At 37.0% G+C, this 72,065-nt stretch overlaps 2 protein-coding genes across 2 annotated transcripts in view; both read right to left on the reverse strand.

Moving 5' to 3' along the window:
• The window catches only part of LOC104611712 (V-type proton ATPase catalytic subunit A), an 18,713-nt gene extending 3,688 nt beyond the window's left edge, over window positions 1-15,025 (reverse strand). Inside the window, exons 1-14 of the mRNA XM_010278892.3 lie at window positions 14,694-15,025; window positions 14,115-14,241; window positions 13,855-13,910; window positions 13,711-13,767; window positions 13,391-13,502; window positions 13,254-13,291; window positions 13,014-13,115; window positions 11,290-11,346; window positions 11,111-11,182; window positions 10,910-11,011; window positions 10,740-10,802; window positions 10,525-10,657; window positions 3,150-3,256; window positions 115-309 (exon numbers count right to left, since the gene is read on the reverse strand). Of these exons, the coding sequence (XP_010277194.1) occupies window positions 115-309; window positions 3,150-3,256; window positions 10,525-10,657; window positions 10,740-10,802; window positions 10,910-11,011; window positions 11,111-11,182; window positions 11,290-11,346; window positions 13,014-13,115; window positions 13,254-13,291; window positions 13,391-13,502; window positions 13,711-13,767; window positions 13,855-13,910; window positions 14,115-14,241; window positions 14,694-14,771 (1,299 nt within the window). The 5' untranslated portion in view covers window positions 14,772-15,025. The remainder of the gene's footprint in view (window positions 1-114; window positions 310-3,149; window positions 3,257-10,524; window positions 10,658-10,739; window positions 10,803-10,909; window positions 11,012-11,110; window positions 11,183-11,289; window positions 11,347-13,013; window positions 13,116-13,253; window positions 13,292-13,390; window positions 13,503-13,710; window positions 13,768-13,854; window positions 13,911-14,114; window positions 14,242-14,693) is intronic.
• Window positions 15,026-24,048: 9,023 nt separating this feature from the next.
• LOC104611711 (V-type proton ATPase catalytic subunit A-like) lies at window positions 24,049-60,313 on the reverse strand. The gene is made up of 20 exons (XM_010278891.3): window positions 59,862-60,313; window positions 54,967-55,093; window positions 54,753-54,808; window positions 54,609-54,665; window positions 54,294-54,405; window positions 54,159-54,196; window positions 53,919-54,020; window positions 45,587-45,643; window positions 45,408-45,479; window positions 45,213-45,314; window positions 45,041-45,103; window positions 44,824-44,956; window positions 33,021-33,127; window positions 31,870-32,064; window positions 26,241-26,327; window positions 25,996-26,100; window positions 25,363-25,460; window positions 25,170-25,248; window positions 24,543-24,631; window positions 24,049-24,430 (listed from the first exon to the last, which is right to left on the reverse strand). Exons 1-20 carry the CDS (start codon window positions 59,937-59,939, stop codon window positions 24,316-24,318), a joined length of 1,872 nt encoding a protein of 623 aa, XP_010277193.1. The 5' UTR covers window positions 59,940-60,313; the 3' UTR covers window positions 24,049-24,315.
• Window positions 60,314-72,065: the final 11,752 nt, after the last annotated feature.

The following is a 72,065-nucleotide window of genomic DNA, read 5'->3' on the forward strand; positions in this document are numbered from 1 at the left end:
CTCTATTGGTGAGTCCCAAATTGTGAGGCATGTAATATGCACAGAAGGGAGTACATTATTAACAAGTATTTGGGGGAGTTAGGGAAACACAAACAAAAATAAGGTTAATGTTACCTGGACAATGCTGAGGGTTGCAGATGTTACAGGATCTGAGAAATCTCCTCCAGGAGGAGAAACAGCACCAACAATTGTAACACTACCAGTACGTTCTGGCCCTCCAAGACATTTAACTTTACCAGCACGTTCATAGAAAGAAGCTAAACGAGCTGCCAAATAAGCCGGATAACCACTATCTGCAGGCATCTCAGCCTGAAAAGGAAATATGTTTGTCATCAGATTCAGATAATGGACACCGCTAAATGTATTCAACAATTTAACAGATATGAAACAGAAAAGCATGACAACATGATTTGTACACAGAAAGCATGGTGAGTGCATCGCAAAACAATGCCTCCATAAAGCAAATACAGTATCCATAATTCTAAGTTACTTGTACCTCAATGATCTTAATCCAAGCTCCAAAACCTGTTTTTCAAATCTGATTTGGATCCCTGAATTTTTCTTTTTCTGGGGTAAAACTGAACTGGATCTCTGAATTTTAGATTGCTTTTATTGTTTAGGGAGAAAAGGTAATAGAAACAATTTCTTATCTAGCTTTTAACCCCATTTATTGGTTAAAAAGTAACCACATAAAAACTACCCAAATAACAATCTTTTCCTCCCTCCCAAAAGCTTCCTAAATAGCCCTAAACAGTTCAGTATATCCACAACTTACCCCACTTCCCACTCTAATTTCCATTAACTTTCATCAATTATTTATTCCCCAACCTAGAAGAGTTTTTTCTTATGAAACCCTAGTTCTCTTGAGTCCCAAGTTTTGAACCCCAATTGGGTGAGCATCCCTTGGGTATTGGACTGTTAGGTGGAAAAGAATGTAAAAGGATAAAATCAATTGGTATGGCAGCAGAGACTGTCATAATTCTCTTAGGTGTGGAAGGTACAAATTCTTTTTTATATCATTCATTTTCAGAATTAATAAAATACTCGCTAATTACCAATCAGAGAAAAAGAAGCTGCAGTTCCTCCAAATCGTCTCCTTAAAATTGAGCTCCAGAACTAGGTCCATTGTGCATTACCATTTAACAAACAATTTGACATCACTTGATAACAAAATTTGAGAAGCTTATGAGAGGTAAAAAATATAAAAGTGGTGGTTTATGAGAGGTAAAAATATCAAGGTGTTTTATACAAAGGCGTTTACCAATAGGAATTTGGAAGGGTATTTAGAATTCAAGATGAAATCGAATAAAGTTACAGCTTTCCACGATAATATATCTATACTATTATAAAGCAGATATACTTGTCTGGTGCAGGTCATAAAAGTTAAATTTGACTATATAATGCACACGTTCATAGCACGCCATAGAAGTTAAATCCAATTATATAGTGCACATAAAATGTAACGACTTATATCTTTACCCTTTACACATACCCTTAAATTGGCATCTTAAAATGTGGAATCAAACACACACATCTCAGATTGGAATTGTTTAATATCTCTGATACTGTAATATATTTCGCATGTAAATTACAAAGCATTTCTAAGGCAAAATGCTTTCAGATCCAGCCTCAAACATCCAAAGTCCTGCTGAAATAACATTTAGCTTGATATTGTGATGATAGCATAGCTAGTGAGAATAGAAGCAAGAATTAATCTACTGAAAAACATACAGGCCCCATGATGAAGTAGGAAATACCATTGGAACAAGTTCCCAACAAAATTAGAAGGTTTGAATGTGACAACAGTAAGTTATCCTAAGACTGCACCATCTTGAACAGAATAAATTACCAGAAATGATATCAGCTTAGAAAAGGTGTCTTAATATGTATATATGTTCACATGATTGGCACTGCTATCTATATTACCAGGATACAGCTGTATACAGTATCAGCTAAGAAATTTACACTAAAAATTGAAATATCTGACAAGACGGCACTATTGTACAGGTGTCTGGGTATCATAATATTGGAATTACAAAACGAAGACAAGCACTATTGTACAGGTATGTTCTTTGCAAAGCTGATGGAGAGACTGGGGTACCACTTATTAGTGTCTTGCCATTATGCAGAAGTTGTTTGGGTCTGGGCTTTATCCCCTTTTTGGGTGTAGCTGGAACCCTCCGCTGAATGTACAGAGTTTGTTTTCTCCATCCTTTTTCAGCTGGCCAGTGAAAAGGGGTAGGATCATGTGGAGGAGAGTAAGGGCTGCTGTATGTTGGTCTTTGTGGGAAGAAAGAAATTCCAGAATTTTTTCGGAAAGGGAGAGGGATGCTGAGAACTTAATAGAGCTGATCCACTGGCTGAAATCCATGGATATGTTTACAGACTTTTCTGTGGATGATTTGTTGAGAAGTTGGAAAGAAATAGCAAAATCAGCCCAGGTTAGAAAGATCATAAGCCCTTCTTGGACCCCCCCCCCCCTCCTGCTGGTTATATAAAATTGAATTTTGATGGCAGTAGCATTGGGAATCCAGGACAATCAAGTATTGGGGGGATTTTCAGAAATGAGGAAGGTAATGCTCTAGCCCTATTCTACAGCCCAATTGGAGAGGGTGACTCCCTTAGGGCTAAGATATCAGCATCCTTGGAGGGCTTCAAAGAGCAAGAGACCTGGATATTAGGAGGCTGGTTATTGAAGGAGATTCGGAGGTGGTGGTAAGTTGGTTAAAGGAAGATAAACCTCTTGGAGGTGGCGGTAAGTTGGTTAAATGAAGATAAACCTGGAATGTGGAAATACAGCAATGAGAGGAAAATATTTAAATGGTTGCCAAAGGATATTGAAGTAAAGTACAGTTGGGTTAAAAGAACAGCAAATTCTTTTGCTGACAGGCTAGCTAAGCAAGGGATGAATAGGGATTCTATGTTCTGGGCTTATTTCTAATTCTGTTTTTGTGCTTGTGGGGAAGTTAAGACAGTTTACCTCCCTCAAGTTGTATGTAATCCTTTAATAATTGAATTCCATGAATTTTTGTTATTGATCAAAAAAATATCTTCTTTCCCTCCATAGAACAGAAAAAGAATAAGAAAAAAGCATCCAAAACAAAGCAATGACATGATGTATCATATCAGATAAAATAAAGGAAATTTACCAGCCGCCCTGATATTTCACGAAGTGCTTCTGCCCATCGTGATGTTGAATCAGCCATCATACTAACATTGTAGCCCATGTCTCTGAAATATTCAGCTATTGTGATGCCTGAGAATTCCATATTCACATTAGATGCAAGAAAACAGAAACCATTTTATAACACGAAGGTTTACAAGTAGAGTATTGGCTGCAGGAAGAAAATGGATACTAGTAAAAGCTTTCCTTGTTTCCTTTTTCTCCATCTGACATCAAACATATGTAAAAAAACAATTCACACATGTGGAAAGTAGTAGTGACATAAAACCCTCAGGATCTTGAGCATGTTATTAAGACAGTTGACAAATATTAGTGTAATCTAAATTTGCCAGGTGAATCATTTTTAAAAAGTATTATGCAGTAGATGTTTTGGTTATTAAAAATCCCTCTGTATGAGAATAAACTCACCTATATTGTAAGAATCAGACCAGACTGGACAGTTGGACCGTCAAACTTAGGAACTTGAGGTCAATCCAGTTTTTTAAACAACAGTTTTTAATTTTTCACAAAAAAAAAAAAACATCTGATCCACTATTAACCTAGGTAAACATTAAATCAAAAAACCACCCGGGTCACTGTTTCATCATACATTGTAATTTGTAAAATGATAATGCAGGGTATTCAACTCAACCTCCTATTGAGAAAAAAATTCTTATTACCATTAGGCCACAACACCATTTGGTTTTTTTTGTTTATTTAACACTTATATTGATCAAATATACATATATATATATATATATATATATATATATATATGTATACGTATGTATTTTTTATAGAAACATGATTTACAAGAATTGAACCTGAATCACTTGAATGAAGATTAGAAAAATGACCATTAACCCACAGACAAAACACATGTTATAGTATACATAACATAAAAGGGCAACCCAGACGCCCAGTGCACAAAGCTCCCACCAATGCGAGGTCTGGGGAGGGACAGATGTACACAGCCTTACCCCTGAACATACAGAAAGGCTGTTTCCAAGATTTGAACCCTGGTCACCCATGTTGCAATGGAGCAACCCAAATGTTGTGCCAAGGCCCACCTTCATGTTATAGTATATATAATATACTATTTGTATATGACATCACTGGCCACTAGATCAACCCAGTGGTTTAACCGCTTGACCCATGACCAGGTGGCCTTTCCAGTTTGATGAACAGTATTACAAATTGATTGTTGAGTGGGCCGACTTGTGTTTAGTTTATTTTCTTTTAAATTAAGATGTTGTTGGGCCTTGGGCCCATTAGTTTTTATTTTTTAAAGAGCTGTAATTACTTAGCCGCCCTACTAAGGGCATCCTTGTAATATCTCATACTTAAGTTAATTATAAATAGAATGAGGGGCTGGCGGCTAGGGTTAAGTAAATCTATCCTAGTCGACCTTCTTCTCTTTTCTTCCCTTTCCTCTATCTCTTGCTGAAATCCCCAACTTTCTACTCTTCCTTTCACAAGAAGCTTGGCCGAAATCAGCACATAAGGCTTTCTACTTGGTATCAGAGCAGGTTGAAGGTTCTTGAAGAGATTCGTTCCTGCAGCCCTAGATCGGCCAACTGCATGGAGATTTAAGAGGCTGATCGAAGCTTTCAGGTAAGCCCAGTTTTTGGATTTTCTTGATGGATCTGTATGCCCTGTAGCTGGTCTAGGGTTTCTCATCAGAATCAGGAAAAACTGGAGAAAGGGGAAGAGTCCTGATTTTGTTGGACTCTTCAATTTTGACCTAGGTAGTGGCGCCCTATTTTTTTTAGGGTTCCTTTGGGTTTTTTGTAAGGGGCGATTCAAGTTCCATATGGTTTGGAGGCCTCTAGAGAGGGCGGTTGCTTCTTCTCTCTCTTCTCCCCATCCCACCGAAAAGGAATCTTTCATAGGAAGAAAGTCCAGGACACCAAAGGAGTGTCGTTGGTTCCAGAAGTTATTCTGTTTATTCTTGTTGCATTTTTTAGCTGTTTTCTTTACCTCTTTGAGACACATGGAGGGACACAGAGTTGAATATAAGCCCGGGAATGAAATGGGACCAGTGGGAGAGGTGTTGGAGACCCCTTCGGAGCCGGAACCATTACTACAGTCAGGTTGGATGGTACAAATTACTTGGAATGGTCCCAATCTGCAAAGATGGCCATTGGGGCTCGTGGAAAATTGGGGTATATTACTAGTGAAGAGGTAAAACCCGAAACTGGCAACTCCCGGTGGGTACAAGAAAATTATATGGTAATGACATGGTTGTGTAATTCTATGTTGCCACATATAAGTAAAAACTTTTTATGGGCAAACACTGCTAAGGAGATATGGGATGGGGTTGCAGAGACCTACTCACAGAAGGAGAATGTTGCTAGGGCTTATCAACTGAGAAATCAGATTATTGCTACTAGGCAGGGAGATAGATCTGTTGCAGCTCATTTTTCAGTCCTTAAGACCCTGTGGCAGGAGATTGACCATCTAGAGACCTTTGCTTGGGAAACCACCAAGGATGCAGCTACCTATCAAAGACACTTAGAGAAGTATAGGGTGTTCGAATTCCTTGTTGGCCTTAACCCTGAGTATGACATTGCACGACAGCATCTTCTTTCCAAGGACAGTGTCACTCTCTCCCAAGCATATGCATTCGTGTCAGGAGAGGAGTGCAGGAGGGATGTAATGATGAAGAATCTCATGTCTGATCAGTCTGCTATGGTAAGTGATGTGAAACCTAAACAGAATGGCAATGAGAACAAGAAGGAAGACAAAAGGGACTTAGTCTGTGACTACTGTAAGAAACCAAAGCATACAAGAGATACTTGTTGGAAGCTTCACCCACATCTTGTGCCGACCAAATTGAAGAATAAGAAAGGAAATGCACATATGGCAGTTATTGGTGACGCTCCGGCCCCCCCTACTACAGCTGCCTTGGAGTCTGTTGCAGCTGCTGCAGTAAGGGCCGAGCTTGAGAGGTTTGGGTTACTTCTGAATCAGAAGGATACAGCTAGTTCCAATTCAGCCGCAACCGAACAACAAGGTACAGGTAGCACAGGTGGAACTCACTCTACCTCCCTTGCCCACACAGGTAGTCCACATGTCACTGCAAACTATGTTTCTGCTTCAGGTAAGGAGAGATCTCCTTGGATTATAGACTCTGGAGCCTCAGAGCACATGACCCATTGCTCCACCATTTTCTCCTCTTACCAGCTCGGTTCTGGTAGAGATAGGGTCTCCACAGCTGATGGATCCCATGTTCCTATTGCTGGGAAGGGATCTGTCAAGATTAATGATTTCATTTGTTTACCCTCTGTCCTCCATGTTCCTAGATTGAGCACCAACTTGTTATCTATTAGTAGTTTAACTAAGAATCTGAACTGCTCAGTAATTTTTTCTCCTGGACATTGTATTTTGCAGGATCTGGATTCAAAGAGGACGATTGGGAGTGGTCGTGAAGTGAATGGAATCCACCTCCTGGATATTCTTCCAATTCACCAAAATCATCATGTTTGCAAGGACAGTGAGTCAAAACTTGTGGGTCGGATTATACTTTGGCATAATCGTCTAGGTCATTTGTCTTTTTCTTCTTTAAGTTCTTTGTTTCTAAAACTGTTTGAGTCTGTGAGTCTGTCAAGGTTGAAGTGTGAAGGTTGTGAACTTGGAAAGCATTGTAGACACTCTTTTAAACCGAGTAATAAAAGATGTTCTTCTCCTTTTGATGTTATTCATTTGGATGTGTGGGGCCCTTATCATGTTCCCTCTATGGGCGGCTATCGCTATTTTCTCCTGTTTGTGGATGATTTCTCTCGATATTCCTGGATTTACTTGATGAAATCACGTGATGAGGTACCATCCTTGGTGAGGCAATTTCATCAGATGGTATTAACACAGTTTGGAACTAGAATCAAGATGTTCAGATCTGACAATGCTAGGGAATATTTTGAGAGACATCTTGCCTCATATTTGTTGGAGTATGGTGTTGTCCATCAGAGTAGCTGCTCCTACAGTCCACAGCAGAATGGTGTTGCAGAGAGAAAGAACAGACACATTGTTGAGACAGCAAGAAGCATGATGATCACAGCAACAGTTCCGGTTCGTTTTTGGGGTGATGTTGTTCTCACAGCAGTATATCTGATTAACAAGATGCCTTCTCGTATACTTGGATTCAGCACTCCATTCAGCCTTTTTTTTCCTCAGGGGGAAATGTTTCATATTCCTCTAAGGGTGTTTGGGTGTGTCTGCTTTGCACATATTCTTGGTCCTTACCGTTCGAAGCTTGATCCCAAGGCAAAGAAATGTGTCTTCCTTGGATATGCAGAGAATCAGAAAGGGTACCGCTGCTATGATCCAGTCTCTGGGAACCGGTTTGTTACTATGGACATCACCTTTTTCAAATCTACATACTTCTTCTCAAGGAATCCTTCTCAGGGGGAGTGTTTTGGGGAAGTAAGTCAGTAGTCTATCCCTCTCCCAGTTCTAGTTCCTGTGTCTACTACTGTGTTTGACAACCATCCGATGTCACCTACCTTGCCACCCCCTGTGCGTTCCATCTCACAGTATTACTCATGGCAGAGACTTCATAAGGAGGTTGATTCCACTACAGCAGAACTCACACCACTTCCTGTCAATCCCTTGGAGACTCCAGATTCGGTTGATACAGATCCAGGTATTCCTCTTGATCCCTCTACTATTTCAATTCCCATTGGTCCCACTAACACTGTTACAGATAACCTTGATCTCCCTATTGCTTTTAGAAAAGGGAAGAGGAAGTGCACTGCTCATTGCATATCACAATACTTATCCTATAGTGGACTTTCTCCTTCCTACTGTGCTTTTCTCTCTTCTCTTGATTCCATGTCTATACCCAAGGGTGTTAGTGAGGCTCTCTCCAAACCTGAGTGGAAGGCAGCTATGCAAGAAGAGATGGAGGCTTTGATTAAGAATCTGACATGGGAGATTGAGGACCTACCAGAAGGCAAGGAGACAGTTGGATGCAGATGGGTTTACACAGTAAAGTATAAGGCAGATAGAAGCATAGAGAGGTACAAGGCAAGACTTGTTGCAAAAGGATACACACAGACCTATGGCATTGATTATCTAGAGACCTTTGCACCAGTTGCAAAGATTACCTCTGTTCGGATACTCCTTTCTCTTGCTACCTCATACTCTTGGCCCTTGTTTCAACTGGATGTAAAGAATGCTTTCCTAAATGGGGATCTGCAAGAAGAGGTGTATATGGATCTTCCAGCTGATTTTTATGATAATGCTAAAGAGGGAAAGGTATGCAAGCTGAAGAAGTCACTATATGGCTTGAAACAATCCCCTAGAGCATGGTTCGACAGATTCAGAAAGGCCCTGATTGTTTTTGGCTACACTCAAACTCAATCTAATCACACCTTGTTAAGCGCAGGGGATCCTTGGTGTAAATCCTAATTGTTTATGTGGATGATATTGTTGTCACTGGGAATGATCTGAGTGAGATTGATAGTCTGAAGAGGAACCTGCATAAGGAATTTGAGATTAAGGACCTTGGAGAACTGAGATACTTCTTAGGCATTGAAGTTGCAAGATCGAAACATGGAATTTTTATCTCTCAAAGGAAGTATGTCTTGGACCTTCTCCAAGAAACAAGGAAACTTGGAACAAAGGCAGCTAACACCCCCATTGATCAGAACCATAGAATCAGTGCATCAGAAGGTGAACCAGTAAAGGACCTTGGGGGGTACCAAAGACTTGTGGGTCGGCTACTATACTTGTGCATGACAAGACCGGACAACTCCTATGCAGTAAGTGTAGTGAGCCAATACATGCATGCTCCACGAAACCAGCACTGGAAGGCAGTTGACAGGATCCTTGCTTATCTGAAAGGGCATCCAGGCAGAGGCATATTGTTTACTGATCATGGACAGCTCAAGCTAGAGACCTATACAGATGCGGACTGAGCAGGATGCCTCGATGACAGAAGCTCAACTTCAGGAGTGTGCACCCTAGTTGGGGGTAACCTAGTCTCATGGAAGATTAAAAAACAAACAATTGTGGCAAGATCAAGGGCAGAAGCCGAATATAGGGCCATGGCACATGAAGTTTCAGAACTTCACTGGATTCGTTCTCTGTTGGAAGAAATCGGTGTTCAGGCAGAAGAACCTATGATGCTATACTGCGATAATCAGGCAGCAATTAATATTGCTCATAATTCAGTCCAACATGACCGAACTAAGCACATTGAAGTAGATAGACATTTTATCAAATAAAGGGTAACTTCTGGAGAAGTTTGTCTTCCATACATTTCTTCTGATCTGCAGCTTGTTGATGTCCTCACAAAAGGTGTTGCAAAGAATAAACTGGAGCATGATCTACGCAAGTTGGGGATGTATGACATCTACTCCCAATTTGAGGGGGAGTGTTGATTGCGCCAACTTGTGTTTAGTTTATTTTCTTTTAAATTAAGATGTTGCTGGGCCTTGGGCCCATTAGTTTTTATTTTTTAAAGAGCTGTAATTACTTAGTTAGAGTTGCCGCCCTACTAAGGGCATCCTTGTAATATCTCACACTTAAGTTAATTATAAATAGAATGAGGGGCTGGCGGCTAGGGTTAAGTAAATCTATCCTAGTCGACCTTCTTCTCTTTTCTTCCCTTTCCTCTGTCTCTTGCTGAAATCCCCAACTTTCTACTCTTCCTTTCACAAGAAACTTGGCCAAAATCAGCACATAAGGCTTTCTACTTTGATATTTACAAAAACACCTAAATTCTTTATGTTAGAGCCTGCCTTTGCTTGCATTGAAAGAGCATTTCCCCATCAGGTTACTGTCTCTAGTTCCAATTCCATCATTGATACTTCACATGACCCATTTATATAAACTCAAGCAAGAACCAAAGTGGTAAGCCATCAAAATATGCTTATGCATGTTAAGACTGAGCACAATTGTTTGTCTCCAAATGAGATTAACTTCCACCTTGTCATTTTATATTCTCTTTATGCAAATAACAGAAAAAAAAAAAAAAAAACATTTTTTTTCTCAAGCACATGGATGGCATCAGTAAAAGTTTTGCCTGCCTAAACTACTCAGTAACTGCAAGGGTACAGCTCGACAAGGTATCAGATATGAAATTTATATTGACAACTCAAGTACCAACACAATATGACACCCTTGTAAAGGTATTCAGGTAACATGTTACATGCCAATGAATTTAAAATTTCAATCAATCTCAGAGAACGAATTTCAACACAAAATGTAGCAGCAAGACCTTTAAATACCACAAGACAAAAATGAAGTTAGCAGTAAAAGGAAGAATTCAAATTCATCCAATATCAGTTGAATATCAAAATTGTACTTAAATTGAATGATTTAATACACAAGTTAGAAGGAAAAAGCAATGGAGTAACCTGTATAAATGGAGGCTTCACGAGCAGCCACAGGCATGTTAGAAGTGTTAGCCACAAGTGTTGTACGTTTCATGACAGATTCTTCACGGCCATCAGGTAGTGTCATTGTCAGTTGAGGAAAGTCCATAAGAACCTGATGTGAAGACTAACTTTTAAAAGTTTGAAGACAATAAATTGGTTATATATAAAAAAACTGATAGGAAAATAATATATACCTCTGCCATTTCATTTCCTCTTTCTCCACATCCAACATAAACCACAGTGTCAGAATTGGAGTACTGCAGGTAAACAAACAACATATATATGCATGAGAACTCCAAGAATAAAAACAAATGCTTTAAATATCCAAAATGCAAGGAAACTTCAGAATGAATAACCAATCCACCTTGGAAAGAGCTTGACTAATGACTGTTTTTCCACAACCAAATGCTCCAGGTATAGCACAAGTTCCTCCAAGAACAGAGGGGAAAAGAGCATCAAGAACACGCTATTCAAGGTAAGAAACAAAACGATTAGGAACACCAAAGTCTTAAAATGGAACAGTCATAGATCACAACATGAGATAATGTATTTAATTTGTTGTCACCTGCCCAGTCAGAAGAGGTGTATCAGCTGCAAGCTTAGTTGCAACAGGCCGTGGTGAACGGACTGGCCAGGTCTGCATAGGAGAAGAGAAAACCCCATTAAGAGGAATGTGCACCATTTTCAGAATGCAAGTACGAAGTACATGATAACTAACTTGACATCTGGAGTTAAGTTAATAACCTGAAGCATAGTAAACTGCTTTTTTACACCTTGAAACTCAAGCTCCAGAACAGTATCCTGCATATACAGAATGGATCAAAACATTGCAGCACAAAATAACCCCAGTATACTGAATAAACAAATGTAAAAATCTCAATTATACTGAATAAAAATATGTAAAAATCTCCGAGGGCAGAAGTCTTGGAAGTCCTATATGGTTTAAGATTGAGCAAAAACTATAGAGATACCATGGTGGAAGGTGACTCTAAAGTAGTTGTACGCTGGCTCAGATGTAAAACAAAGGACAAATGGAAATACAGATATATTAGTCAGTACGTTAGGAAATTGATGGCTGAATTGAATGTTCCATTTCATTAGACACCTAGAAGTGCCAATAGCATGGCTGATGAGTTAGCCAGAAAGGGAACCTACTCGGATTAACTATTTTGGGGAGTAGTTCCATTGGAGAACCAATAGTAAACATGGTTCACAGTATCACAAATAATATTTGACAAAATTTCCCAAAAACATCCCCATTTTGCCGATATTTAAATGATATTTCAGATTTCATTGATAGACTATATATTTAAGTTTAAAATTTTAAAATATTATTAAAAAGATTTTCATATTGAACAAAATCATCATAATTTTTTTAAAAATATTTTCATAAAAGAACCAATGATGAATTGATGTTTGGATAATTGGCTTATTATTTTGATATGATTCACTTATTAAGCCACTAATATTCAAAAGAAAAAAGAAAAATATATATAACTACAAAAGAGTATTCACAATCTAAACAAAAACATACAAAAACAAAAAAAAAAGAGAAAAATCAAAATGGCAAGTGACATATTTAATGAATAGAAGATGGCTAAAAGACTAAAAGGGAGATAAAGAAGAAGATACATATTAAAGTCTCCTAATTTTCTCCAATTTGAATTAAACAATTCTTTGCTCCGGTTTATTGAGCCTTAGATTTGCAATTATACTTCAAATGATTCCTTGAAAGTTTATTAACTAATTCCATGTTTCTAGAAAACTTTCCTAATTTTTTTTAGATTTTCCAAATATCTTAGCAAAATATCTCTGAAATTTCTTCATCTCTACATGGAGAAATGTCCATAAATATTGGAATTGCAAACCATGGTTGTAAATATATATAATAAAACTTATGGGGTAGGTAGAAAGCTAGCCTACAAAAAGAGGCACAAGACAAAATAAAGCTGCGCAACATTTTGACATGTTAATAAAACTTTGATTGTTTACCAATCCAAAGAAAATAACATGAAATGAACCAGTTCATAAGTTCTAAACTTCAAGAGAATTAGGTAACTATGAACCAGATTACCTAGCATTTGAACACAAAACAAACTAGTAATGCTAAACCCACCAAGAAGAAAATAAAGTGGTAAATCAAAACAAAATTCTAAAATGATTACCTAATTAATCATAAAAACACAAATACACATTTAAACTTCACCATAGTCATGAGTAGTAACTAGGATACTACCACTTTCGCAAAAGGTCCCAAGGCCCAAAATGTCAAAGGGAAACAGAACAAACAAATAGAAAATAATCCCACCACAGATCCCAAAGCTTAGATCCAGTACAATTCAACATAAATACCAAGGAAAATCTCAATGCCCAACATTATGAAAGAACCTTAACTGTTGAGAAAAATGACAATGTGAATGATACATAACACTGACCGAAAAGCAAAAGAAAATAAGTCACAGACAAACCTTCAGTGAGTATTGACCAGCAGGTGCGATGTAAGTGATCTTTCCCATAGCATCAGGAGGAAGTGCAACATGGTGCTGCATCAAACTGTTCTCAAAGACAGTCTGCAATGTAATGCAATCCATGTATATACTTCAGTGAAATGCAATATAGGAACAAAATATGAAGAGTTGAGTGCCAAAACCTTTTTCACAAGGCACCATTGAACTTTTATAAAATAAATTTGCAGCTACTAAACTCACAGCATATAAGTCTCCACCAGTTAGAAGATCTCCTTCACCTGCAACCAGTAGAAGAAAGTTGAACTAATCAGTACCAAACATCCAAAAGCACTAACCCATCATGTTAGGAGTAGACAGCAATATGGGAAAAATATTACCTATTTTTTTTGGTTGGAATTCCCAAAGTATATCCTTGTCCAGAGCTGGTACAGAGACACCCCGTGGAATATACACATCACCAGATCTTTTGGCAATGGTTTTCAGAGGCCTCTAAAGAAACAAGGACAACAGCCAAGCATAAGATCCTGTTTTACGCTAACTCACAAATCGCAATACCAACAACAAAATGCTCAAGTGAAAAAATGGTTGATGTTAAAATAAGAAAATAATAAAGAAATTAACAGGTAGATCTAAGAGTAAGACATTATTTTTTATCATTACAAATAATTCTATACTGTCAAGTAGATTTTAAACAAACCTGAATACCATCAAAAATGTTTCCCAAAATGCCAGGTCCCAACTCCACTGACAGTGGCTGCAAGAGCAATGCACAATTTGCAAAAAGAACCAGTTAGTAGAATCAATTACTGACAATCAAGCACAGAAAAGCCTTCAAACGTACCTTGTGTGTTCGTAGAACAGGGTCATTCACCATCAAACCAGCTGTTTCTTCATACACTGAAATACAAAAGAAAACAGGTTTCCATTAAACTTGTAATTATTTTTGCTTTAACTAAATGCCACATGAAAGAACAGGACGAGAATCCAGTAAAGAAAAGAAGAAACATGAAAATGGAACAGAAATGGGGCAGAAAAAATTTAGGACTTGTACAATGATAAGAAAAAAAAACACCAATAATAGGAAAGCTCTATTAAAAGGACCTTGGATTGTAGCAGAATCTCCTTCCAATCTAATAATTTCTCCAATAAGGTTGTCGTGACCAACACGAACAAGTTCATACATAGCAGCCCCTGCCATTCCATCTGCAACAACGACTGGTCCTGATACCTGTCAAACAATATGCGAAGTGAGGAAAGAATCAAGTCCAGTAAGTCGAAAGAAAACCAGCAGTTCTTTTTTTTTTTTTGGTAAATAAACCCAGCAGTTCTGTATATTAAATATGTCCCTTCTGAGATCATCATTCATCAAGGTTATAAAAGTTCAGATTTTTACTGAACTTACCACTCTGTATCAATCTAACAGAAGAACAAGAAGAAATAGATACTAATTGTAGTAAAGAGATCTTAAACGAAACAATTCAAAAAAAAAAGAAACTCTATGTCACCAATATATGAAACAGAGTCACTATCACTACTAAACAGGCAGCAGCAACCATCAATCCGAGCTACATACGGGAACCACGACACATACAACAGTCCAAATAAGCGGAAAATAATCTAAACTAAATCCAATTCGCCCAAACGAACCGAAGAACAAAACAGATCAAAACCCGATGATACCTTGCGAACGTATCCATACTCGCTCTCCTTCTCCGAGTCTTCAAAAGTTGTTAATCGAGCTCCATAAACCGACGGCATTTTCTCAGAGAAATCCGATGAACAAATGAGAATCAAATACAGAGATTGGTAGGACGCCGATCTAAAACCTGAATTCAAGATCTGATTAACTTAATTCACAGAAGATCTGGGGAAAACCCTAGCGTTTCGAGCAATCCCTAAGGAAATCGAGAGATAGCAGCGAGGAACCAAGATCCGAAACAGGAGTGAAACAGAAAATTGGCTCAGATATAATCGAAATTACGAAGATGTTTCATATAGAAAACACTCGTTTTTCCAGCATTTTTTTTTTTAATTTTTATACCCTGAATTTAACTAAATTTACATATCTCTGCCACCGAGCAATAACATGCGGCCAATCCACTGGGTGTGGTCGAATATTGAACCAACCGGGTTTCTTTTTGCCTATTTTACCCTTCCGGTTGAACCAATAGGTTCACTGTTCAATTTCTTTTATTAAATTGAACAAAACACCTCCTAAGTGATAATCAACGTTATCGTCATTGTCATCATCGTTTGAGCCTTGTACCAAAACGATAAGACTCTAGCAAAAGTTTTAATGCCAATTACCGACCTGACACAAGCCTTAGCAGTGAAAGTCAAGCAGGGGCCCAATAATAAGAATTGGGCCTAAGGCCCGAGCCCAAGGCCAAGCTTGAATTTTCTAATTCTGGCCTAATCCGAACTGAATTTGATGTGTTCAGATTGGTTCAGGCCTGTGTTGAGTTTGGATTCGTCTCAATACTAAAATTTAATCATATATGTATTATTTATAAATATATATATATATATATATATATATATATATATATATATATGTGTGGATATGTATGTATATAGGCGGGCCAGGCTGAAATTAGGATAAGGTAGGGTCGGGCTTGGGCTACCTAAGAGTTAGCCCTAGAATCAACTTGAAAAATAAAAAGGCCAAAGTTTTGCACCCAAGGCCAATTCGATGATCAAAAGTCCAAGTTCAACCCATGTAAAATTGTGGGTTAGGTCGGTACGGACTCCAATTGAGCTTAAGGGTGAGCATTGTTTGGTTAAAATCGAAAAATCAAGTTGAAATTTTCAGTTTCAGTTTTCAGGTAAGAAAATTCGATTAATCAAAAAAAATTGAATTAACTGAAATTTATTATTTATATAACATATATATATGTTATATATATTATATAAATATATCTACAAGAAATAGCTGACCCCATATAGTTGGGATAAGGCTTGGATAATGATGATGATGATGATGACTAGACCTGTTCATGGACAAGGTAGCCCAATTGGCCCAACCTGTTCTAACTTCTAAGTTGGGCTTAGACATGAATTTAGGCTTGTCATCACGGGCTTAGCCCAAAACACCAATCTTGACTTTTTTGAGCTGGGCTAGAACTTTCTCAAAAAAGCCTAGCCTAACTTGATAATATATTATATAACAAAAAAACATATTTTAAATAAATCAGTTTGTAAATGAGTAAAAAAGAAAAAATATATTTTTTTCCAAATTTTCTAGCGGGGCTTCAAGCCTAGGCTCAAGCTTTGGGCTTTACATGAATGCCGGGCTTGGGCTCAAGACCTAGGCTTAATGGTCAGGCTGAACTCAGGTTTGGGCCTGAATGTGTTCTGTTAATATAAAGACAAAGCCTGACCCGAACTGGACCGACCCGGCCTGTAAATAGGTCTAATGATGACATAACAAAAAAGAGATCAATTAAAAGAATCAAACTTATCGAAATAGAATATTTAGAAAGAATTCATTCACCTGTTATACCTTTTACTTTTGAAATTGAAATATTTATTTGATTAGAAAGGTTTCACATTTTCTTGTGTTCTTAATTTATAAGTAGAAATGTAATAAACAAAGAATTATACATATAACATTGTTTTATTTGTCAATTAGATTATTGGCTTGAATTATTCAGAAATAAAAAGAGAAAAAGAAAATTAGAAGAAAGAAGAAATTATCAGCATTATTACATATTATAGGGGCAGAAATAAAAGATTTACTGGCTTCAAACAACAATTTTGTACTCTTAACGCATTTATTCTCTTTATACCTTAAAAGGGATATATCATATTGTTGTTGCTCGAGGAGGTCATTAATAATCATAAAACATAAAAGGAAATTATAAGGGTTTGTTTGGTTTATAGGAATAGGGGTCTGGAATCGGAATCAGAATGGGCTATTATGGTTCCAACTGTTTGGTTGGGCGGAATTGGAATCCCATTCCCATTCTTGCTGGAATGGTATTCCCCCATTTGAGGGAATGGTCATTCCCTGCCCCTCCCTTAGGAATGAAATCTCATTTCTACTGATTTTAATTCCCATTTCCATTCCTGCCTGAACCAAACAGACTAAGGGAATGGACCATTCCGATTCCAGAGAATTTCGATTTCGATTCTGATTCCGACTATGAACCAAACAGACCTAAGTGTAGTTTCTTCTGATTTGTGATCCCAAGATGTAGTTGATGTCTTTGTCACTGGCATGGCTTAGGATCGTTTGATAACAGCTCAAATTACTGAGTTGAACAACTTATTGGTTTGTCTTTTAAAAAATTACTAGATTCAGTTTGGAAGGAATACAAATACAAAACCTTGTATTTTGTATGTATTTACATTTATACTTCTTTCAAACTGAGCTTAAAAGACAAAATAATAAACTTTTCAGTTCAGATATTTCAGCTGTTATCAAACGACCCCTTAGTTCAATCAAGCTAAGTCGAGATCTCCTTTGGTACTTGAATTACAATAATGAGGTTTGTATTAATATATTTGAAATCAAACTTTCTTACTTTAGAATGTTCTATATCAAATTTACATAGAAAAGTGGCCACTTTCAGACTAGAACTTAATTGCATTATCATACTTGTTATGAGATTTTACCATCACAAACATTGACCCCTTTCATGTCATCAAGTTAATGAAATGGTACAGACATTACATATTCAAAGTTATACTACTTTCAAATAGAAGCATTCTACTTTGGACATGAACCTATTCATTCCAAAAAAATGAAAATAATTAACTCCAATTTATAAAATAGTGTCAACCTCAGACATGTAGCTACCTACGAAAAAACATCCACTATGTAGGGCCCATATTAGTTTTTCTAATTCAAATGAAAAACTCAATATGAAGGCTTTCAATGGTATGGGTCCCATTCACATGAAATATGAGGTCAGTTACAAATTAAATCTTAATTATTTTTTTAAATTAAATAAGCAATTCAAGTTAGATTTACCAAATAATGAATGTCAAACAAAAAATGGAATATAAGTGTAATTTGCCCTATAGTAGAGGTTTCCAATGATCATTAGCAAGTATAAAATTTAAAGATAAGTAAGGCCTCGTTTGGTTTATGGGAATAGGGGTTTGGTACATTGTTCAAAAAATCGTTATGTATTGGCTTATTTCAGTCGATATGTATTGTATTGGGAGCACCCCGATATGCCCCTATAGAGGGTGTACCAGGGTTTTCGACCAGTTTAGGGGGTGGAGGAACCTTAAACCGGCTCCTTGAACCAGATATGAAAAAAAAGTAAAAAACAATACCGATACTGCCCGATATACCCCTATTGGCGTATCGGGCGTATCGGTATTTAGAACCTTGGTCTAGAATCTATTCCGATTCCAACTGTTTGGTTGGGTGGAATTGGAATCTCATTCCTGCTAGAATGGCCATTCCCTGCCCCTCTTTTGGGAATGAAATCTTATTTCTATTGATTCTAATTCCCATTCCCATTCTTGTCTGAACCAAATAGATTATGTGAATGGATCATTCGGATTCCGGAGGATTTCGATTCCAATTCCAACTGTGAACTAAACGGACCCTAAGGTTGTGTTTGGAATCAGTGTAAAACGTCATCGGTGTATTTTTACACCAATGACATTTTACACTAAACCATGAAAATGACCATTGCTTTTTGAAAATAGCGATGGGTGGAAGAGTGTAAGGTTTTACATCAATAAAATCGATGCAGTTTTTACATCAATTATCAATGTAAAACTTTAGAACTGGTGAGATTTTATATCAATTATCGACATAAAACTCCACTCCATCCAAACGCACGTAAAACTAAACTGAAGTAGAGTTTAACGTCAATGATAATTACACCCTCTTTTCAAATGCTTACAAAACTGAACCGATGATTTACATCGCATCCAAATGCAATCAAGTTTATAATTTCCTATCATCTTGATGACAAAAATAATGGTGCCCTTCTCTTTCATTGCTCCAAGGCTCCAAGCTACAATCTTCGCTTAGTAAATGAAGTTCCTCTTATATCTAAGCACTCTTCTTTGTGATGACTTTGAAAGTATTTCAACCCAAGACTCTGATCAAGAGGAATGATTACAACTTGTGAGATTAAAAATCAAACCATCCACAACAATAATCTTAACTCAATTTTCCATTAATATAACGTTTTTTATTTTATTTATTTATTTGCAATGAGTGCAATAAAAATATTAAATTTATTTATTTTCCATCAATAGGAAACACCCCAATAATCAAGAATGCATAAAGTTTAAACACTGTTTTTGGGCATTCGAAATTGTTGTTACCTTATTATCCAATTGTTGGATCGCTAATAGGAATGCACCTTCGAGTGTGTAAGTTGCGACGTGAATACAACAATGTGATCTACATTAACATGCTCCCTTGCCAAGTTAAAAACGAAAAGAGCTTTCAAACCAGATGGTCCAACCAAAGAATCCATAAAATTGTGCAATTCATGATTATTCAATTGGGAGTCGATTGGACCAAACCAGCTGGCAGCAACCAATCCTATTTCTGGTTCACCATCAAATTTGGTTCCAAAATAATAGTTAGAATAAACAAATTGAAACTCATGAAAGGGTAATAGATGAAATTAGCTTGTAGATGCAAAAACTGCTACATCAGTCTCTGAGGGCAGTGCTTTTAACTGTGATGTTGCATTCCCATTATGTAGGTGTTTACTTTATTTGTTTTAGCGCAAATCTGAATCAGATGCATATTTTGTACCTGGTCTAATTTTGCAACCATTTCTTTGCAACAATGATTTGTACTCCTACCTGATACAAATTTTGCACTTTTTAATTTTTTATTTCATTTGCACCTACTGGAAATGCAAAATTTACACCACTTTCCTCCTCCCTCAATTCTCTCTCTTATATGATGGGAACCATATTATCTTGCTTTTTTCCTTACTCCTAAACAAATAACCATTCTCCTATCTCCATTCTTATACATATAAGGTGGGGACCAAATCATTTTACTTGCTATTTTACTAACAAACAAAGGCAGTCAAATCTGAAGTAAAAGGTAAATTAGAATTTAGATTCCACCTATTTTGCACTCCCATGCATGTACACCAGTGCAAATGAAATATGCATCACAAACAAACCAAGCATAACATACCTAAAAAAAAAAAGAAAAAAAAAAATTTATTTAGTTGGACAAATTTAATTTCAAATGGCCACACTACATTTTGTATTGGATTATGTGCATGGGGTGTTGGAGGAAATGTCTAAAAAGATATCTTTTTTTATATTTAGGGAGCATTTTTACTCTAAAACATCACATTTTTAATTTCCAAAGTTATATGCAAGGTTCAAAGTATAACATTCTTGATACAAGAAATTAAGTGTCAAGAGTTTCATTCAATCGATACTCTTACTCTTTTTTTTTTAATTTAATAATATAACAGTGAACATGCCACATCAGTATTTAGGGTTCGACTGTGATACCAAAAAAACATATAATCAATCAACTGATATCATAAAGTGGTAACCAATCATGTGGTTTTTTATAATCATAGGGAAGGGGATTTGATTGATCAAAGCCCTTATGATTTAAGTTTAGAGGTTGTAATTCAAAATAGGGCCACAGAATCACGAATGTCGTAATGCCATCCCCCTAAACCCATATAGTAGAGATGTATGCCGATTTGGTGTCTGAAGTGATTTGGCTTTCTTCTCAGAAAGAATTAATTATAATTTATAATAAAGTTTGACATCTAAAAAAAGCAATCAGCTTTTTCAAATTTGAATATACCACATTACATTTTCAAGAGCACCATAGTGATTTAAAAAAGGGTAAAATACAAAAACCTCCTTGAAGTTTTTAACAATAATAAAAACCTTCCCTCTAGTTTAACTTTAGCAAAATCCTCCTTTCTATTTTCAAAAAAAAAAAAAAAAAAAATCAACAAAAACCTCTCTTTTGTTAATGAACCTGACAAAAAACGTTAAATCGAATATAATTTTATAAATACCCATTTTACCCCTGTAGAAGTTATTATGTACCTATATTTACTAAAATACCCTTTGCCCTCTCTTATTATCTTGGTTACTGAAGAATGAGTGAGGAACGAACAAGGAAGATGGGCAACTGGAGAACGAACTAGGAAGAAGAATGACGAACCTAGGAAGAAGGATTCCGATCACACAACTTCTGCAAGTCTTTCAGCAACAAAACCAGGGAACTGCAAAGCCAACTCCACAAGATTTAGGTCAGAATCACTTAAGTTGATCTTTGTTTCAGTTCGGTCATAGGATCCTATCTTCCATATGTTCATCTCTATTCTTGGTTTCTTATTCTTCTACTTGGTTGTTATCAGACGACAAACTTTTCCTTGCATCAATTTTTCGGACCTGCCCCTGCTTGCTTCCTAATCCAATGGTTCCAAAGAGTTGCCTCCTTCTAGTTTGATGGGTCCTAAGCACTGTTACGCATTCATTGGTACCGTCCATTGGCACCAACCAACACTGTTTAGGTTGCGGGAAAATGCAAAGGTGGACCAAGTGAAAGCGGCCATGGAAAACAGAGTTCTTATAGTAACCATTCCCATGCAAGTAAGACTCTAAAAGGCCCGAAGTCAGGGCTATTGAAATCTTTGGCTAGAACAAATACTGTAATGCTCCAGCTGCTGATGCATTCGTTGTCAACTAGCATTGTAAAAGATGGGAAGATATGGCCTTTGCAGGATTGAGATTGTGTAGAACTTGTTTGATGTACTGTCGAATCAAATTAGCCATTCAAAAAGATTTAATTTGGATATACACCATAGGGTGCTTGGAGGAACAACGACAGAATCGGCCTTCAATAAAAGAAGTTAAAGAGGAGATAGAGTATATTATGAGTATTGTGACTCAAAGCAGAGGTTTTAGAGGCCAAGAAGGATTCAAAGAAGGGGCTGTCATATTTGCCCAGTTCAGATGGCTAGGCAGACCCATTTGACATGTCTTCTATATTTTACTTTGACGGATTAGATAGAGATCGAACTCAAGAAATCAGAAATCGAACTTAAGAAATCAGAACTCAAGAAATCAGAAATCAGATATTGAACTTAAGAAATCGAACCTAAAAAATCAGAAATCGAACCTAAAAAACACAGATGTCGTCCGGTGAAGAATAGTCACCGAAATATTTGGAAAGCCACATATGTTGTTTGGTGAAGAATATTCCGAACACAACCGCTGCAAGATGAAAACGAACTCTCATGAAGAAGAAAATGAATTCTCGTGAAGAAAACGAACTCTGGTGAAGAAATCGACCAACAATATGAAACCAGCCATCGTCCGGTGAAGAATCGTCTCCGGAATATTCTAGGAAGTGGAATATTCCGAGCATTGTCTGCTTGCAACAGTTAGGGTTAGGGTTTTTTCTCAAGAGAGTGTAATGAGTTTTTCGAGTAAGGGTAAAACTGGTATTTTGCAAATAGCTTAGATGGTATAAGGATAAAAATGCAATTTTCAACATGTTCATTAACAAAAGGGAGGTTTTTGTCAATTTTTTTGAAAATACAAGGGAGGATTTTGTTAAAGTTAAATTAAAGAGAAGGTTTTTATTATTGTCAGAAACTTCAAGGGAGGTTTTTGTATTTTGCCCTTTAAAAAACATCATTTGTTATGATGCAAGAAACCCACCTGTGAAACACATTGATGCCAAACAGAACCTAGCTATGTTAGTATATTTCAACTTCCATTTATATTGGAAGTGGGATCATGTAATTAGGGGATGTATAAATGGGCACTAATGTCATTTGGGTGTTAAGGCTAGTTTGGATGGCGTATTCTAGATAAGAATTTCCTAGCACGAGCCTCTGTTGGCCTTTCTTATATGTAATCTGTCCTCACGTTTGTCAATATCAATTAATACATATGTGGGTCTCTCATTACCTTTTCTCCTTTTCTTTACATGATAAGATAGAGACAGAAAGAGCCAAGCTCCAAAGAGCAATCACCAAATAACAAACACTTGGACTTTTAGTAAAAGGAACACGTATGTAGTTTATAGCAAACCTTTCGTCTACATATGTGGTGGAACCAATTAAACTATTTTTTTCTTATGGGTCCCATATTGTGCTTATCTGAGAGCCCGACATTGAGTAAGAACAATAAATAATAAAACCATTGGATGGTGGAGATTCAATTAAATTTAACAATGCACAGTCAATGGTGGGTCCCAAACTTGAGTAACAAGTGGGTCCTGATCTTTGAAAATGCTGATGTAGACCAACTTACAAAAAAAATTAAATATAACAGAACGGTTGTTAGAAACAAATAGCATGAATAAAGTTTGAAAAATAGTTATATCTAAAATGCATCTCCATTACTAATTACCATTATTAATTAGTTTGAGTGTCAATTGCAAATGCACATGAAAGAGGAAGAGAGAAAGGTGAGAGTGCAAAGAGATAAAAACAATATGGAGTGAAGAAAGTATATGAATTATCAGATTTATCGTACCAACATGAGACCCAACTCCGTCCAAATATGGGGGCCATTTTTGCTTGGCAACTGGTTCCGAATTTAAACCGATCACCAGAGCCCAGGCTATCTTCTGCAGCAGAACCGACCACCGATATAGCAGAGGGCCAGAGGCTACTCAACAAACTTACAGGCCTATAGGGTACTCAACAAGCTTTTGATGCATTTCATGCTTTCATACACCAAGAATAATGGTAAGGCATGGGGTTTGGGTCGGGAGAGGAAAATGAGAAAAAATGCCCAACTGGTGTAAGCCTATCAAAAACAATTTAAGTTCCGTTTAGTTTACAATTGAAATCGAAATGGTAATAGAAATCTGTCAGAATTGTTTATTCCCATAGTTTGTTTTGGTTGAAACGGGAATCGGAATCAGAATGGAAATTGAAATCAACTGAAATGGAATTTCATTCTCAACGGAATTCGATTCATTCCCTCAAATGGGGGAATGTCATTCCATCAGCAATGGAAATGGAATGGCCCATGCCAGTATAGCACTACCATTCCAAACCCCTATTCCCATGAACCAAAAGGGCGAGATCAATAGAAATTTGTGAGATTGCGAGCTCCATTGCATCTTATTCTATGGATATATACAAATAAATATGAATTTACCTGGTTCAGCCTCACTTATTCTTGACAAACAACTCACGAGGGTGTAATGAGAAAACAATAGCCGCAATAAACAAAAGGCCACCAACATCATATGATATATAGGCCCTACAAAGCGAGAAGGAAAAGGAGAAAGACCAAGTTTCATAGCTATGGATCAGCATGGCCGAAGTGAGTGGTCTACAAGCTGAGAAGAAGAATGTGATCATCGAGTTTCATCCTCAAGATTGCGGAAACCAGCAGTCAGATCCTCATGTAGTTTCCTGAACTTTGACACGAGGGCTTCCTCCCCTTCTGCAGGATCCTCAAATTTCTGAGACCTGTAACATTGAAAGATTACCAGATCTTATCACACACAATCCATGGAGCATGCAATGATGCAAAAGAAGGCTTTATCCCTTCCCCATTTTCTAGTTTTGCCTTCCCACTTACACTAAACGATAAAAGAGATCTCCCATCCGATGTTTGATAAGGCTGTAAGATATCTTCTGGCCATCCATACCAGCTGCTCGCTCCACCGCCTGCAAAACCCCATGACTTGTTTAAAAGAATTTCTGAAAACATTAACAGAGATACTAGCATGATCAAGAAAATTTTCTGCTCCAGCCTAGAGAATTACTGTCCATAAACCTATGGGTTTGAAGTCTGAAGACATCAGAATTAAGGGCATTCTGCCTCCTTGGAGATGATGAATTCTATTTAGAACGTAGGACTTTTAATTGATTCTTCTCTTTTCAGAATCACCCCTCCCCCCCCCCCCTAATTTACTCATTTTCTTTCTGTAAAAGAAAATTAAAAAATAATAATAATTCGAAAACAACCCACTCTGGAATCTGGATTACATCCAAATCTCAGATTCTCCTAGTAAAGATTGATTTACGCCAAAACTGACCCAGATTTTACAATGGGTATATCTCTACAAAGATGGATGCATGATTTTTTTACAAGCACTAGAACTTGTCCACTCCATTAAATGACACAAACAACTCCAGTAGGATTGCAATTCTTGACCACAAAACAAAAAAGGCAAGAAAAAGTAAAAGGAAAGTATAAGCTTACCTGATTTGCCAAATTATAGAAATGGATTATGTTGCGCATCATCCAAACAGATTTGTAGAATGGACAGAATTTATCATATCTGATGCAGTGACACAAAATAGAAAAGGACAATTTATTAACCACCATAAATTGATCTAAAAGATGATCCAAGGAGGAGAGTTGTTTACTGGTTAAATTTCAAAGTGGTACTTACGGAGTAAATGCATTCTGGGCAAGGTAGTCCTCCCTCAGAAGTTTTGCAGTCTCCAGGGTAATCTTATCTGATTCTGCTAAAGCATCTTTCCCAACAAGCTGAAACAATATAAACAGCCATAAGACCATCCATGATATTGGTAACTAGGTTAATCCATTGAAAAGGTTTGTATAGCTTGCAATGATAGCAAAAGCAAATATTGGATATCAAAATTAAAGCTGAGATTCAATCTTGTAATGTACATCTTTTTCATCTTGATTAGCTTTTCTGGTGTGTCATCTCGACACCCATCTAGTTTGCAATCAGTTCTCTTTTTTAGTGAAATTTATTCTTTACTCTTGAAATGATCCAACCATTACATTTTCAAATTGCAATGAGTTATTTTTCTGATCGCCCTCAAAAAACCATAACCTTTGATTCATTGGATTGTTTAAAATATCAATCTAAGATATTAATACCTAATGGTAGGTATTCAGCTTCCTTTACTACCCACCTCATTTCACAATAGGTAGGAAGGAAACTATTCCTATTCTACCCGTTTGACATAATTACATTCATCAAACAGCAAGGAAACACAATTTCAACTGAGATTGGAAAACCCATAACACATATAAAACAAGGAAGTAAACCCACTTGGACAATTTCATTTAGATCATCTTCTCTCTGCAACACCTCACGGGCTTTTGTCCTGATGTCAATAAAATCTGGATCAAATTGCTCATAGAAAGACTCCAAGGCCTGGGAATATACATGAATTGCATGTGAGAAAAAAAAATTAAAAATCCAGTCAACAAGCAGTAAATGTTATGCAAGTCCTTGGAGGAAGAATAACATCATCTAGGACATGTGATATATGGAAAAACATTTTAAGAATACACCTTGGAGTATTTCGAGTAGGAAATAAGCCAGTTCACAGATGGGAAATGTTTCCTTTGAGCAAGTTTCTTGTCCAGACCCCAAAAGACCTGCAAAATTTTGATTGACAAGTATTAACTAAATTTTGGTTGCAAATGTAAGCACCAAGATCCATTCATTTGAATATTTACACAGGTTCGGTGGATGAGGATCAGGATTTATAACCTATACGTCACATAGCACACACCCAGAAAATTTAAACGTTAACAATCAATTTGTTATGGACTGTATAATTAAAATAGGAAGTAAATACTAGGGAGATGTGATGTTACAGACTGTATAACTAAAATAGGAAGTAAATATTAGGGAGATATGATTTACCTTGATTGTAGGACAGATTTGTAGGAATTTTATTAGTCTTCTTTCCTAACATAGAATTTGTAACTTGTATATATACATACGAGATTGATGAATAATACAACAAATTCTTCTTCTTCCTCTGTTTACTCTTATTTTACATGGTATCAGAGCATCTAGTCTCTGCCTGCCCTTTTGTTTTAAGTAAACAGTAGGTAGAGGAAAATTTTTGGGTGTTTCGGGTCACCTCCTTGGAGCAGTCAAAGCATCTAGTCTCTGCAAAGTCCGGCAGTCAGCAGCCCTGCGCGTGTGTCTCACGCACCGCCTGAAGATTCTGCCACAGTCACACGCGCCGGCACGCGGAGGCACATCTGTCGCCAGAAAATTTTTTTTTCGGTCGTTGTCTTTTGGCTCGCCTCGTCCTATATAGCACATATTTGTGCTTTGTTACGTGCATATCCATTCCGGTGTTTTCAACAGGTGTGCTCTGTTGATTTTCAGGGTTCAAAATATTCTGTTTATTTGAATTTTGAGATTATGGCAGACAAGAAATCAATAGTTATGTCGGATGTTATTCCAGTGATGTCAAAAATAACTGAGCATAAGCTTAATGGCTCTAATTATCTGGATTGGAGTAAAATTGTTCAACTATATTTGCTGAGTATTGCTATGGATAACCATTTGACTGATGACCCTCCTAATGATGACTCGAGAAAGTCTTGGTTGAGGGAGGATGCCCGTTTTTTCTTGCAGATACGCAACTCCATTGAAAGTGAGGTGGTCGGTTTAGTCACTCACTGTGGATTTATTAAGGAATTAATGAACTATCTAGAGTTCTTGTACTCCGGAAAGGGGAATATTTCCCGCATTTATGATGTGTGCAAAGCCTTTTACAGGGCAGACAAAGGCGATAGATCTCTTACAAGCTATTTCATGGATTTCAAGAAAACATATGAAGAACTTAATATGTTGCTTCCGTTTAGTACTGATGTGACTGTTCAACAAGCTCAGCGAGAAAAGATGGCTGTTATGAGTTTTTTAGCTGGCCTACCTTCTGAATTTGAGACTGCTAAATCTCAGATTCTTTCCAGTTCAGAGATCTCTTCTCTACAAGATGCTTTCAGTAGGGTCCTTCGTACAGAATGTTCTCCACCTATTCAGCCTAGTAGTGCCCTTGTTAGCCGCAATAATACATCTGAATCAGGGAGACAACAATACAGGAGTGGTAGTGGTAGGTCAAGTAACTATGACAGGAATACTAATACTCGTGGACAGGAGTTAGGAGAGATAGTGTGTCATTACTGTCATAAGCCAGGACATATGAAGCGGGATTGCAGGAAGTTGCAGAATAAGAAAACTCAGTCAGCCCATATTGCATCCACCACGGATACTTCTGAGAAGTCTGTTATGATATCTACAGATGAATATGCCAAATTTGATCAGTACCAAGAATCATTGAAACCTCAATCTACTCCTGTTACTGCCATCGTCGAGTCAGGTAAACCCAATACATGTCTTGTTTCCTCCTCATCCAAATGGGTCATTGATTCTGGAGCTACAGATCATATGACAGGTAATTCAAGTCTGTTTTCTACCTTTCAGTCACATAAATCTACCTCTCCTATTACTTTAGCAGATGGGTCAACATCTTGTGTTATTGGGTCTGGCACAATTAGTCCAACACCATCACTTCCTTTGTCATATGTTCTTAGTTTACCTCAGTTATCATTTAATTTAATTTCTGTTAGCAAACTCACTCGTACCCTTAATTGTTGTGTCTCATTTTTTCCTGATTATTGTTTATTTCAGGATCTTACGACGAAAAAGATTATTGGTAAGGGACATGAGTCTAGAGGTCTCTACATCCTTGATACACAAGTTCCAAGATCCATAGCCTGTTCTGGAGTTGTAACCCCTTTTGAAGCACATTGTCGGTTGGGTCACCCCTCTCTCCATGTGTTAAAGCAAATTTGTCCTCAATTTCAGAATTTGTCGTCATTAAATTGTGAATCTTGTCAGTTTGCTAAACACCATCGTCTTAGTTCGAGTCCTAGAGTCAATAAACGAGCTAATGCTCCTTTTGAATTAGTCCATTCAAATGTTTGGGGTCCGTGTCCAGTTGAGTCCAAAACTGGGTTTAAGTATTTTGTTACTTTTGTTGATGATTACTCTCGTATGACAAGGTTATATTTAATGAAAAATCGTTCTGAGGTGTTTTCTCATTTTTCTGCTTTCTGTGCTGAAGTTAAAACTCAATTTAATGTTTCTATACAAATATTGAGAAGTGATAATGCTAAGGAGTACTTGTCTGAATCCTTTCAAACTTACATGCTTCAGCATGGCATTCTTCATCAAACTTCTTGTGTAGATACACCATCTCAAAATGGGATTGCTGAACGGAAAAATAGACACCCTCTTGAAACAGCAAGAGCTTTGTTATTTCAAATGAAGGTTCCTAAACCTTTCTAGGTTGATGCAGTTTCCACAGCATGTTTTTTGATTAACCGTATGTCTTCATCTGTCCTTCAGGGTAAGACTCCTTATCATGTTCTGTTTCCAAATAAAACATTGTTTCCTATTGAGCCTAGGGTATTTGGGTGTACATGCTTTGTTCGGGATGTTCGTCCTCAGGCTACCAAACTAGATCCAAAATCTTTGAAGTGTGTTTTTCTTGGGTATTCTCGTGTTCAAAACGGGTATAGATGTTATTGTCCTACTCTTCACAGATATCTTGTGTCAGGTGATGTTAATTTCCTAGAAGATACACCTTTCTTTCCATCTACTCCTCATTCAAGTCAGGGGGAGGATGATGATTTGTTAATCTATACTGTCACATCATCTGGTTCACATCCTATTGAATCTGCTCCTGCCAGGCCTAAGCCACCTACAGTACAGGTTTATTCTCGGTGACCAACCCCTCCAGACTCATGTCCTACACCAACTCCTTCGTCGGCAGATCCAGTCTCAACTGATCTTGTTCCTTCGTCATCAGAACCAGTCTCTAATGATGATCTTCCTATTGCTCTTCGTAAAGGTAAGCGTAAGTGTACTTATCCAGTATCTCCATTTGTGTCTTATAATCATTTGTCGTCCTCTTCTTGTTCTTTTATTGCATCTCTTGATTCTATCTCTGTTCCTAAGACTGTTAAAGAAGCCCTTTCTCACCCTGGATGGCGTAATGCTATGATTGAGGAGATGAATGCTTTAGAGGACAATGGTACTTGGACCTTGGTAAATTTACCTGCAAATAAGAAGGCTATTGGGTGTAAATGGGTGTTTATAGTTAAAGTCAATCCTGATGGGTCCATTGCCCGATTGAAAACTCGTCTTGTTGCTAAAGGATATGCTCAGACTTATGGAGTGGATTATTCTGATACCTTTTCTCCTGTTGCTAAACTTACTTCTGTCAGGTTGTTTATTTCTATGGCAGCTACTTATAATTGGCCCCTTCATCAGTTAGACATCAAGAATGCTTTTCTTCATGGGGATCTTCAAGAAGAAGTTTATATGGAGCAACCGCCTGGCTTTGTTGCTCAGGGGGAGTATGGGAAAGTTTGCTATCTTCATAAGTCTCTGCACGGGTTGAAGCAGAGTCCTCGCGCCTGGTTTGGAAAGTTTAGTCAGGCAGTCGAGAATTTTGGTATGAAGAAAAGTAAGTCTGATCATTCTGTTTTCTTCAAGCACTCAGCTGCTGGCATCATTTTGTTAGTTGTGTATGTGGATGATATTGTCATTACAGGGAGTGATACTACAGGGATTTCATCCCTTAAATCCTTTCTCCACACTCAGTTTCATACCAAAGATTTGGGAATGTTGAAATACTTATTGGGTGTTGAGGTAACAAGAAGCAAGAAGGGAATATTCTTATCTCAAAGGAAATATGTACTTGACTTGTTGTCTGAGACGGGAAAGTTGGGAGCTAAGCCATGTAGCACTCCAATGATTCCTAACTTGCAGCTCACAAAAGATGGTGAATTATTTGAAGATCCTGAGAGATATAGAAGATTGGTTGGAAAGTTGAATTATCTTACTGTAACTCGTCCAGATATTGTGTATTCAGTTAGTGTGGTGAGTCAGTACATGTCCTCTCCAACAGTTAATCACTGGACAGTTGTAGAACAAATTTTGTGCTACTTAAAAGGAGCACCTAGGCGAGGAATTTTGTATGGCAATCATGGTCATACTAGAATTGAATGTTTTTCAGATGCTGGCTGGGCAGGATCCAAGGAAGATCGAAGGTCTACTTCAGGCTATTGTGTATTTGTTGGAGGGAATCTAGTTTCATGGAAAAGCAAGAAGCAGAATGTTGTCTCACGTTCGAGTGCAGAATCGGAATATAGAGCTATGGCCAAGTCTGTGTGTGAAATAATGTGGATATATCAGCTTCTAACTGAAGTAGGTCTTAAAACTTCAGTACCATCCAAGTTGTGGTGTGATAACCAAGCTGCTCTTCACATTGCATCTAATCCTGTTTTTCATGAACGAACTAAGCATATCGAGATTGATTGCCATTTCGTTTGTGAAAAGATTCAGCAAGGTTTGATTTCCACAGGTTATGTGAAAACAGGAGAACTGGGAGATATCTTCACGAAGGCTCTTAATGGGGTTAGGGTTGATTATCTTTGTAACAAGCTGGGCATGATTAATATCTATGCTCCAGCTTGAGGGGGAGTGTTACAGACTGTATAATTAAAATAGGAAGATGTTACAGACTGTATAATTAAAATAGGAAGTAAATACTAGGGAGATGTGATATTACAGACTGTATAACTAAAATAGGAAGTAAATACTAGGGAGATATGATTTACCTTGATTGTAGGACAGATTTGTAGGAATTTGATTAGTCTTCTTTCCTAATATATTCTTTCCTAACATAGAATTTGTAACTTGTATATATACATAGAGATTGATGAATAATAAAACAAATTCTTCTTCTTCCTCTGTTTACTCTTATTTTACACAATTATTAGTGGGCCCTAAAAGGAACTTCTCTAGGTTGATCACTGGTTCGACTGAATTAATCTAACCATCAAATTTGCAGCTTCTAAGCCTGCATGTCATTACTTTTACTGGATTGCAAAATTGTGTTGCATATTAGAGGATTACTAAGATCCAATTGGGCCAATTATTGATCTTTTTTTATTGGTGAGCAAATTAATGATCCAGATAATCTTATTTAGTGAAACCTATATCAGTGAGTCCCAATGCTTCCCAATCGTGACCCAAATGCAATAAGGGATTACATTATTAAATAAGTATTTGGGGAGTTAGAGGGAAAAAGAAGGTCACTGTTACCTGGACGATGCTGAGGGTTGCAGATGTCACAGGATCAGAGAAATCTCCTCCGGGAGGAGAAACAGCACCAACAATTGTAACACTACCTGTACGCTCTGGCCCACCAAGACATTTAACTTTACCGGCACGTTCATAGAAAGAAGCTAAACGAGCTGCCAAATAAGCAGGATAACCACTATCTGCAGGCATCTCAGCCTGAAAAAGAAATATGTTTGTCCTCAGATTCAGATAATGGATACCACCGTATGCGTTCGACAATTTAAAGATATGAAAACAAAAGTATGATAGCATGGTGTGTACACTGTACACAGAAAGCATAGCGAGTGTAGACACAAAATAATGCCTCCATAAAGCAAATACATTATCCATATTTCTAGCATTTCTTGAACTCCAACAATCTTTAGGCCAAGCTCAGAACCTGTTTTCCAAATCTGATTTGGATCTCTAAAAATTATATTGTTTTATTATCTGGGGAGAAGAACTAATAGGAATACTGTTAGTCTTTAGCTTTTAACCCCATTCATTGGTTAGGAAAATAACCCCATAAAAACCACCCATAAACTATCATTTTCATCCTCCCTTAAGTTCCTTAATATCCTTATATTCTGAACAATTAAGTATGCCCTCAACTTCAGTTACTCTACTTCCCACTCTAATTTCCATCAAATTATCATTTATTCCCTAACCCAGGAAGAGTTTTGTCTTGTAAATCCCTAGTTTTCTTGAACCCCATAATCCTGAACCTCAGTTGGGTGAACATCCCTTGGGGATTGGACAGGCATCTGGGTATCATAAATTGGCATCTATGTTACCTAGATACTGCTGTATATGATATCAGATAAGAAATTTACACTAAAAATCGAAGCATTCAACATGACAGCACCATTCTGGGTATCATAGATTGTTGTTACAAAACAAAGAAGCGGTATCATCTTTCCTTCCATAGAACAGATAAAGAACAAGGGAATAGCATCCAAAACAGAGGGACAAGATGTTCCATATGAGATAAAATATGGCTATGTTTGGTTTAAAGGAAAAGGTAGGGAAAAGAAGGGAAAGACAGGGAAACCAATACAAGGTTTGTAAAGGTTTCCCTTCCTTTCCCTACATTTTCCTTCAAACCAAACATAGCTAGCCTAAAGGAAACTTACCAGCCGCCCTGATATTTCACGCAACGCTTCTGCCCATCGTGATGTCGAATCAGCCATCATACTAACATTATAACCCATGTCTCTAAAATATTCAGCTATCGTGATGCCTGAAAATTCCACACTCACATCAATTGGAAGATAACAAAATGCATTTTATAACATGAAAGCTTACAAGTACAGAATATTGGCTGCAGAAAAAATGAATACCAGTAAAAGCTTTTCTTTCCTTCCTTTTTTCCATCAGGCATCAATAGCATGTAAAAATAATTCACACTTGTGGAAAGTGTAGTGGTGTAGGACCATCAGGGTCTTGAGCATGTTATTAGACAGTTGACAAGTATTAAACATTTAGTGTAACCTAAATTTGCCATGTTAATCATTTTTAAAAAGTATTGTGCAGTAGGCGTCATAAGGTGTTCTTCATCAATTCACCATGTTTAATAGGCAAGGAGATGAGATGTTTCTGAACACTCTTCACCACAAGCATTTTTGGCCAATCAGTCTGGTAGGGAGTTTGTATAAAGTCTAATCCAAAGTCCTCTGCATGACACTTGGAGAGGTCGTGGGAAGTATCATAACTCCTATTCACCTTTCAGCATGTGGTCAAAGGAAGGCTAACAATGGACCAAACCCAAATAGCAAATGAGTATAAAAGATACAATAAGGATTGACAGCAATGGATTATCTATATATACTGGATCTTGAGAAGGCCTATGATAACATGCATTGGTCCTTGTCATCAGCTCATATCATGATCCTAGCGAACAAGTCTTCGATGAGTTTTTTTCCCAGACATTTGTTTGTTGACATAAATAAATTCCTCAAATGCTATTATTGAAGTAGAAATCACTGATTGTAGATTTAGTTGAATTTCTTGTGAAAGGAAAAGAGGAGGAAGACAAAGATTTCAGTAGTAGAGAAGAAAAGAGAGAGAGAAAAGAGTAGAGAGTCAACCAGGATTCTTGAATTAATCCTAGCCGCCAACCCCTCATTATATTTATACTTAACTTAAAGGATGAGATATTACAAGGATGCCCTTAGTAGGGCGGCTAATGTAACTGAACAGTCACAACTTAAAAACATAAACTAATGGGCCTAAAGCCCAACAACTTCCTAACTAAATAGCTTAAAATAAGAATAAAAAACAACTAGGCCCAACTCAACACTCCCCCTCAAGTTGGGAGTAAATGTCACACATTCCCAATTTGCGTAGATCATGCTCCAGCTTGTTCTTTGCAACACCTTTTGTGAGAACATCCAAGCTGCAGATCAGAAGCAATGTATGGAAGACAAACTTCTCCAGAAGTTACTCTTTCTCTGATAAAATGTCTATCCACTTCAATGTGCTTAGTTCGGCCATGCTGGACTGGGTTATGGGCAATGTTAATTGCTGCCTGGTTATCACAGTATAACACCATAGGTTCTTCTGCCTATACACCAATTTCTTCTAATAGGGAACGGATCCAAAGAAGTTTTGAAACTCCATGTGCCATGGCCCTGTATTTAGCTTCAGCACTTGATCTTGCCACCATTGTTTGTTTCTTACTCTTCCACGAGACAAGGTTACCCCCAACAAGGGTGCACACTCCTGAAGTTGATCTCCTGTCATCAAGGCATCCTGCCCAATCTGCATCTATATAAGCCTCTAGTTTCAACTATCCGTGATCAGTAAACAATATGCCTCTGCCTGGGTGTCCCTTTAGATAAGCAAGAATCCTGTCAACTGCCTCCCAATGCTGGACTCGTGGAGCATGCATGTATTGACTTACTACACTTACTGCATAGGAAATGTCTGGTCTTGTCATACACAAGTATAGCAGCTAACCCACAAGTCTCTGATATCTCCCAATGTCCTTTACTGGTTTACCTCCTGATGCATTGATTCTATGGTTCTGATCAATAGGGGTATTGATTGCCTTCGTTCCAAGCTTCCCCATCTCTTGAAGAAGATCCAAGACATACTTCCTTTGAGAGATAAAAATTCCATGTTTTGATCCTGCAACTTCAATGCCTAGGAAGTATCTCAGTTCTCCAAGATCCTTAATTTCAAATTCTTTATGTAGGTTCCTTTTCAAACAATCAATCTCACTTAGGTCATTCCCCGTAACAACAATATCATCCACAAACAATTAGGACTGACACCAAAGATCCCCTACGCTTCACAAACAAGGTATGATCGGATTGAGTCTGAGTGTATCCAAAAGCAATCAAGGCCTTTCTGAATCTGTCAAACCATGCTTTGGGAGATTGTTTCAAGCCATAAAGTGACTTCTTAAGCCTGCATACCTTTCCCTTTTCAGTATCACTGTAAAAACCAGCAAGAAGATTCATATACACTTCCTCTTGCAGATCACCATTTAGGAAAACATTCTTCACATCAAATTGAAACAAGGGCCAAGAGTATGAGGCAGCAAGAGAAAGAAGTATCCAAACAGAGGTCATCTTTGCAACCGGTGCAAAGGTCTCTAAGTAATCAACACCATAGGTCTGTATTCATGTGCCATGGCCCTGTACCTTGTTGTCCAGAATAAAAAACAACTAGGCCCAACTCAACAATTGACAACATCGCTGCATTTTCACAAGTTTTTAGTTTTTCCCAAAAACCTTATGGCTCACTACTAACACAATCAAACCATTAAAACCTGGCTGAAATTTAGTGACCAAGCCTGTTTTAAACAACCCACCAAGGTCACTACTTCATTGTATAAACTGATAATTAGGGGACTTGAACTCACAACCTCCTATTTACAAAGATTTAAATAGTACCATTAAGCAACAACACCACCTGTGTTCATTTACAAGACTAGAACCTCAATCACTTGAACAAAGAGTAGAAAAATGACCATTAAACGACAGGCAATACACATGTTATAGTATATATAAAATATTATATTTATATATGACATCATGGGTCACAGGGTCAACCCAGTGGTTGAACTACTTGACCATGACCCAATGGCTTTTCCATTTTGATGAACAGCCCAAGTCTTACAACATTGATATTTACTAAATTACTGCTGAAACCCTTTAGGATTAGCCTGTCCCTGCTTGCATTGAAAGAGCCTTTTCCCATCAGGTTAGTGTACTTATTGCATTAAAATAACTTAATTTATCATGTCAGTGTCCCTATTTCCAATCCCATCATTAATACATAACATGACCCATTTATATATAAACTCAAGCAAAAAACCAAACTGGTAAACCATCAAAATATGCTTATGCATATTAAGACTGGGCACAATTGTTTGTCTCCAACTGAGATAAACTTCCACCTTGTCATTTTTTTCTTTTGATAAATGAGAGTAGTTTTATTAATTCAGAAAATAGCAGTACATTCAGCCTAGGGAGAGGCACATGGTGTTACCTCCCCCTAGGACTGAGTCATAAACACTAAACAAACATTGATCAAAAATAAATAAATAAATAAACACTAAATAAACACAAGCCTGAAGCACAGTTACAAAGTGGCCCAAAACAGATCTCCATTGACATCCCTTGCTTGGCCAAAGAATCAGCCATTGCATTTGCTGACCTGCTGACCCACTGAAACCTGACTGACATATTCCTTGTCAGCCATTTAACTTTCTTTAACAGATCCCTGTAGCCCCAACAAGTTGTCTCTGGACTTGTCAACCAGCTCACTACTACCTTGGAATCCCCTTCTACTATTAAATTATTCACTCCAAGTTGACTGGCCATCTATATACCTTGTACCGCTGCTAGTATCTCTGCCCTTACAGAATCACCAACACCCACTGGTCCTGAAAATAAAGACACCATGTTGCTATCTTTGTCTCTCAAAATCCCTCCTATTCCAGATGGCCCTGGGTTACCTTGGCAGCTACCATCAAAATTCAGTTTTACCACTCCATCTGGTGGGGATTCCCATTCAGATTGTGATTTGTTCTTTGTGAAGACTGTAGAAGCCACTGCTGCCCAGTTTCTCCTTAAGTCATCAAAGGAGTTGTGAATAAACCCTAGTTGATTCTAGGTCAAAGTAGAGAAGAAGAAAGAAGAAAGAAAAGAGAAAGAAGAAGAAGAAGGAGAGAAGAAGAGTATTCGGCCAGACTAGAAGAGAGAATGTGAAAAATCACTCTCCTAGCCGACCCACTTGAATTTTATTCATAAAACTTAGAGTTACAAGAAAGACAATTTTGTCCCTCATAGAAGATGGGACACATAACTTAAACTCAGATACAATAGACCTTTCATTTTCAAGAAGATACACCAGAATGACCAAAATACCCCTGACTCGAGCATTCTAACACTCCCCCTCAAGCTGGAGAGTATATATCATATAGTCCCAGCTTGTTACAAATGTAATCTATTCTTCCCCGAGACAATCCTTTTGTGAAGAGATCTGCCCACTGATTTCCTGAGCTCACATGAGATGTAGTTATTACCCCACTTATCACTTTCTCTCTCACAAAGTGACAATCCACCTCAATATGTTTAGTTCTTTCATGGAATACGGGATTGGATGAGATGTGAACAGCAGCTTGGTTATCACAGTATAGTTTCATGGGTTTGTCAATTGAGAAACCCATCTCCTATAGTAAGTTCTTCAGCCATACTAGTTCACATGTGGTATGGGCCATAGCCCTGTACTCTGCTTTTGCACTACTTCTTGCCACCACTATTTGCTTCTTGCTCTTCCAAGTTACAAGATTGCCACCCAAGAAGGTACAATACCCTATGGTTGACCTCCTGTCTGATATAGAGCCAGCCCAGTCAGCATCTGTGTACCCTACTATCTCAAGAGTTCCTCCCTTTTGGTATAACAAACCACGACCTGGAGCACCCTTTAGGTACCTAACAATTCTCAGAACAGTTTCCCAGTGAGGAACCCGGGGATGTTGCATAAACTGACTCACCACACTCACAGCAAATGATATATCGGGTCGGGTAATGGTCAGGTAGTTCAACTTTCCCACCAACCTTCTGTATCTTCCAGGATCATCAAACTCTTCACCTGCATCCACACTTAACTTGGCATTGAGTTCCATAGGAGTCTCTGTTGGTTTAGCACCTAACAACCCTGTTTCTTCAAGTAGATCAAGAATATATTTTCTCTGACATAGGTTGATCCGTCAGCCACCACAACACAACCATCACCACACCACTGCTGTTGTGGACATCAGCAGTCTACTACTCTTCTTTCAGCACACATGCGAGCAAGAAAAACAAAGGAACATGACTGATATGTGTATCAGTTTCACCCAGACACCACAACAACTAACTTTTGAAGCACAAAAATTAGCATTCACAATCCATTTCTGAACACATGCCAGCAGTGTCCATACCTGTATACGTCCAGCCCTCTTCGTACACTGAATAGAGGGTCTAGTATACCACTTCAACGACCACCACAGCACCGGCCAGAGGCATTCTCACCTCCAGGCCCTCAAAACGGCAACTCCTTTTCAGCCCTTTATCGAGTCTTCAATCAGGTCAGTTGTAGGATGATGAAACCTACTGTGAATAAACCTTATTGCTCTGATACCATGTGAATAAACCCTAGTTGATTCTAGGTCAAAGTAGAGAAGAAGAAAGAAGAAAGAAAAGAGAAAGAAGAAGAAGAAGGAGAGAAGAAGAGTATTCGGCCAGACTAGAAGAGAGAATGTGAAAAATCACTCTCCTAGCCGACCCACTTGAATTTTATTCATAAAACTTAAGAGTTACAAGAAAGACAATTATGTCCCTCATAGAAGATGGGACACATAACTTAAACTCAGATACAATAGACCTTTCACTTTCAAGAAGATACACCAGAATGACCAAAATACCCCTGACTCGAGCATTCTAACAGAAGTAATCTACCAACAAGTGTGAAGATTTCAGCCACGAGACTGTCCTTGTCATTATGCATTCCTTAATTTCAGTAAGACTTCTTTCCTTTTCTTGAAATATTCTAGCATCTCTCCTCCCATAAAGTCCACAAGGTAGCGGCTCTGATACATTTCCACACTAGCTTCCCTCTTTTTGTCAATCTCCCAAAGGCAGCCGGAATGAACAGCAGCTTTACTTCGGAGGGCAAGTTCCACCTGCACCCAAACAGTGAAACAACCCAGTTCCAAATATTTGCAGCAAAAGAGCACGACATCAGTAAATGGTTACAGTCCCCACCCATCACTTTACACAAGAAGTACCAATTTGGGGACAAACACAAGTAAGGTTTCTTCTTTTGCAAGTTTTCCACCGTATTGATCTTACCAAAGTAGGCTTCCCAACAGAACACTGCTATTTTAGGAGGAATTGGCCTTGACCAGATCTCTTTAACAGGGAAAACCTGAGAAGAGGGGTTGGAGCAGAGGGCTTTAAAGAAAGAAGCACAAGTGAAGGAGCTAACCGGGGTTAGAGACCAAACCCTTATATCCGGTTTAGGGGGGTCCAAGCACACTAAGTCTAGAAGCAACAAGAGCTCTGAAACATAAAGAAGTTCTTCATCCCTTAACCCTCTTCAAAACCCAAAATTCCAGTTTAAATCCAAAGGGCAAACCGGGGGGGGAAAGAAACCATGAAATTGGTTTCCTTTTAAAGAAGGAGATGGAATAGAGAGAAGGAAAGCGGTCTTTTAGGGGTTGAGTGCTCACCCAAATATCTTCCCAAAAAAGAATGGAGTTTCCAAAACAAGCATCATACCTTACAAATCTGAGGAACTTTGGGAGAATGCCATAAATAGCCTTCCAAGGTGTTGTGAGCGAAGCCCTTCAAGATACCCCCGCATCCAGATTTAGAACAGCCATGGATACTCTTCACTACTTCATGCCACAACCTCTCCCTCTCCAAGGGCCACCTCCAAAGCCGCATACCTAAAAGAGCTTCGTTCTTACTCGCCACATTCCCTAAGCCTAGGCCTCCTTCATTTTTGCTTCTACTCACCACCTCCAACCTAATCAAGTGATCTTTTTTCTCTTCCCCAGGTTCCCATAAGAAGTCCCTCATCAGTTTTTCCAACCTCTTTGCCTCCCTTTTAGGAATTCTAAAGACTGACAGGAAGTATAAAGGCAAGTTGGCTAAAGTTGCTTTAATCAAAGTAACTCTACCCCCTAGGGAAATATAGTTTCTCTTCCAAGCTGTCAATCTTTTTTCGAACATTTCCACCACCGGGTTCCAGAACCTACTTTCCTTTGGATTTGTGCCTAAGGGAAGTCCTAGGTAGGATAGAGGACACTGAGACCATGTGCAATCTAACGAGGCTGCTATAGACTCCACCTCCTCTGTAATCAAATTTATTCCCACAACACAAGTTTTCTCAAAATTTATCTTCAAATTTGAGGCCTTCTCAAAGTGAGTTATCAAATCTTCAGATTTCTTACCTCCACCAAATCACAACCTTCACAAAAGATTATCATGTCATTTGCAAATTGAAGATGGGTTACTGAAACTCTATCTCTACCTATTCTCCACCCTCATAAGGATCTGGCCCTATCCGCTTCTAAGAGAAATCTACTAAAAGCATCAGCAACTAAAGTGAATAGGAAAGGTGACATGGGGTCACCTTGTCTCAAACCCCTGCTAGCTGGGAAGAAAAAAAACATTGAAGTACTCAACCCCTAAAAAGTTCCACCTTGTCATTGTACCCTCTCATTATGCAAAAAACAAAAACAAAACATATTTTCCAATATTCAAAATAGATGGCATCAGTAAAAGCTTTCCATGCCTATACTACTCAGATACTGCGAGGACACGGCAGGACAAGGTTTCAGATAAGAAATTTACACTGAAAATTGAAGTACCAACTACCAACACAATACAACACCTTTGTACAAGGTATCATATATATTTTTTGATCGATGAAACTTATGATATATTAAATTAAAATAAGTGAAAAAGCATTACAAGCTTAAATAAAGACTACAACATCAGCCTAATAACCAACACTATATTACAAAGATGCCCAAAACAGATGCTGACTATTTATCCCTTGTTTGGCAAGGGAATCAGCTAGCACATTTGCGCTTCTTCTAACCCACTTGAATTCAGCATTCAGCTCTCTTGCTGCCCTTTCTATTTCCTTGAAAGCATTCTTGAGAGTCCATGGAATATGTCTATTAGTTTTTGCCCAAGAGATGATAACTTTGGAGTCCCCTTCCAACTCCACTTGTCTGAGGCCCAACTGCTTAGCAATCCTAAGCAGTGTTTTTAAAATCGTGCAATTCATGATTTGAATCGCCACTTGTCTGAGGCCCAACTGCTTAGCAATCCTAAGCAGTGTTTTTAAAATCGTGCAATTCATGATTTGAATCGTATGATTCATATCGAATCAGCCCCAAAATGATTCAAATCGTATATGTCCTAGTCGTTTTTTAAATTAATTGTGTGATTTATGTTCAAAATTGTTGTATCAAATCGTAAATCGCAATTCAGAACCGATTTAAACGATTAGAACCAAAACATAATTTAAGATAAAAGACCATTTAGTCCTCCACTTTTTTAAAATCTACACATTTACATCAAGGGGCAGCATTGTTATTTTGTTTTTTATTAACTTAAATAGCCTCTTTAATCAATCAAAAGAGGCTTACTACTATCAAAGGACATTCTTGGGCAGGAGACTGGAAGAGACGAAACCCTCCATTGAAGCTCCAACCCTCATCCCCTTGTCTCAAAATAGGGGTTCCACCCTATTTCTTTCTTTCTTTCTTCTTCTTTTGAGACAAGACAGGGGCCCCGCCCCATTTCTTTCTTTCTTTCTTTCTTTTGACGCAAAACAGGGGCTCTGCCCCATTTCTTTCACTCTTCTGGTTTTTTTGCATGGAAGGTAAGGGTTTTTCTTTTTCCTTTTTTTCTGATTTCTGTTGTTTTTTTCGTTGTAGATGAAAGGGGTAAGGTCCAACCCTTCTTATTTTGACACAAAACATTTCTTCTATTCTGTTCTTGCATGAATTTTTTGCAATGAAAACAGGGGCTCCCCCCAATTGCATTTTCCTCTTTTTTTGCTTCATTTTTTTCCTTTTTCTTTTGTAAACAAACACAGGGACTTAAACCCCTTATACTTTTCTCTTTTTCTGATGCAAAACAAAGGCTCACCCCCATTTTCCATCCTATTTTTGACCCATTTTATATTTACATTATTTCATAAGACTTTTCATTTATTTTATGTGTCATATTTTAATTTTTAAGTTAGTTGTCCTTCTTGTTAGGTGTCCTTTTGTTTATAAATGGTTGGAGGCAACAACAGAATAGGGCATCTTTGCTGAACACTGAAGAACTCTATATTGCTTATTGATCAGTGAGGATTTCTTTGTTAGTTTCAGTGTATAAGTCTTTATTTATGTTGATTTAGTGGATATGGTTAGGCTTATGATTTGGCTAGATTTGTAATTTATTATACTTGTCCACATAGCATCTCTTTGATTGTTTAGTTGTTTGTGTCAATGGATGTGCTTATGAGTTATGTCCAATTATGCAACGGTATTAATTACCAAAAAAAATTATTAGACTTCAGAATTTAATTTCTTTAATTGCATTGTTTCACCATTGTATTCTTGTATTGATGATTTGACTTAACTTATTGAAACTTGAAAGATATGAACATGAACACGATGTCATGTAAGGCTCATATTTATAAATTATATGATCATATCAAATTGCAATAAAATTATGGATATAATTTTTTATTGCTTAAAATTGAAGTTGAACTTGATCATACCCATGGCATCTATTGAATTACGATTTATGAAAGTGGTTTAATCGTCAGACTCACTACCAGTCTACTACTATAGTACTACTACTACTACTACCTATTTATGTTATGTCTATAGGCTAAAAATTAGTACAAAGTCATTCATTTTCATAATTTTTAAGGGGTTTAGGTATTTTTATAGTATTCTGACAATTTTTAGAAAAATCAGAAAAAAAAATCTTACGATTTACGATACGGTTCATGATAGGATTCGATTTAAACCTCTTTACGAACTACAATAAGATTACGATTTTTAGAACATTGATCCTGAGACCTTGAAGTAAGGCAAATAATTCAGCTTTAATCGAGTTAGACACACCAATTGGCCCAAAATAAAGGGCCAGCAATCTGCCCTCCAAATTTCTAATTGCCCCACCAATTCCTTCCAGGCCAGGATTGCCCATCGACCTTCCATCAAAATTCAGTTTAACTTTGCTACCTTGTAAGGGTTTCAAGGGTTTCCAGTCCATTACTATGTTGTCTTTGTTTCTAGAGGAATGTGCTATCTCCTTCCAAGCTCTTAGAATATCAGTCACTGTGAAATCCTGAAAGCATTCCATATTTTAATCTAGAAGGCAACCTTCACTTTTATTGCCTCAACAACCTCCTCCACGGATCTATTTTTGCCATTGAAAATTCTGTTGTTCCTTTCCTCCCAGGCCACCCACACAGTTGCAGCCTTAGTGACTTTCCACATCAGTCTTCCTATTTTCTTTGATTGCCTTAAGAAGTTAGACCTGAAAATGCCCGCCACCTCTTGGGGAGGGATCCACCTGCAGCGGAAAAGATCACTGAAAAACTCCCAAATAATAGAGACAAAGGGACTTCTGTAACACGTCACAAGTGTCAAGCTTTCCAAGGAAAGATTCCCAACAAAAAGCTTGAACCTTAGGTGGTATAGGCTTAGACCACACTTCTTTCACCGGGAAGTCCACCCCTTGTGAAGTAGGAAAAGTTAGGGATTTGAAAAAAGAGGCGCAAGTGAAAAGTCCATTCGGTGAGGGAACCCAAATTCTAGAATCATCCGAAAGCAGGTCCAAAAAAGTATTCTCTAGGATATTAAGAAGGTTAATCAAAGATGCACACTCACTCTCTCTTAAACCTCTTCTAAATCCCAGATCCCAGTTGAGGCCCAAGGGAGAAGAAGTGCACAAAAAGGATACAGGAACATCCTTAAGGTTAGAGAGAGCAAAAAGGTTAGGGAACTGGTTTTTTAATGGAGCTTCCCCAACCCAAAGGTCTTCCCAGAACCGAATTTTATCACCTTTCCAAATCAAACCGAGTAGAGCTTAAAATCAAGGGTAAAATTAGTGAGCAGGGCCTTCAACAAAAGCCCCTTGGAACGGTGAAATTAGTGAGCAGGGCCTTCTTGATCCTTTCAGCCAAAACCTTTGAGATGATCTTGTAAAGACTCCCTATCAAATTTATTGGCTTAAAGTCCTTTGGAGAAAAAGCCTCTTTCCTTTCGTGAATTAAGGAGATAAAGGTGGCATTTACTCCAAAGGGGACCTTCCCTTCTAGATAGAATTCATGAAACACTTCCAACAACTCCAATTTGATGAAATCCCAACACTCTTGGTAGAAAGCCATTAAGAAACCATCTAGGCTTGGGGCTTTGAGCCTATCCATTGCAAAAAATTGCGTATTTAACTTCTTCTAGAGAGAATCTTCTTTCCAGTTCCCGTGCTTGCACCTCAGATAATCTTCTCCATTCCAGCTCCGGTAGACCCAGATTATTCCCCGTGGATTCTGAAAAGATTGATTTAAAGTGATTCACAAATATCCTTACTATTTCTTTGCTCTCTCTTAATTCTTGACCATCAACCAGCACCCTATGAATCGTAGTTTTCTTTCTTCTACCATTTCCCACAGAGTTAAAGAACTTGGTGTTACCATCTCCTTCCAAAATCCATTTGGTGTTACCATTCAGGTATAATATTACATGCCCATGAATTTAAAAGTTCAATCAATCTCAAAGAAAGAATTTCATTTACATTCAAAATTTGAACATGAAATGAAAGCACTAAGATCTTTAAATGCCGAAGAACAAAATTGAGGTTAGTAGGAAAATTCATCCAATATCAATTGAATATCAAAATACTTAAAAGGACTAACCTGTGTAAATGGAGGCTTCACGAGCAGCCACAGGCATGTTAGAAGTGTTAGCCACAAGTGTTGTACGTTTCATGACAGATTCTTCACGGCCATCAGGTAGTGTCATTGTCAGTTGAGGAAAATCCATGAGAACCTAAAAAGTATACTAACTTTTAGAATTTTGAAGGCAATAAATTGTTTATATAAATAACTGATAGGAAAATAAAATAATAGATACCTCCGCCATTTCATTTCCTCTTTCTCCACATCCAACATAAACCACAGTGTCAGAATTGGAGTACTGCAAGTAAACAAACAATAAATACATGCATGAGAACTCCATGAACAAAAAAAAAAGTTTCAAATATCCAAAATGCCAAAGGGAACTTTAGAAAGAATAATAAATCCACCTTGGAAAGAGCTTGACTAATGACTGTTTTTCCACAACCAAATGCTCCAGGTATAGCACAAGTCCCTCCAAGAACAGAGGGAAAAAGGGCATCAAGAACACGCTATGCAAGGTAAGCAACAAAACCATTAGGAACACCAAAGTCTTAAAATGACACAGTCAGATCACGACATGAGTCATGAGATAATGTAGTTACCTGCCCAGTCAGAAGAGGTGTATCAGCAGCAAGTTTAGTTGCAACAGGTCGTGGTGAACGGACTGGCCAGGTCTGCAGAGGAGAAGAGAAAAACCCATTAAGAGGAATGTGCACCATTTCAGAATGCAAGGATGAAGTATATGATATCTAACTTGATGTCTGGAGTTGAAGTTAATAACCTGAAGCATAGTAAACTTCTTTTTTACACCTTGAAATTCAAGCTCCAGAACAGTATCCTGCATATGCAGAATGGATCAAAACATTGCTGAACAAAATAACACTGGTATACTGAATAAAAATATATAGAGTGGACACTAAATAGTCAAACTATAAATTACTCAAAATGAGGCCTGTGCACAAAGTCAGATCATAGTTACCTAGTTTTCTTGGTTCACATTTGGGTTCATGATTTGTAATACACCATTTTTAAATGAACCCAATTTGTTAGGAGTAGGCATCTGAACTGGATGTCCCCTGATTTTTCAAATTAAAGATTGAATTTTTGGTTGAAAAACTAAGCATGAAATAGATTGGTTTTTTTGTTCTATGAAATCTCTACTTCCTGTTTTTATGTCCTATTATTAGACCTTTCTCTTTTAAATCACCACATTAGTGGTCTCTTATTTGATCTGATACACTTGGGTATTTGAATCTTAAGAGATATATGGTTCATCAAAAGGACTCGTTTCCAACTTATTCCTTCATCATACTCATTACAAGGTTCTTGATGGGAATAAAATTACATTTTGGTCAGACTTGTGGTGCAGGATCAGCCATTCAAAGATGGATTTCAGTGCCATTCCTTGTCTGTTAATAAAGATGTTGTAGTCTCTAATTGTATTTCTTCCATCTGCTCTTGGTCTATCTTGGAACCTCAAGTTCATGTGGCTCCTTCTTTAAGTCACTTTCCTTAACCATATTCCTTCCCTGCTAAGGCCATTTGGAGCAGACCCATCCCACCTAAAATTAATGCATAAGAAAATAAACACCAGTGAGCATCTACAAAAGAAAAAGCCAAACTGGTATATCTTACATAATATATGTGCCCTTCTCAGAGCAAGTTGTGAGACTACCTTGCACGTACTAATCTTCTGTCCATTTGTAAATTGGCATTTGGGATTTTTCTTTGCATTATTTTCACACAAGTGCACCCTCCCAACAAGTGTGGGTAGTCTGTTTCAGTCATGCTGCTTCTTCCCATCAAAGAAAAGGAGAAACTACTTTGAAGATGCACAAAAGCAGCTATTTTGTGGACAGTGTGAGAGGAAAGAAACACAAGAGTATTTGAAGACATGGCTCAAACCAAAGAAGCACTATTGAGAATGTTATGGTGAGGGTGGCAGATTGAGTTGAGAACCTTGCCAAGTTTTGCTCTTTTTACAACCGATGGCATCAATCAGAATTGGAAAGCTATTGCTGCATATTCAACACCAAGAGCAAAAGTAGCCATTGCATGGATACCCCATAGTCATTCTTCCATAAAGATGAATTTTGATAGTTGGAGCCTGGGCAACCCAAAGAAATGTAGACATACAATATGTATTCAGGTCCAGCCAGTTGTGGAGATTCTACAAGGGCAGAACTCTTGGGAGTCCTACATGGTTTAATACTGAGCAAAAATCTCATTTGTAAACAAAAAAGAAAAAGGATAAACATAACATGGATAAGGCCAGCCGGCCCAACTTAAAAGAATTTAGAAACAACTAGGTATGGGTATGGAACCACACACACTAGAGCCTGAGTGTGGGTATGGAACCCCACACTCGTGGCTAACCAACTATTTCTTCACTCCCCCTCAAGTTGGGAGTAGATATTTGTCATGCCCAACTTGCGTAGATCTATCTCCAGTTTGATTTTTGTGACTGCTTTGGTGAAGAGATCAGCTAACAGCATGTCTGAGGCAATGTAAGGAAGGCATACTTCTTGAGATGCGACTCGCTCTCAGATAAAATGACTACCAACCTCGATATGCTTAGTCCCGTCATGCTGTATTGGGTTGTGGGCAATATTAATTGCAGCTTGATTATCGCAATACAGCATCAGAGGCTTCTCATAATCAACCTCTAACTCATTAAGCAAGGATCTCGGCCATAACACTTCTGAAACACCATTGGCCATGGATCTGTATTCTGCTTCTACACTGGAGTGAGGAACAACATTTTGTTTCTTGCTTCTCCAAGAAACAAGATTTCCCCCCACAAATGCACAATATCCAGAGGTGGACCTCCTGTCATCAACACATCCAACCCAATCTGCATCTGTATACACTTCTATTTTCGTATGACCATTATTCTTGAAGAGTATACCTCTCCCTGGACATCTCTTTAAGTAGGCAAGAATCCTTTTTACTGCAAGGAGGTGGGTGATCCTAAGAGAATGTATGTATTGACTGACAACACTAACAGCATAAGAAATATCTGGTCGAGTTAGGCAGAGATAAAGAAGTTTCCCAACCAGCCTTTGGTTGGGATCAAGGAGAGTATCAGTAGGTTTCACTCCTAACTTGCTAGTTTCTTCCAATAAGTCCAAAACATACTTCCTTTGGGAGATGAAAATGCCATGCTTAAATCGAGCTACCTCAATTCCTAGAAAATAGCGTAGCTTTCCTAGGTCTTTCACTTCAAATTCCTTGTGAAGGTGTTGTTTAAGGGTTTCAATTTCACTAGTGTCACTTCCTGTTATCACAATGTCATCTACATAGACTGTAAGTAGAGTCAGGGAAAGACCTATCTTCTTAAAGAAGAGAGTGTGATCTGACTGAGCCTGTATGTATCCGAATTTGTCCAAAGCCAGTCTAAACCTATCAAACCAAGCTTTTGGAGATTGTTTCAGCCCGTACAAGGCCTTCTTCAAAGGGAAAACTTTCTTTCCTGCTTTTGTACTATAAAAGCCAGGGGGTAACTCCATGTATACTTCCTCTTGCAAGTCTCCGTTGAGGAAGGCATTTTAAACATCCAGCTGAAATAGTGGCCATGACAAGTTTGCAGCAATGGATAGAAGAACTCTGATAGTGTTCATTTTTGCAACCAATCTGGCCTTATACCTCTCTACAGTACCATCAACATTATATTTCATAGTAAACACCCATCTGCATCCAACAGGTTTCTTCCCTTTAGACTGGTTAACTAGTTCTCATGTGTTGTTCTTGACAAGAGCATCCATCTCTACTTGCATTGCTTCCTTCCATTCAGGTATCAAAAGAGCTTCTTGCACATTTCTAGGTATAGGAATAGCAGAAATAGATGCCAAGTAAGATCTGTAGGATTCTGAGAGACAATTATAGGAAAGGAACTTGGAGATGCAATGGGCAGTGGATGAGGTGCAACGGCGCTTCCCTTTACGAATAGCAATTGGAAGATCAAGGTCATCTGTCGGTGAAGGCTAAGCATCTATAACAGTGGGACAGTGGGATCAACAATGGGAGCAGTAGTAGTGTCTGGATCGGGGGCTGTGGAAGATGTTGGAATTGGCCTGGATTGCTGTTGAGTACGAGAATCAACCTGCTTCCACCACTTTCTATGATACACACTCTAAACTCTCTGCATTTTTGACAACCTTCCTCACAACTCCCCCCCCCCCCAGTAACTAGGACAGGTAAAGGAACCTTTGGGGCTGAAACTGAAATCCCTTCCTCACTATTCTCCCCCTAAGGAGAAGCCTTATGAGAGTAGGGCATATCCTCAAAGAAGGTGACATCCATGGACACAAAGCGTTTCCCTGAAACTGGCTCATAACAGCAATATCCCTTTTAATTTTGTGCATACCAAGGGAAAATACACTTAGTAGCTTTGGGATCAAACTTGGAGCGATGAGGTCCAAGGATTTGAACAAAACAAGTACACCCAAAAGTTTTGAGGGGAAATGTGAATAGGTCCTTATCTGGATATAGAAGACTGAACGGGGTTTGCATGTTTAGGACCCGTGAAGGAACCCTGTTATGAGGTACGCAGTTGTACGGATTGCATCCCCCCAGAAGCGTATGGGAACATTGGAGTTGAGCATGATGCTTCTGGCTACCTCTAAGATATGCCTGTTTTTTCTCCCAACAACCTCGTTTTACTAAGGTGTGTGAGGATAGGTGCTCTGATGAATGACCCCATGATGACAAAAAATATCCTTTTTGTCTTCCTTCTTAACTTCTTTTTCCTTTTCTCCTCCAGTTTTGAATTTTGTTGCTGCCAAGGCTGCTTCTGTGGGCTGGAAGGATAGCATTACCTTCCTCCTACTCTCTTCATTGTGGACTAAGGAGTAGGCCTGAGATAGGGTCACACTCTCCCTAGTGAGAAATTGTTGTCTTGTAATGTCAAAATCTGAGTTTAGGCCGGCTAAGAACTCGAAAACCCTATTTGTTTCAAGCAGTTTTCTATATGTTGCTGCATCCTTTTAGCTTTCCCATTCAATGGTTTCTAAGTGATCAATCTCATGCCAAAGGGATTTTAGGATAGAAAAATATACTGAGACTGGCCTCTCTCCTTGCTTGAGGCTTTTCACCTCACATTTTATCTCATAAGCTCTAGCAACACTGAGGGGTTGGGAATAGGTATCCTTAATGCTGTCCCAAATCTCCTTGGCTGTTTTAGCCCATAGATAATTTCGGGTGATGTGGGGCTGTATAGAGTTGCATAGCCAGGTCATCACCAAGTAGTTCTCTTGAACCCATCTTGGGTGAGATATATCCTCCTTGGCTGGTTCTTTTGTGTCTCCGGTTACATACCCTAATTTTCCTCTGCCCCCAATGGCCATCATTGCCGATTGGACCCATTCCAAGTAATTTTTTGCATCAAACCTAGCAGTGGTAATTTGGAACGTATTTTCAGTCATATTACTAGTTCCAATAACCTCCCCTTATTGAAAATGGGTCACAAAACTAAGAAGAAAAGTCCCTCCTTTTTTTTTTTTTTGCTGAAACACTAAGATAGGAACAGAAAAGCAATCCAGAAGTTGATCTTCAGCAAGAATAGGCACCTAGAGCTTAATTTCAGCCAACAGTTTTCTCTCAAAACTGTAACTTTAGTAAAAGACAGAGCCCTAGATTAATATCAGTAAAGAACATTTCCTGATTTCAACCGACGGTTTTCTCTCAAAACTGTAACTTTAGTAAAATCAGAGCCCTAGATTAATATCAGTAAAGAACAGGTCCTGATTCCTCAAAAAAGGGATCGAAGGGTTTAATGCCAAGGAGTCGACAGCAAGGTATTCTCAAAACAATCAAAATATTCTCAGATTTATTATGCTGCTGTAAAAAGAATTCTTGATAACTTCTATCTAAGGTCGAATTAGCTTAAAGATTGTACCTTTCTCAGAAAAAGAACTCTTTGGTCTGAACCATGATGTCCACCTCAGAAAAGGAACTCTGATCGTCCAACTTCAGATAAAGAACTCTGATCGAATCTGAATTCTTTCTCAGAAAAAGAATTCTGATTGTCTTCTTAGGTTTGAAACCCTAACCTTGATCGAGTCTGATCTCTGATTCTTCCTGGTCACTGGCTAATTCTCCAAGAACCTTTCTTGGGCAGTCTTCAGCACTCCAGTAACCTCCAAGAACCAGGCAACTTCTGCAGAGGTCTTGATCTAATGGTTTCTCATGTAGCTGACCAGATCGGGCTTACATGAAAAACCTAGTTTCTTTCACCTCCCAAGCTCTAATACCAACTTGAATAAAGCAAGTAGATTTCTATTCTACTGTAATTCAGAAAAGAGAAGAAGAGAAAAGAAGAGTAGATGAGAAGAAGAAGAAGAGAAAAGAAGAGTAGATGAGAAGAAGAAGAAGAGAAGAGAGAATAAGAGAAAAGAAAGGGGTTCGGTGATTGATATATCTGCCGCCCCATACACTCCTTTATTTATAGCTTTAGGTTCCTTACAAGAATAGGAAATAAACGTAAAGTCCTAGTCCTAATAAAACAAAAAAGAAAAAGGATAAACATAGCATGGATAAGGCCAGCCGGCCCAACTTAAAAGAATTTAGAAACAACTAGGTGTGGGTATGGAACCACCCACACACACTAGAGCCTGAGTGTGGGTACGGAACCACACACACTAGAGCCTGAGTGTGGGTATGGAACCCCACACTCGTGGCTAACCAAGTATTTCTTCATAGAGATATCATAGTGGAAGCTGACTCTAAGAAGTTGTAGGATGGTTCAGATGTAATACAAAGGCACATCAAAATATAGATATGTTATTTGAGAAGTTAAAAAGCTAGCAGAAGAATTGAAAGCTACGTTTCATTGGACACCTAGAAGCACCAATAGTATGGCTGATGCTTTAGCCAGACAAGGAACCTACTGGGAGAAGCTATTTTGGGGAGTGGTTAAATTGGGGAACAAATTGCAATAATAAATAATGAAACTTGAGTAGGTAGGAATATAGCCTACAAACACTTCAAATGGAAAGATACGCTACAAACAGTACGGCAGACTCAGTGCATGAAGGTCCAGCAGTGCCTGAAGATCCAGTGGAGGAAAATCTTGTTAAATGGGAAGAAGAGGTTAGGATTGATATAGGCATATCGAATATGGATCTGGAGAATGAAGGAGATGGGAGTTTTGTAGATAAAGAAGAAGCAAGAAAGGAGAGCAGGGTGGACAAACCAGAAGGTGAAGAGGAGCCTGAGAATAACGGGTGAACAGGGTGAGACTCGAGAGTGGCAAAAATGTATGAGAAAAAAAGAAATACAGAACAAAGCCAGTAACAGATGATGAAGAGTTAGGATATGAAGATGAAGTTGACATAGAAGTGGAGGTGAGTAAATCTCTGGGGTTGTTCGTTATCGGAGGGGAGGAAGTTGCAAGGAGAAAGTTCAAGAATTGGAAGAGAAGTATCCTATGCCTTTGATGGAAAGGGAGGAAGATAATTTGGATCCTAAGGTGATAAGCTCTGCTGTAAGAATTAAAGATGATCAATATGAAGCAACACCTCCCAAAGGTGCAAGGAATGATGTCAACGAGGACGGTAAGTTGGCGCAGATCAGGCTTTTAAGAAGAATGTGGTCTTGGAGTTGGAGCTAGAAAGAATCATTCATAATTCTAAGGAGTAAGGACTCACCAAATTTTGAGAAAATCCCTAATGCAGCAAGAAGATTCAAAAGGCAGAGGAGCCAGCAAACTGTCCAGGTGTAAAACTCTTTCCAGATTGAAGGGGGGTTTATTCAAGGAGCCTATTAAAAAGGTGAGAAAAAAAAAAAGAGCTGTTAAGAAGTAAAGAGGGGTCTGGTCAAGGCTCGGGAGATGCTGAATAATTGGGTATTATAGCTGTGTAGTCATTTGGGAGGAAGGTCTACTTAGCATTTGAACACAAAACAAACTAGTAATTCCAAACCCACTTTCTGATTAATCATGAACTAGGGGTGTCAATGGTATTCGAAAATCCGATTTCGAATTCGATATTCGACGTAATCGAATCGAATTCGGATAATTCAAATATCTAATCGGTCAAATTCGGATATCCTATTCTTACCAAATAGTTAATCGGATTCAAATTCAGATATGACCAGATTCGACTCAATAAATATCCGAATTCGACCGATTATTTAATTCTTATATAATATATAAAATATTTTATATAATTTATATATAATAATTAAATATATATAAATAATTTATATATTTATATACTTTATATCAATAAAATATTTATTTTATATATTTATGAATTATCTAAAATAATTAATTAATCGAATCGGATATTCGAATATTTAATCGGATTCAAATTCGGATATTAATTTTCAATATCCGACGGATATCGAATCGAATTCAGATATCGGATTTTCTAATTGGATTCGAATTCGGATATTGCCTCATCCAATTCGAATTTGATCCGTTTATACCCCTTTCATGAACACAACTTTCTGGTTTATATACACTTCAACATCTCCATATGAAGGGCACTAACCAGGATACTACCTCTTGCACAGACTTTTTTATGGATAATTATGAAATTTAATTAATATATTAAAAAGAATGGCATAGTACCAAGCATCCTTTTGTATGTATTAGCCAAAATACTACATCTTCCACAAAAAATCCCAAGTTCCAAAATATGAAAGAGGAGCAGAAACAACCATTTAGATCAAGGTTCAAAATTTCGATACGTATCGGGCAAGGTTCAAAATTTCGATACGTATCGGGGGTTTCCCGATATGCCCCTCCAGGGGTGTTTTGGGATTTCGACCGATTCAGGGGGTGGACGGACCTCAAACCGGCCTCTCTGAACCGGATTTGAAAAAAAAAAAAAAAACTTAAAAAAAACTATCGATACTGCCCAATATGCCTCTACCGGCGTATCAAGCATATCAATATTTTGAACCTTGATTTAGATAATAATGCTAACATAGATCCCAAAGCTTAGATCTAGTACAATTCAACTCCAATACTCATACCAAAAAAAATCAATACCAATTATAATCCCAATGCCCAACATCTTGAGAGAACCTTAACTATTAAGAAACAAGACAATGATGAATGATACATAAGGCTAACTAGAAAAGTAAAAGAAACTACGTCACAGACAAACCTTTAGTGAGTATTGACCAGCTGGTGCAATGTAAGTGATCTTTCCCATAGCATCAGGAGGAAGTGCAACATGGTGCTGCATCAAACTGTTCTCAAAGACAGTCTGCAATATAATGCAATCCGTGTATATACTTCAGTGAAACACAATACAGGAACAAAATAGGAAGAGTTGAGTGCCAAAATCTTTCTCAAAAGGCACCATTGAACTTTTACAAAATAAATTTGCAGCTATTAAACTTACAGCATATAAGTCTCCACCAGTTAGAAGATCTCCCTCACCTGCAACCAGTAGAAGAAAGTTGACTACTCAGTATCAAGCATCCAAACCCACTAAGCCATCATGCTAAGAATAGATGGCACTTTAGAAAAATATTACCTAATTTTTTTGGTTGGAACTCCCAAAGTACATCTTTGTCCAGAGCTGGTACGGAGACACCACGTGGAATATACACATCACCAGATCTTTTGGCAATGGTTTTCAAAGGCCTCTAAATAAACAAGGACAACAGCCAAGTATAAGATCCTGTTTTATGATAACTTGTAATACTAACAAGAAAATGCCCAACTGCTCATGTGAAAAATGGTCCATGTTAAAATAAGAAAATGATAAAGAAATGAACAGGTAGATCTAAAAGGTGATGCTTTTATCATTACAAATAATTCTATACTGTCAACTAGATTTTAAACAAACCTGAATACCATCAAAAATGTTTCCCAAAATGCCAGGCCCCAGCTCCACTGAAAGAGGCTGCAAGAGCAATGCACAATTTGCAAAAAGAACCAGTTAGTATAGTCAATTACTGACAATTGAGCATAGAGCAGCCTTCAGATGTACCTTGTGTGTTCGTAGAACAGGGTCATTCACCATCAACCCAGCTGTTTCTTCATACACTGAAATACAAAAGAAAACAGTTTTTGCTTTAACTAAATGCCACATGAAAGAACAGAATAAGAATCTGGACAGAAATATTTTAGGACTTGCACAATGATAAGCATGCGTGCACACACACACACACACAATAAACATAGGAAAGATCTATTAAAAGGACCTTGGATTGTAGCAGAATCTCCTTCCAATCTAATAATTTCTCCAATAAGGTTGTCATGACCAACACGAACAAGTTCATACATAGCAGCCCCTGCCATTCCATCTGCAACCACGACTGGACCTGATACCTGGCAAACAACATGAGAAGTGAGGAAAGAAACAAGTCCAGCAGGCCAAAAGAAAGCCCAGCAGTTCTGCATGTTAAATATATCATATTAAGAAAGTTCAAAATTCTTAGACTGCAGTCAACTCAGTGTTTTAAAAGCACAAGGGGCTTTTGTCCCTGAGGCACACACCTTTTTGAAGCAAGGCACAAAATTTTTCAAAACAAAATAAAAAATAATATTAGTTAAAAAAACACAAACTTGAACTTTAAGGAGATGTTTGGCATAGATGCCAATTTCCCAAGAATCGGTGCCACATCGAATCCACATAAGCATTTGAAGAATCAGTGATTTTTTTTTCCTGTTTGGTTGGTTGATGTAGAGAACACTGATGTGGGCCCCACGGCTGTGGTCCCCACTGTGTTCATATGACAGCACAGCATGTACTCTTTGTTAGTTATGTCAGTGTTAGTTGGTAGTTATTTCAGACAGCTTGTTATTTCAGCTTATTATTAGTTTATTTGCCATGTAAAGCATTAAGGGCAATTCTGCCTTTTCTAAAACCCTTGTGTACTTCTGCTTCTCCTTCTTTTCTTCTTCTTTCTTCTTCTTCTTTTCTCCATCTGAAACCTTTTTACTTTTAGATTCAAGACTGATTGTAGTCTTGATCGACTACTGTTGATTGTGCCGATTTCTGGGAAATCGGTAGAAAATCGATCCCTGAAATTGGCCCTGAGTGAGGGATCACCACTTACAGTGATTCCCCGATTTTCAGGCGATTCTGATTTTTGTGGGGTGATGTGGCATCCTACATGGCAAGGATGATTTCACAAGAAATAATGGTAGTACAGTACATGGAATAATAATTTCAATGAAAAATAATCACTCTTTATAATCAATACCAAACATTCTCAAAGGTGATTTCCCAAAAATCAGCTGACATGGAGGAAATGATACCAAATAACCAAAAATGGTGATTTTTGAAAAATCAGGTATGAGAAATCATTATCGATGCCAAACATCACCTAAAAGAAATTAAATGTTTAAAAAAACAATTGGCTCAAATTAAAACACATAAACATAACAAATTAAAATGAATTCATATTCAAAGTAAAAATGTAGAAATAAAAACAGGCATTTCTATATAATGTGGATACTTGCCTTTGGGTTCTGTGCAAGGCCATAAAAGTTAAACCAGATTATTTTATAGCATAAGGTTAATATTTGACACACATCTCCTTTAGTCAATTTATTTTTCTCTCTCCTCGTACGTGCAAATGCACATGCCATTGAATTAGCAACATATAGAACATATCCAAGCACACAACAATTCTAGCATGAGAAACTTTCAGTCTGCTTATTTCTCTCCCAATTGCATTACTTCAGGTAGCTAATGTAAGGTTAAACATCTTGCATTCCTATGTCTACAAGATCGGGACTCCACCTGATGCAGGAGCTGAAGAGGCAAAATTGGAATTTTATGAAATTCTATGTATTTCTGTATTTTTGGACAGTGGGGGTATTTTCATCATTTTGCAATTTTTTGTGGGGCCGAATGATAGGGTTTAGTTTGTGTAGTTATAGTTGGTTTATGTTTAAAATTTCAGAGTCATTGTATAAGTAGGATTAGAGTTATTGAGTCGTTTTTGAATTGAAATAGGATATGACACCTTAGTTTGAATCCTACTAGGATTATTGAGTCTAATAGTTTGACCCCTAAGACTATTATGAGTCGAACAATTTAACTCCTAGGATTATTATGAGTTTAGAGTCTATAAATATGTATGGACGTTTTACACAAAGGCAATGAAGTTTGTTTTGTTTTCTTCAGCTTATGCTAGCTATGGAGAGTGATTCCCATGCCCTAGAGTGATTCTAGGCACCCTGTGAGTGATTCCAGGTATTTTTTCTCTTCTTTCTCTCCCTATTTTCTCTCTTATTCCTTCAAGAAGTCATTACAGCCATCAACAACCATAAAATTCTGATCAAGAAGACTTCAACATTCTCTAAGGACTAGAACTGAGTTGGTCCTACATCACCACCCATGTAAAGGCCACTTGAGACAAGCCCAAACAAGTCCATGCAGGGGTCCTAAATTTCTGGCCCGCATATTTGATTTCTAATCCTGATTTTTTTTTTATCCTTCAAAAAAAAATTCAGGATTAGAAATCAAATGTTGTTTGATGAAAAATGGCTTGTAAAGGATGAGAGAACAACACTAGCAAAAAATGGGGTTGTATTTTAAGATGAACTGCAACTAAAATCACAAGACCAATCTCTTTATATATGGGCCAAAGTTTTAGGACCCTCAGATGGACTTGTTTGGGCTTGCCTCAAGAGGCTTGGTTGAGAGGTTTGGGCTGGAGCCCCCACCCCAGCCACTATGCAAAGTTCGTACACATGGGCTGAAGTGCAAAGTGCACTAGGCGTGCACGCCTTTTCAAAGGGGTTGCACCTGGGAGCAAGACATATACCTTGAAGTGCACTCATTTTTGTACCTAGACACACCTGAAGTGTGCCTTTTAAATCACTGAGTTAACTATGGAAATTTTTTAAATTGAGGAGGTGTTCTACAACATGAATGCTTTTATTTTCATTTGTTTTTGGAATTGCCACATCAACAACAAGACAAAAATGTGTTCTTGAACTGTGTTTTTGTTTTGGAAAGCAAAAAACAAGTTGTTTTGTTCCAAAAAAAAAAAACAATACATGTTTTTGAAACCATCAAAATGATAGTTTTTAAAACAAAAAATATATATATCATAGATATTATATTGTTTATGGAGCATTATATTTAATAACCAGATGAAAACATACTCTTTACACCAGATATTCAAGAGAATGTTTTTGGCTTCAAATTTGGAAACAAAAAACAGCACACATAACCAAGAACAAGTTTTCCGTGTTTTTGTTTTAAGAACCAATTTGTTTTCAAATCAGCTGCTTTTGTTTTGTTTTTGGAACTGGCAACAAGAAAAACAAATTACATTGGAGAACACCTCTATTTTTTTTATCAGCATGAAAAAGAACACCTCTATATTGGCAAGAAGGGTCACTAAAAAGAATAGCAAACAAATAAATTCTGAACATATCATACATTCAAACCAATAATTAAATGCTTTCATAACACAAGAATCTGAAGTTACTCCCTCTTAACTCTGAAACCTGGAAATGATTGGTTTTCAAGTGGAAAGGTCGTGATATTTTCATCCTTTTCTTAAGTACTATGATTTTACAGTGCCAAAGAATGCCCAAGATTGATATGTTTTTTTAATTGAATGTGACTTATAAATCATCAAGATTGGATGAAAATATATCAAATGATTGTTAAGCCTAAACAATTATACTCACTCATTGCATTGATTAGAATAGAGCAGTATATCTAAGGGCCAAAAATCTATCTATCAAAGGCATTGATACACTACACAAGTTCTTCAATCATCAAAAGCTTCCATCGTCATGAAGGTCCTAACAAGCTGGCAATGGGCAGGTTTCAGCCTAAACCTCGAGGCTCGAGGCTCATATTATTATATGCCTCCATGTCAACCTAACCATTCTAAGGAATCTGAATTGGGTCCGGGTCAGGCCTCGAGCAAACCAAGTCTTAAACAATCAATAACCAGCATATGAGCTATTCTTAGGCCTATAGTTGAAAATGCCTGGCTGAGATTGGGATGACCACAGCCTTCTTCCACACATGGATGGCACTTGACATACCATAGGCAAAACCAAAAAGGAGAGAGGACTTAACAGAGGTGCGAAAATTTTAACTTTTCTGTGAATCCTCATCGATATTAAAACATGTCCATATGAATATCAATTTTGAACCTCTTTTCATTTAATGAAATAACAAAACACCTCAATTCTGTCATATAAGTTGTCAAGGAGAAGATAGCCAAAGAATAAAAAAAATTAATAGATCAGTAAATTAAAGTTGGTGCTTTGCAAACCACAATTAATAGTGGTACCCACAAACAAACATTGGGAAAAACCAGAAAACTATCTAAAAAGGAATATGCAAGTGCAATTGCAAAATCTTGCTATTTGGATCTCCGTTCTTCTTTTTAATCACAAGTAACTTTTCAGCCCATCTTCCAGCAAATAGGAGCTTACAAATTAACGTTAGAAATGGTGAAGAACAATATAATTGGAATTATAAAGGAAAAGGGTAATCTTTATTTAGCTTAATCGGAAAGCTAAAATAGATCTACTTGGAAAGCCATTTAAACATTTAGCATCTTTCAGTCCAGTACATAATAAGAAAAAGAAGTTGACATTTTCAAAAGCTCATTATCCCTGGCCTAAAGGGTACAATTCAAGGATATTCACTTAGAATAGCTTATTCGACCAATCACTTAACCGAAAAACAATGGACTGCACTAAGGCAGCACTTAATAATCCTACGTCCCTCCCGAGATCATCATTCATTAAGGTTACTAAAAGTTCATATTTCTACTGAATTTACCAGTCCGAGAATCAATCTAACAGAAGAACAAGAAGAAAAAAGGCGCTTATTATAGTAAAGAGATCTTAAACAGAACAATTCAAAAAAATCTAGATGTCTCTGTCTCCAATATACGAAACAGACCACTATCACTACTAACAAGCAGCAGCAACCATCAATACGAGCTATAATGCGGCGTCCCAAGTTACCCAAATTGGCAGCCAATACACATAAAACGGTCCAAATAAGCAGAAAAGAATCTAAAACCCAATCCAATTCGCCCAAACTCAACCTTAAAGACTAGAAACGCACCAAGAGCAAAACAGATCAAAACCCGATCGTACATACCTTGCGAACGTATCCATACTCGCTCTCCTTCTCTGAATCGTCAAAAGACGTTAATCGAGCTCCATAAACCGACGGCATTTTTCAGAAATCAATGAACGAATGAGAATCAGATACAGAGATTGCCAAGACGCCGATCTAAAACCTGAATTCCAAGATCTGACTAACTTAATTCGCAGGAGATCAGGTGAAAACACTAGAGTTGGAGCAATCCCCAAGGGAATCGAGAGATAGCAGCGAGAAGCCAAGATCCGAAACAGGCGAGACTAGGAGGTTCAGGAGTTCCAGCAATTTTTTCATATGCAAATCCAGATATCCCTACCAACAAAAATCCCTCCCAACAAGTTCCATGATCTGTATCCGAACATCATGCATGGGACTCACCGTAAGACCGGGACCAACCACAAGACCGAGACGGGGGTTTTATCGATCTCCCCACCTCAGAAATCGAATTTGCAATTTAACCTTCTAGGAAAACTGAAATAGGCACCAAATCCGGTTATAAATCACTTTTTATTTTCAACTCCACCCCGTACATATGTCACACATTTTTTACGAAAATGCCCCTACGGATACCGACTGCGTTGAGACTTGAGAGGCCCTCGTCTTCCTCTTCTTCTTCCCCGGAATTGCGTCCTGACCAAAAGGCTACCGACACCGCACCACACTTCATACGTCTTGATCGGAGTTGCGTCCGAATCGACAAAACTGCCTCAACGCACTCGTCTTCGAGAGATCGACACCGGCATGAAGAATATGTCTTGATCGGAGTTACGTCCTGATTGGGTCAAGAAGATGAAACATGTGGATCGGATCATTTGCATATCATACAGCCCGACCCGCGTACATGTTAATTAATGTTACATATTATTAATTAATAGAAATTTTATTTCGATTTATTACTGTTAACAATGATAAATTATTAAATTTCACTAATAGTTGTTAATGAATATTGAGTTAAGTATAACTTAATAGGTAATTAATGGTAAATTATTACTAAAATTATATGTTAATTTACTAATAATTAGTAGAAAAAAATGTAAAAAATAACAGTTAATTAATGGAATATTTATTATAACATCATCTTTTAAGTACAATTTTTTATATTTAATTTTCAGGAAATTAATTATTAGAGTTAATTAAATATTAAGGAAATTAATTTTCCACAAATTAAATATTCCAACAACATAATTAGAACAATTTTTTTCTGAAAATAATTTTATGAAAATTATGTATTGCAATAAAATATCACAATTAAACAATTTTCGAAAATTAATTGAATAAATATCCGAAAAAATATTTTTAAAAAAAAAAATTGAAAACTAATCTGAAAAATTACTAATGATTACTGTAATTATATAATCTAAAGAATAAATTAATGATTATTGTTCTTGTAAATGACTAACTAATTTAATTATAATGTAAATAATTTAATCGTAGTTTTCTGAAATGAGCTTAATTTTGTTAAATTATTTTTTGAAAATTCGTTTAATAAATTCTTATAATATATTAGTTTTCTAAAACTGATAATAATTATTATAATTTAATTCTTAGAGAAAATTATTTACACTAAATATTCCAACGCAACACACTTGACCAAATATCCAAATTCCACCCTATCGACACTTAAACTGGGCGGGAGGATCCTATGTGCCACATGTGACCAAATGTCGGGATTCCGTCAAACTTCCACGATATCGTCAGCACAACCCTAATATCTCTACACCGCTTGGCCAACTAAACTCCTAACAGTCTTGCCTGACGGAGAGAAACGGAGATTCAGCTAAACCTACGCTTTGCTCCGTTGGACTAATCCCTAGGTTTGAACCACCCCCGCTTTGCACCGTGGCATCGTGGGACATCACCCTACAACATTGGTGCGGTCCCCATGCCAATACACTTCGAGAGGACCCAGTGTGCCGCACGCGACCAAATGTCGGGATTCCACCACCAACCATAAAGGTCGGGCGGGGGTGTTATATGGCCGCCAAACCCCCATGGTATTGTCGACGCAACTCTAATTGATACCCCAATGCCAGTCGACCCACTAAACTACCAACGGAGAGAAACGAAGATTCTATGGAACCTCCGTTTTGCTCCGCCGGAACAATCCCAAGGTCTGAACTGCCCCCGCTTTGCACCGTGGCATCGTGGGACATCACCCTATGACATTGCGGTGGTCCCCGGGTCGATACACTTTGGGAGAACCCTATATGCTGCACGCAACTAAATGTTGGGATTCCACCACCTACCACAAAGACCGGGTAGGGGGTTATATGGCCGCCAAACCCCCATAGTATCGTCAGCACAACTCTAATGGATATCCCAATGCCCCTGGGCCCACTAAACTCCTGACAGTTTTGCCCAATAGAGAGAAACGGAATCTCCGTTTTGCTCCGTCGGACTAATCCCTATGTCTGAACCGCTCCCGCTTTGCACTGTGGCATCATTGGACATCGCCCTACAACATTGTTGTGGTCACTAGGCCGATACACTCCGGGAGGACCCTGTTTACCGCACGCGACCAAATGTCAGGATTCTAGCACCCAACCACTAAAACCGAGTGGGGGGTTATATGTCTGCCAAACCAACCATGGTATCGTTAGCACAACCCTAATGGCACATCCCGACGCTGCATGACCCACTAAACTCCCAACGGTTTTGACCGATGGAGAGAAACGGAGATTCTGTAGAACCTCCATTTTGCTCCATCGGATCGATCCATAGGTCTAAACCGCCCTAGCTTTGAACTGTGGCATTGTGGAACATCACCCTACGACATTGCAGTGGTCCACTAGCCAATACACTATGGGAGAACCCTGTGTGCCACACACGACCAAATGTTGGAATTCCAGCACCATACCACTAAGACTAGGTGGGGGTTATATATCCACCAAACCCCTATGGTATTGTTCGCACAACTATAATAGATATCCCAACCCCCCTCGGTGCACTAAACTCCCGACAGTTTTGCCCAATGGAGAGAAACTGAGATTCTACAGAACCTCTGTTTTGCTCCGTCGGACCAATCCCTAATTCTGAACTGCTGCCGCTTTGCATCGTGGCATCATGGAATATCACTCTACAGTGTTGTGGTGGTCCCTGAGCCCATACACTTCGGGAGAACATTGTATGCTGCAAGCGACTTCTGAACCGCCCCCGCTTGGCACGGTGGAATTTTGTGACATTACCTTACGATGTTGCAGTGATCCCCGGGCCGATACACTTTGGGAGAACTCTGTATGTCGTACATAACCAAATGTCAGGATTCCACCACCTACCACTAAGACCGGACATGGGGGTTATATGGCCGCCAAACCCCCATGGTCTCGTTGGCACAACTTTAATGGATACCCCAACGCCCCTAGGCCCACTAAACTTTAGACGATTTCCCCGATGGAGAGAAACGGAGATTCTGCAGAACCTCTGTTTTGCTCTGTCAGATCAACCCTTATGTCTGAACTGTCCCTGCTTTGCACCGTGGCATCGTTGGACATCACCCTACAACAATGTTGTGGTCCCCGGGCCAATACTCTCTGGGAGGACTCTGTGTGCCGCACGCGATCAAATGTTGGGATTCCAAGACCCTACCATTGTGGTCAGGCAGGGGTGTTACATGGCTGCCAAACCCCCATGGTTAGACCTGGTAATTAGGTTGAGTGGGTCGGGTCGGGTCGGGTTGTCAAAATGCTAGACTCTAACCCTAAATGTTCGGGTTAGGTTGGACCCATGGGTCAATTCGGGTCATCCCAAAAAAATAATTGAATTTTAAAAAATAAAGAAAAATTACATGAAAAGTGTCAAAATTAAAAGAGTTAAGCTTCAAATTCCAAATATAAAATAAAAAACTTGAACAGTTAACAATTTAAAGAGTAAACAATAAAAAGTAAAGATTAAAGAGTGGAAACTTCTAACAGTGCATAAATATCCCAATTAGACTTGACAATCGAGTCAGTGGGTTGAGCCATGACCCAACCCATTTTTTTTTCGAGTTTGGTCATATCAGGTCATTTTCACATTCCGGTAGCTAAATATGAGACCCTAACCCTGTTTTTTCAGGTTGGGTTGGGTTGGGTTCGCGGGTTAGGTCAACTTTTTGCCAGGTCTACCCATGGTATCGTTAGCACAACTCTAGTTGATACCCCAACGCAGTTCAACCCACTAAACCCCCGACGGAGAGAATCAGAGATTCTGTGGAACCTTTGTTTTGCTTCGTCGAAAAAATCCCAAGGCCTGAACTGCCTCAACTTTGCACCGTGGCATCGTGAGACATCACCCTACGATATTGTGGTGGTCCCTAGGCCGATACACTTTGAGAGAACCCTGTATGTTGCACACAACCAAATGTCGGGATTCCACCACCTACCACTAAAATCGGATAGAGGTTATATGGCCGCCAAACCCTCACAGTATTGTCGACACAACTCTACTGGATATCCCAACACCCCTGGGCCCATTAAACTCCCGACAGTTTTGCCCGACGAAGAGAAACAGAGATTCTGCAGAACCGCCATTTTGCTTCGTCAGACCAATCCGTATGTCTAAACCGCCCCCACTTTACACCGTGGCAACAAGGGACATCACCCTACAACATTGTTGTGGTCCCCGGGCCGATACACTCCGGGAGGACCCTGTCTACCGCACGAGACCAAATGTCCGGATTCCAACACCCAACCATTAAAACCGTGCGGAGGGTTATATGTCTGCCAAACCACCACGGTATCGTTAGCACAACCTTAATGGACATCCCGACGTCGCTTGGACCACTAAACTCCCAACGGTTTTGCCTAATAGAGAGAAACGGAGATTCTGCAGAACCTCCGTTTTGCTTCGTCGGATCGATCCATTGGTCTGAACCGCCCCAGCTTTGCACTGTGGCATCGTGGGACATCACCCTAAGACATTGCGGTTGTCCGCGAGCCGATACACTGGAAGAACCCTGTGTGTCGCACGCGATCAAATGTCGAAATTCCAGCACCTCACCACTAAGACCAGGTGGGGGTTATATATCTGCCAAACCCTCACGTTATTGTCTGCACAACTCTAATAGATATCACAACCCCCTCAGCCCACTAAACTCCCGACGGTTTTGCACAACGGAGAGAAACCGAGATTCTGTAGAACCTCTGTTTTGCTCCATTGGACCAATCCCTAACTCGGAACTCCCCCTACTTTGCGTAGTTGCATCATGGAACATCACCCTACGACATTGCAGTGGTCCCCGGGATGATATACTTGCGGAGAACTCTGTATGCCGCACGCAACCAAATGCTGAGATTCCACCACCTACCACTAAGATTGGGCATGGGGGTTATATGGCTGCCAAACCCTCGTGGTATCATCGGCACAACTCTAATGGATATCCCAACGCCCCTAGGCCAACTAAACTTCCGACGGTTTTCCCCGTTGGAGAGAAATGGAGATTCTGCAAAATCTCCATTTTGTTCCATTGGATCAACCCCTATGTCTAAACCGCCCCCGCTCTACACTGTGGCATCGTAGGACATCACCCTATGACATTGCAGTGGTCCCCAAGTCGATACACTTCAAGAGAACCCTGTATGCTGCACGTGACCAAATTTCGGGATTCCACCACCTACCACTAAAATTGGTAGGGACCGCTAAACCCTCACAATATCGTCGGCACAACTCTAATGGATATCCCAACGCCCTTGGGCCCACTAAACTCCCGATAGTTTTGCCCGACGAAAAGAAACAGAGATTTAGCAAAACCGCCATTGTGCTCCGTCAAACCAATCCCTATGTCTGAACCACCCCTGCTTTACACCGTGGCATCATGGGACATCACCCTACGACATTGCAGTGGTCCCCGGGCTGATACACTCCGGGAGGACCCTGTGTACCAGACACAACCAAATGTCGGGATTCCAACACCCAACCACTAAAACTGAGTGGGGGGAGGGGTTATATGTCCGCCAAACCACCACGGTATTGTCAGCACAACCATAATGGACATCCCCACGTCGCACGACCCACTAAACTCCCAACGTTTGCCCTTTTACATTCCGACGGGTCAATTTAGACCTCATACTTAAAAAAGGCCATTGTTAGGTACAAAATGCATACTGTTAGTGATGCCATTCACAATCCATTAAAAAATGAATAAAACTAGAGGGGACCCATGCAATGCACATGATTTGTTAAGCAAAAGATAAATAATAAAAAGGGTCATTTACTAAAACACCCCTATAGTTTTATGGATTTACTAAAATCTATCGTATAGTTTGTCTTTTACTAAAATAACACTTATAATTTACAATGGATTTAATCAATCTTCCATTAGATGACAGTGGAAAAGGACAGTGTTGACCATAATGTTCATTTAAATAAATTTAATCGAAAGAAAATATAAATAAAATACCATTTTTACCCCTACTAAGACACGAACAACCACTCTATTGGATATATTTGGTCAATTTTGTTTTTCATAAAAAAAAATATTAAGGATATTTTTTGTATAAAAAATCATGGGTCTAATGGCAAAACAAACACTCCTTAATGAAATGTTGATTTAGTAAATAAGTTGTAAAATATATGGGATATTTTAGTAAAATGAAAACTATAAGGCAGGTTTAAGTAGATATGTAAAACTATAAGGTTGTTTTAGTAAATGACACTAATAGAAACACATACGAGTATGCGGATTATTTTATATTTTCAACTTTTTAAATAATTAATAATTTTTCATATTTTATATACTACTTTTAATAATTTTTTATAATACAAAAATTACAATAATTAATTTTAGTTAGGTTTATTCATCAAACTACAACCAACACGACCAACTTAACCCAAGTTGGTCGGTTTTCTAGTATTTTAGGTCGGCTTTGGTTCAAAAATTTCCCAACTCGACCAAATTGAATCAATTTCACTTTTGCCATTTGAAAACTAACCAAAATCGAATGACCTGACCAATATATATATATATATATATATTATATTTTAAATATAATTTTTAATATGGACAAGTAGGAAATTTCCCATATTTCTTAGTATAAAATGTTTTATAGCATAAATTTAATTTTTAATAATTGCACTATAATTTTTAAAATTTAAATTTAATTTTATAGTTTAAATCTTTTGAACAGACTGACCAAACCAAAAATTCGACCCAAGCCGGTAAAACCCGAGTGGGTTGGTTTTCACAAATGGTGAGTCGGTTTCAGCTAACCAACTCCTAAACCAAACTAGGTCAATTTGGTTGGCCAAATAGCCTACAACCGAACCAAACCAACTCATGAACACACAAAATTTCAACTAAATTAAGAATCTCATATCTGATAAATAATAATAGTTTAATCTCTAATAATTATTGAAAACGTATAGTGAAAATACACAATTATTGAAAATATATTGATAATGAAAAATATACAATAATTATAAAAATACAATAAGTAAGAAAAATATATTAAATTAGCCAATAAATAGTATAATCTCAAATAATACTTTAATATCTAATAAATATTAAACAATAAGTTATAACAAAAATACAATAAACAAAATTTAACAATTTCAATAATAGAAGTTTAATCTCCCATAATTATTGAAAGTTTTCTATTAAATAAAAAAACAAAAATAAATTTATACATAATTAATGAAAATACATCTATCACAAAAAACAACAAATAATTACTGAAATACAAGAAATATTAATATAGGTATATATAATTATATAAAAAATATTTATTAAGAGTTTAAATCACTAATAATAAATATTAAATTTTATAAAAGTTATTTTCTCGAATTATTAATTGATATAAGTGAAATTAGTTATTTACAATATTAACTTATTATTAAAGCTATTTCATTATTAATTTTGTAAAATATTAAATTATTATCAATTTCAATACTATGCTATAATTATTTGTCCACATTTCAGATTTTTTTTAAATTTTTTACATAATTTATTTATTTTAACTAATTTTAAATATCGCTATGTTAAATATTTTTTTATTTAAAATATTTAGTTATTTAAATTCTTAAATAAAATGTAAAATATTTAGATGCTAAAATATTAATTAATTATTTAATTTCCTAATTCATAAAATCATAATTTATACTGTTGTTACATAATTTCATTATTAATTTTGTTACATATTAAATTATTATTAATTCCAATATCATGTTATAATTATTTTTCTACTTTTAATTTTTTTTTAATTTATTACATAATTCTGTTTATCTATTTAAAATCTAGTTATGCAAATATTTAAATAATATGTAAAATATTTAAAATTTTTGTTACTCATTGAATTTAATATTCCATAAAATTATAATTTATACAATTAATACATAATTTTATTATTAATTTTGTAAGATATTAAAATATTATTAATTTCAATATATTTTTCTACTTTTCAGAATTTCTTTACTTTATTACATATTTTCATTATTTTAACTATTTAAAATGTAGTTATGTTAAATATTTAAATAATATGTAAAATATTTAAAATTTTTAATTGAATTTTATTTATTTAAATCTATTACATATTATTAAATATTTTTATATAATTATTTATATATTTATAATATTTTTTTATGATAATTATTTATTGAAATATTTAAATAAGATTTTACTTTTTAATGTTAAAACTTTATTATTTGAGTAAAATTTAAATTGATAATATGGAAAACCATAACTTAAATTGTTAGTACATAATTTTGTGATATATATTTTAAAATTTAGGAGAAAAACTCCCTACTAAATTAGAAATAATTTTGGAGATAAAATGGAATTATACATAATTTAGAAGATAAAAAAGAATTAGAGATAATTTAGGAGAAAGTGGGGGATAATGGGGGAGGTAGTTTAAGAGAAATTTTAGGAGATGAGACTATTTAGGTTATTGGGAAAATGCATCTCATTGGTTGTTTAAAAAATGATATGAAATTAAAAAAAATAAAAAATGTGGAAAAATGAGGAAATTTCTAGATTTCCTTCCTTTAATATATACTATTGGAGATCCTTGCGATGCACAGTATTTCTTACGCGAAGCTAAAAATTATAAATGATCATTTACTAAAATACCCTTAAAGTTTCATGAATTTACTAAAATCTACCCTATAGTTAGCATCTTACTGAAACACCACATATAATTTGCAATGGAGTTAATCAATGGAAGTCTTCCATTAGATGACAGTGTTGACCCTAATGTTCATTTAAATAATTTTAATCTAAAGAAAATAAAAAAAATACCATTCTTGCCCTTTATAAGGCACGGGCAACCACTGTATTGGCTAAGTTTGGTTAATTTTGTTTTTTGTACAAAAAAAATGTTAAGGGTTTTGGAATAAAAAATAATGGGCCTAATGCCAAAACAAACACTCCTTAATGAAAAGTTCATTAAGTAAATAAGTTATAAAATATATGGGAAGTTTTAATAAAATAAAAACTATAAGCTAGGTTTAAGTAAATAAGTAAAACTATAAGATGTGTTGTAGTAAATAACCCTAATAGAATCACAAAAGACTATACAATTGTTTTATATTTTCAACTTTTTAAATAATTAAAAATTATTTATAGTATATATATTGCTTTTAATAAATTTTTTATAATACAAAAATAACAATAATTAATTTCAGTTTGGTTTATTCATCAAACTGATGAAACCTACCAACTCGATCAACTCGACCTGAGTTGGTCAGTTTTCTAGTATTTTAGGTCGGATTTGGTTCAAAAACTTCCTAATTTGACTAAGTTAGATCAATTTCACTTTGTCCATTTCTAAACCAACCAAAATCGAACGAGTTAACCATGGATATATATTAATATTTTATATTTTAAATTTAATTTTTAAAATGGAAAAGTTGGAAATTTCCCAAATTTCTTAATCTAAAAAGTTTAATATCAAAAATCTAATTTTTGAATATATGTTTTAATAAATGCATTATGATTTTTAAAATTAAGTTTAAATCTTTTGAACCGACTAACCAAACCAAAAAAATCGAAACAAACCAATACAATATGAGTGGATCCTTTTTCACAAAAGGTCACTTGGTTACACCTCACCAACTCCCCAACCTGACCAGGTCAATTTGGTTGGCCAAATTGCCTACAACCGAACAGAACCAACTCATGAACAATTAAAAATTTCAGCTAAATTAAAAGTCTCATCTCAGATAAATAATAATAATTTAATCTCCAATAATTATTCAAAATTTATAGCGAAAATACGCAGTTATTGAAAATATATAAATAATGAAAATAATATAATAACTACAAAAATACAAAAGTACTAAAATTATATTAGTCAGTGAATAATATAATTTCAAATAATAGTTTAATCCCTAATAAATATTAATCAATAAGTTATAATAAAAATAGAATAAATACCATGATTTTCAAAATCGGACCAGACCAGATAGTCGGACCGGAAAAACCGAGAACCTGACAAGTGACTGGTTTTGTTTTTCCCCAAAACCGGATATTTGAAAAAAAAACGTTGATTTAGTCAGCAAACCACTGACTCAAGCAGTTGAACCATTCTAACCGTTCAACGGTTTCGACCATTTCTTTTGTTAGAACAGGCCGACTATTTGACCCGGGAACCGAATCCCTGAACGGCTCGTTCTCTAGGTCGGTTTTGAAAACCTTGATAAATACAATAAGTACAATAAATTAAATTTAAAATTTTCAATAACAGTAGTTTAATCTCCAATAATAATTGAACGTTTTTTTGTTAAATAAAAAAAATAAATAAATTTATACATTATCATTGAAAATACATTTATCACAAAAAACAAAAAAAATTACTAAAATACATTAAATATTAATTTTAGTATATAATTATATAATAAATACAGATTAAGAGTTTAAAATTATTATTAATAAACATTATTTTTCTAAAACTCCTTTTCTCGAATTATTACTTGATATAAGTGAAATTATTTATTTACAATATTATGTAAATTTCACTTTTCATATATATTTTTTTAAATTCATTACATAATTTCTTTATTTTAACTATTTAAAATCTAGTTATGTTAAATATTTTTGTCTAAATAATTTAGTTATTTAAATAATAAATAATATGTAAACTATTTAAACTTTAAATATTAATTATTTAATGAATTTAATTATCCATTAAATCATAATAGATACTATTATTACATAATTTCATTATTAATTTTGTAATATATTAAATTATTATTAATTTCAAGATTATGTTATAATTACTTTGACTTTGCAAAATTTTTTAAATTTATTACATAATTTTGTTATTTTAACTATTTAAAATATATTTACGATAAAAATTTAGTTATGCAATATTTAAATGATCTATAAAATATTAATTATTTTATTTGAATTTTATTTAGTGAAAGCTATTACATATTATTAAATATTTGAAAAAAATTAAATTGATAATTCTGAAAAACATAGTTTAAATTGCTAGTGCAAAATTTTGTGATATATTTTATAAAAATATAAAATTATATTTTGTGTTTTTAATAAAAATTTTAAAGTTATTATATAATTTTGTTATAATATTTAAATAATTATTAATTTTTGTAAATAGGAATTAGAGATGATTTATGAAAAAATCTCAACTAAATTAGAGAAAATTTTGGAGATAAATGGGAATTAGAGATAATTTAGAAGATAAATAAAAATTAGTGATAATTTTGGAGAAAGTGGGGGAGGAAGTTTAGGAGAAATTTTAGAATAAGAGATTATTTAGGTTATTGGGAAAGTGCATCATTGGTTGTTACAAAAAAAGTGTTATGTGTATTTTTTGGAATAAAAAAAATTTGGACCTAATGGCAAAACAAACACTCCTTAACGAAAGGCTGATTAAGTAAATAAGTTTTAGTAAAATGAAAACTATAAGGTCGATTTAAGTAAATATGTAAAACTATAAGGTGAGTTCTACTAAATGACCTTAACAGAAACACATAAGATTAGAGTTCACATATGCACCCCACAACGTCCCACGGTACATCTCCACCGTGTATTGGGAACATCTTTGAATGATGGTACCAAAATCAATTATGCCATCATCGGGAGACGCTCCCAATAAACGATTGGGATATGCCGTGGGACTTTGTGGGGCGCAGATGAGAGCTCATAAGTGTATACAATTGTTTTATATTTTCAACTTTTTAAATAATTAATAATTATTTATAGTCTATATATTGCTTTTAATAATTTTTTATAAGACAAAAATAACAATAATTAATTTTAGTAAG

This window comes from Nelumbo nucifera, chromosome 8 (assembly GCF_055504915.1).
Source record: "Nelumbo nucifera cultivar China Antique chromosome 8, China Antique-T2T, whole genome shotgun sequence".
In the NCBI taxonomy this organism is placed as follows: Eukaryota; Viridiplantae; Streptophyta; class Magnoliopsida; order Proteales; family Nelumbonaceae; genus Nelumbo; species Nelumbo nucifera.

Bases quoted from the DNA above. Each gene is read 5' to 3' on its own strand.
- LOC104611711 (XM_010278891.3), bottom strand. From the start codon at position 59,939: ATGCCGTCGGTTTATGGAGCTCGATTAACGTCTTTTGACGATTCAGAG. The intron at 45,480-45,586 runs GTTATTAACTTC...TCTCCTCTGCAG, and splicing joins AGAAGTTTACTATGCTTCAG to ACCTGGCCAGTCCGTTCACC. The intron at 26,101-26,240 runs GTGTATTCTTAA...GTATATTCCCAG, and splicing joins CCTACTCGAAATACTCCAAG to GCCTTGGAGTCTTTCTATGA.